Genomic DNA, 72,089 nt, shown 5'->3' with positions numbered 1-72,089 from the left:
TCTTACTTCCTTTAAATTTTTCTTCGTCAGGGAACTTCTCAAAAGAGACAGAACCGGGTCAACGTAGTGACCCCATTAGAATATGAGTTTTGTATTTTGGTATCTTGATACTTTAATAGGTTGTGTAATATTGACTTGTGGTTGTAATTGGTGAATTATGTTAAGTATATTTTGAATCTTTGATGATTGGTGGTTTGTTTTTTAATATTTTCATATAGGATATATATATTTTTATTTTTTAATATATAAAAACGGGTCAGCGTAGTGACCCCAAGACCCCTCAGTTGAACCCGTGACCCCGTGCCTCCTGACTTCGGCCGGGCCGGATTTTTAAACACTGGTTTCAAGTGTTTGAAGCAGTGAAGCTATTGTCACCTCATTCTTTAAGTCTCTGGTGGACCCAAATGTATGTTGTTGTTTTTTAAAAATTTATCATCGTGGGTTCTTTATATTGTTACAAGTTTTTAACATGTGTATTGATTTGATGTTGTTTAGACACATTTGTTCCAATGTAAGCAAAAAATATGACTCATACATGACCATTTGATTAATTTGCTTTCAAATAAATCTCTTTCAGACAACGTTTTTTGGGTTCTAAAACAAAAATAACCCATCTTTTTATGAGATTATTACTTCTGGGTGTTAACATATTAGCGTAATTTATTTAATCAGCATTTGCATTTTGTATCGTAGGCATAAATATGATGGTAGAAGAGGATGTCCCTGGTAATGCATAAACATAAGAAATCACATGTTTGGTATGTGTTGAACTCATCCCTCCAATGATTGCTACAAAATGACACTGAATTAATAGCGTTTTCTTATTATAGGTACAAACTGATTTTTTAATTCCATATTTGCTTGGTCTGTTTGTTACCTTGATTTTATTAGTGGCTGTTATAGTTAGCAATAAGTTGTATACATTTTTCTTTTTTTAGCCATCCTCATTTTAACATAGTCTACTATGGCGTATTTATTTTTTACATAACTCATCGAGTAGATAATTATATTTGATTTGCATAATTTTGATCACTCTGGATAATAGATTTTTGTTTATGGTTGACATCAGTGTTTTAAAATCCCGCCCCACCCCCCGAGTTGACCCGGGTCAACCCTGACCCCTCCCCTCTGAGGGTTGGGGTCACAAGTTGGACCCTATATGCATATCAACCCCTCCGACCCCCAAAACCCGGCCGGGTTTCAGTGACTCCCGGGTCAGAGGGGTCAGAGGGGGTCATTGCATATATTTTTTTTTTTTAAAAAAAAATCCGTGAAACAACATTGTTTTATTAAACAAATAAATAAAAATGCTTGCAAACCTAAATCTAATTGTTCTCTTCTCTCCTAGTGACCTAAATGTTTTCAATCTTCACCTCTCTGTCGTGAATCTTCTAGAAAAGGTAAGAATTTTACCCCTTCAAATGAAATCCTTACGGGTTGTCGATGGAAAACAAAAACTCGTTCTTACTTCCTTTAAATTTTCCTTTGTCAGAGACCTTCTCAAAAGAGGCAAAACCAGGTCAGTGTAGTGACCCCATTAGAATATGAGTTTTGTACTTTGGTATCTTGATACTTTAATTAGGTTGTATAATATTGACTTGTGGTTATAATTGGTGAATTATGTTAAGTATATTTTGAATCTTTGGTGATTGGTGATTTGTTTTTTAATATTTTCATATAGGATATATCAATTTATATTTTTTTAATATATAAAACCGGGTCAGCGTAGTGACTCCCTGACCCCCCGATTGAACCCGTGACCCCTGACATCAGCCAGGTCGATGGCCGGGCCGAGTTTTTAAACACTGGTTGACATTTGCAAAGTTCTGTGTCAATGTTGTAGTTTTTTTCACTTGAAATATAGAACAAGATAACAACATATGTTTTTGTAAAAATAAGGTTTGCAGTGCGATTAACCAACCACGGCGGACGACAAATATTTTGTTATTTTTCCTATCGTACGGGTAATGTTGAGATATTCAAGTGTAATGAGTCCCACATTGGTTGGTAATGAGCTAAGTGAAGAGTATATAAGTGAAAGGACCCATAAACCCAATGTCTTAAGGTTTTGGGTTGAGACATGGTGTCAAATCCACTTGCTACGGTTGGTGTAGCCTTAGCTCATTGGTGGTGGTTCCCCGCCATGGGCTTCCCCTGGACCCGCTTGACATTGGAGTTTGAGGGAACAAATTTTCCAACAGTGGTATCAGAGCCAGATTGGGCTCGAGCTAGCCTAGTGATTGGCTAGGAGGCGGGTCGAGTACTTTGCGCTTCGGGTACTCGGTTGAGGGGGAGCATACCAATGGTGGGTTTCACACTTGAGGGGGAGATTGTTGAGATATTCAAGTGTGATGAGTCCCACATTGGTTGGTAATGAGCTAAGTGAAGAGTATATAAGTGAAAGGACCCATGAACCCAATGCCTTAAGGTTTTGGGTTGAGACATGGTGTCGGATCCACTTGCTACGGTTGGTGTAGCCTTAGCTCATTGGTGGTGGTTCCCCGCCACGGACTTCCCCTGGACCCGCTTGACATTGGAGTTTGAGGGAACAAATTTCTCAACAGGTAATTCACTAGTTTTTGTTATAAAATGAATGGAGAGAAAATAAATAAATGATAATAGAGAAAAATGTGTATCATTTTAAAGGATGTAAAGTTGTGTCGTTTTAAGTGAGAGAAAGAGATAGATTATGAAGGGGAGAGAGTGGACAAAAAAATAAAAGTATGGGTCCCACCTTTTTGTGATAGTGAAATAATATAAGTAGTGTCATTTAAAAGGATAAATATTTTTTCCATAATAATAAAGAGATAAATGAAGTCTTGTGAAAGCATAAAAATATGATCAAAATTCTGAATTCAGTAATCATTAAATTTTTCATAGAAAATCATATTTTTATATAGGACTCTAAACATCAATAGAGGAATAGTTATATCTCAACCCACCATTAGTATTATGTTTACATTATGGGTTTAACGGTTCTACTTTGGGTGCAGAAATTTTTTTTTTTAACATATTCACATAAAAATTAGCGAATCCCATTAATCCTTTATAATAAGACTTATAATACAGATGTGTCAGAAAAAAAATTCTACAGCAAAATCAAAATTACTTTTCCTTTACATTATACATCAAAAGTCATGGGAAATTAAAATATCTTATGTATCATAAGACATATAAAAGATCATCCATATATATATATATATATATATATATATATATATATATATTACATAATTTTTTAGTTTTATTGATATTGTAGTTGAATGACATTCTATGAGGAGAACAAGAAATATCTATATTAATCGTCAATATAATATAATATCGTTGTCAATTGTTCATTTAAAAATAGTTTGTCAAGAGAGGAAAACAGATAAAATAGTCTTAAAGAAAAAGTATTAAAAATAAAGAATCTACATTTTCACAAAATTCTGACAAAGAGGGAAAGTTACCTTGGTATTTTAGTAGAAAGAAAAGAGCAATTAGATTAAAGTTGCTAAGGTCGGTTATACAAACAGACAATAGGGTGGGTACGCGAAGCAGATAAAGCATAAAGTACACACGGCAAAGTTGGTAATAATAGCCACAACCTGCTCCTACTACGCACGTGAAATTTTAATAGTATCTTATTAAAATTCTTAATACGCTTTGATATCTCTTTTAAAAAATATCATATTTAAAAATTGTTTTGTATTAAATATTACAAATTAAGTAATAAAAGTTACAAATTTACAAAATTTATGTGTTTTATTATTTATTTATAATTTTAAAAAAATAATATGGTTCTTCCTTCTTGTAAGAGACTACCGAAGTAGATTCGTGAAATTCTTTTCTTCTTTTTTCAATATTTTTGAGAAGAACAAAAGCAAAGGGAAATTTAGGTGTTGAAATAGGCTATACTTGATTATGAGTTAGGTTAATAACATTAAGGGTTCGCTTTTTCTCCATTGCATATAAGTTGTCTGCAGTAAGCTTAATACGATATTATTTTGAGACGAAAATTATGGTATTTTTTATAATTTTAATTTATTTCAGGGTTACAATAGTCTTTATAATTATAATTTTTTAATCTTTCAATACCAATACGAAGTCAATTTGAAAATAAATGCAGATAACTTATCTACATTAACTACAGAAATATTTTTTTGTAAAATTAAAATAAGAAAACGATTTTGACCTAACCCAATTTGGTTTGATCCAACTCTAGTTAGCCAGCAATGAGTTATGTCAGCTAAAAAATCATGAGTATTGTAAAGATTAAACTTTTCTTCTTATGTTTATCTAAATGTTATTTTAAAACAAAATTTTATCTATTTTAAGTTATCATTGATTTTAAGCTTTTAATAAAAATTAATGGAAGTTTTTAATACAAATTAATTAAAAATATTATTTGAATTTGGCATTTTTAAACTCTAATTATATAAATAAATAAATAAAATGTAAGTTAAATGGCTAGTTCAAATAGCCCTCACTTAGATATGATAAGGATGGATCAATAATATTACCCTTATATTTTTTTCGAAGAGATTATTTTACTGAATAAAAGTAATTAAATAAGTTAAACAAACACAAGAAAAATATTCATTTCACTTTGAAACAAAAAAATTCTATCACGTGAATATAACTCAAGTTGTAAGAAGAGGTTAAGATAAAAGCGAGCCCAAGAACTACTATAAATATTTTTGAGGAAGGAACTAATTATCAAGATTAATAGTTTATTATTATTAAAAATATTATTTTATACATAAAATAAAATTAAAATTTAGAGAGTGATAGCTGCAAATCTTGCCTTTTACCCGCCCCTGCCTCGATGTTATAATGTAATAGAAATCACCTGTTGTTGAAAGACAGACACAGGCTTGACCATGCTTCTCCACCAATAACACCAATAATAGCAAAGGTGACTTTTGAAAAGTACAAACAACCTCCCGTTATGTATGTGTTTGATCCAATTTCAGGTAAATGATACGTTTACAATTTTTTTTTACAAATTACACGACCGGTCATACACTTTTAATTGAAATATGACCGGTCATACTTAGTGTAATTTATAAACAAAAAAATTATAAATATAACATTTCCCCAATTTTAAGCCCAACTTAAAATTCGAGGGCAAGTTTGGTTAATACACCCTTCAAATTAAACTTTAAACACAAAGCATTAATGTATTTAATCTATTATCATGCAAAAATATTAATGTTTTTAATGGAGCTTTTTTATTATTATTTCAAGTATAAATATTTTTGTTGGAAATCCTAAAGGTACAACTGGATGTTGTATCCTAACACAAAGCAAAAGTCCCATGGTTTGGTTTTCTTAGTTTATCTCCTAATACACACAACCCATGGCAACGTATGAAAATAAGTTGGCGAAAATACTTGAAAATTACCTCATCCTTACAAAAAGGGTGGTTGTTTAATTGGTAAATTATTTTTTTCCTCTCATTCACAATCTTTATAAGAAGTTGTAGTAAAAATTAAGATACAGTCCATGGCCATCAAAATAATTGACAAAAGGAACTCCCGTTTTAACTTTCTCAATTGAAAAGAGTTCATTAACACGGAAGAGAATTGTATTTCTTAATAGAAAATATTTTTCGTTCATGGGATATAGTATAATACAATTCTTCATGTCACATAGCTGAAAAGCATCCATTACTTGACTAGTAGCATCTATTGCTAAGCTTTGCAAGTAGCAGATTTATGGCGAGCGTTGCATTTTGGAAAGCATCCCATAATTGTATTAGTAGGAGGAGGTTTGTATGTTGAGAAAAAGTCTGGATCCTGCTCAAGTGATTCAGTATAGTTCTCCAAAGTGGAGACAATTTCATCAAAATGTGGCCTTTTATCAGGATTGCTTGACCAGCATCTGTTGATGAGATTACTAAATGCCCAAGGACATTCAGATGGCAATGGTGGTCTTGCATTCTACACAAAATCAAAAGCCATCAAATTATGAGAAGTGAGTCAATAAAATTTACAAATCCCCCACTTTACATTTCAAATGTGAATCAAGGAGAAAGAACCAATCATAGTTGTATAACCCATAAAAGCTAGCAGAACTAATGTATGAAACATTTCCAAAACATATATGAAGCCATATGGCTGAGTTTCACTGGTCCCATGCTCAGAACACATGCAGCATGTGCAAATACAATGAATGTGATAAGTTAGATTGGAATAAATATATGTTCTTGCATCTGTGATTGATTGGAAGCAATATCAAAAGGGAAAAATAAATAAACAAAGCTTCTCTTTCAATCAGTGTTCAATTGTATGGCACCTTGTTCTGATTTTCTGTGAATGTGACAGAGAAGCAGATGTGGTAGCAGTCATTGATTTTTCGTAAATATATATAATATATACCATATCTTGAATGTTGGAAAAGTAACAATCATCTAGATGTCAGGCAAAATATAGAAATCTCTAATTTTATTGTAATTCAATATTGTTAGCGAGGTGTCTAGCCTAGATAAGTAAGGCTATCTTATAACAAACATAACCACATGCTCCATAGACAACGAATGATTGTTGCCCACTCCGCTCACACGATTGAGAAAGATACGGGGCACATTAACCTTCAAAAGGGCCTACTCATATGCATGCATACAGACATTTAGTAGATAATAAAAATGAACATACAAACATATATGCATACCACGATATATATTAAAACAATTGATTTTGGCTTCATTTAATACTATTGGCCAAAGTAATTCATGGATATACTGGGCTAAAAATATAAAAGGAGAGGGTATGAGGAAAAATAAGTAATATCTACTTTACATAGACAATTATCCATGCCTAGATTTTCCTTTACATGTAAACAAATAACATAATGGCAAACTGCTGAGGTATATACTGTTCCTCTTAACAAAAGGATCCATTCGTAAACTAAGTGATATAAAATTTCTGCTGACTAATTAGCATATTCATACTACAAATCACATGAGCTTTTGTGGTAAATAAGTAGACTAATCATCAGACATATCCATGCAACTGAGCACTTCAATTTCTTCACAAATCGCGATAAGAATGTGTGTCACACAATTAAGTAAATTCAGATGCAAACCTTGTGGGTAACAGCAAATGCTGCCTGCTCTGGTGTCATATTGTCAAATGGTGTCAGTCCTGTTAGAAGCTCCCATAAAACTATGCCAAAACTATAGACATCTACTTTCTTGGTATGATGCTTTTCTTTGATCATTTCAGGTGCCATCCAACGATAAGTTCCGGTAAATCCTTTTGCACTACCACACTGAGATTCTAAGCATGAGATACCAAAATCTGCTACTTTTACACACATATCTTCCCCCAACAGGAGATTCTCTGATTTGAGATCCCTATGAAGTATCCCCTGAGAATGAAGATATTGCATCCCCCGTGCAATGTCCAGGGCTAATTTCAGAACAAGTTCGAGTGGAACCGAATGTGGTTCTTGATGATGCAGGTATTTTCTCAATGAGCCTCCAGCCAAATACTCAGTAATTATACAAAAGACGGGAGGTTTCTTGCAAGCAGCAATAAACTGCATGATCAAGAAATTCATAATTTCTCTATTATTCAGCAGCAGCAGCAAATTTTACACACAAAACATTATCTACTACTTAAATTTTGCAACTCTCAGCATTAACAACTTTTAGCATTTGTGTCTTAGGTCACGATGCCATATTATCAACTTTCAAGAGAAAGAATTAACCAATTCAAACAACTACCACTCATTACTGCTAAAAATCAATACTTGACCAGTAACAACATCCACAAGACACCGGGATATTTGGGAAGAGAGGGATAATGACATGCTAAAGAGAGAGTCAAAATTAAAGATGAATCCCAGCTCTTTTGTTCAGTTTCACACCAATGATATGGAACGATACACAATAGGCATTGGAAGCACCCTGGGCAAATTTAACTTAATGAACTCAAGCTTCTTGCATCACTTTTCCAACTAATCTATTTGGGAACAACAGCAACAAATGTCGTAAATTTAATCCATAACTTTTTTTTTTTTTTTTTTTTGCAGATAATTTTTGATTCTTCCTAGTTCCTTCTCGAAATGTCACAATACCAAGTTAGTATAGCAAGATAATAACGGCAACAATGGGGTAGGAAGTGATAAAAAGGTGGCCTTAACATTGAACCATTAAAAAAATTAAAGGGCGGGGGGGGGTAAAGAAGCTACCATCAAAAAGTGAAGAATATATGATAATTGGAGATTTAGACTAGAGTATCAAAGTTAGTATCTTCCTCATATATAAAAGGTAATAATATATATTCGTTATAACGTTAGCAGGAGAATTATCTCTCATATTCCATGTAAAAAAAAAAAAAAAAACTGAAGGCAGATGCAAAAACAGAACAGATAATTGAAGAAACAAGAACTTACAGTAATGATATTCGGATGGCGCAAACGAAGGAGCAAAGCAACCTCGGAAGTAAATTGCTTCTCAAGAAAAGCAGCCAAGTCCTCATCCTCCTCCGGTTGACTTACAAGCTTAATTGCCACATCCTTTTGCTTGTAGACACCTCTGTAGATTCTGCTGTGTCTTCCAGAAGCAAACTTGGATCCAATGAACAACTGAGACATATCTGCACTCCATTCATCTTCTCCTTCTCCCTTTATAGCAGCCCCAGATGAAACAAGATACTTGGACCATGACACTGCTCGCTTGTACTCCCCAAGCGAAACCCTTCTCCCTGACTTGCCGTTGTTGGAAATTTGTTTAAACCAGTGCAGATTCTTCATATGGGTCACACTTACTTCCTCTCAAAATCATCAAACTTCAACCCTTTCTCAAACCCCAAATGCAGATCCAAAAAATATCCAACTAAATATTAAAACAAATGCACCAATTTTCAGAGTACCCAGATGAAAAAAAAAATAAAAAAAAAAAACTTGATTTTCATAGCTTAAATACTTCGTGAGCTAACTACATTACAAACACTTGTCATTAGTTGGTCCCCCCCACCACCCTTTCTCATAAAATCCTTAAAAAAACAAAGAAGCTGAAGAAAACCAAGACCAAGGAAAAGCTCACAAGCCTTAACGGGTTTTAATCAAAGAGAACAAATTTTTTAACCAAAGAGGTACACTACACCAGAGGCAGCAGACAGAGAGAGAGAGAGAGAGATAAGTTTTGTTGATTTCCAACTTCCAATCAAGTGGCTGCACCAAGATAGAGAGAGAAAAAGTGTGTTATAGTAGGTAGTATAGTAGTTGCTATTGTTGTTGTTGGTGGTGTTGGAGATTGGAGTTTTAGTTTATGGTGGTGAGGAGTGAGTGAAAGACATAGAGAGCTGGCTGTTGGCAACACTAGTCTCTTTACGTTGGAATTCGTAACGTGCGAAGATCCACTTCTGAGGAGACAAACCGGGTCTGCGTGATTATGACCGGTACCTATTTCTTTTCCCATTTTAACCTTCTCTTTCTCCCACATTCTTCACCATTGCCAATTCCCCTTCCTTACTCATTTCCTCCCTAGCAGTTACTTTTACCACAATACCCCTCCTTTTTCTCTTGCCACCTAACTAACCCCAATCCCCTGACACCATGTGGTGGTTTCTAGTTGTGGCTTGTGAGAGTAAATGTAATATAAATATAGCTTTGTCGCATAGGAAAATTTATATATATATATATATATATATATATATATATATATATATATATATTAATAATTTATACATATTGAATGAAATTTACTCGTTAATCCAATAGTCATTAAGCAAATTAATTTGAATTAGATGACATTTTTCGGGTTCGTTTTTTCTGCAGTTACTGCAGATAAGTTATCTTGCCAATACGACGTTGTTTTGGAACAGAAATTATGGTGTTTTTGTAATTTTAATTTATTTTAAGGTTATAATCGTCTTTATATTTATAATTTTTTAAGATTTAAATACCAAAATGACGTCGTTTTGGAAATAAATGCAGATAACTTCTCTGCATTAACTGCGAAAACATTTTTTCCGTAAATAAAATAGAAAAAAATGTCTACTTTTGTTGGTAAAATTTTATCTGTCACATTTACAAAAAATAAGTGAATTCCACTAATTTTGTTTTCTCTTTTCTTTATAATAGAATTCACCCATTTTTATGTAAATATGATAGATAATTTTTTCTGCAACAGAAACATTAAATTCAAATAAAATTATAGATTGTATGTGTAGTTTTAGTTTGTCTAGTTTTATTTTTTTTGTTTATGGTAAATATTTCCCTCGTTTCATTTAATCTTTAACTTTGGAATAATATATAGTTACTGAGATCATTAATATAAAATTATTCTTAAAAAGCTGTTTTGAAGCCATGATTTGGGCATGGGATTGTGCTGGAGTTACGGCAATGAAAAAGGGACCACATCGATGAGACAGAGCAATAACTGGTTGGGCCCCAAGTAGGGGTAGGTTGGTCAGTTTAAGGAACATGGAAAGGAAAAAATGTTTGGTTAGGCAGACCAGTTCACAAGAAATGGAACTATAAAACACAGCAACAGAAAACACATCGGAGAGAAGAGGAAAGAGGGGAGTGTGGGACCCGCACGATAGTAGAGAATGTGTGGGGACCACAAGTTGGTAGTACCCGTGGGTGTGTCGGACAAGCCGTATGGTCCTCTTCCGTATACGGTCTCTGACCACCCTTTACGCATTTCTATGAACCCTTCGATTATTTTAAAAGTAAATGTTGCATGCATCCATCTTTTTCTCATTCAATTTTATCCCTTTTTTCTCACTCTTTAAATTATAAGTAGATGGTCCTTCAAAATCAAGGACTATTGATTATCTAAATTTAATATATTAATCGTGAAAATAATTTATTTATTTTAATTTCAAGAATTCAAAATTCATTACGTAAGTAGATTTTAAGTCCAAGATACTTCACAAACAAAATATTTTGATAATAGTTTGTGATTCGTGATCACGAAAATTATAATATCATAATAAGCAATCACCTCTTTCAATAACTTAAGTCAATAAATAAAGGTCCAATTAATAATTTTTATATTTTTTTTTAACCTAATCATTACAATATTAACATAGGATAATAACCAATCATTAAATATATCATCCATTCGGTATAGATGTACATCCTATTATCTCAGCAAAGCTTCCACGTCACCAAGACATACAATCCTTGTTGCATTTGGGAATATCGGGTGAAATTGAATAATGATATGATAAAAATAATAATAATATTTTTGGATTATATTTTTAATTATCATATAGGATTTTATTATTAAGAATTAAATAATAAGGATATTTTTGAAATTCAAGAAATTAAGAGAAACACATTATAATTACACATGGTCTAAGTAATGACCTGGAAATACGTGAAAATCAAATTATACATGTTATAATCACAAGAAATGAAAGTGAAGTTTTATTAAAATATTTAATATTTTTTTCTTTAAGTAATTAAGATAGTTTAAACAATGTTCCTAGAGCAGCAATGAACAAGGTATTTTTTCATATTTTTTAAATGAATTTTGAACATTCACTTATTACCCAACGAGGTTAAATAACAAAATTAAAATGGGAATTTTTACAAGTTATTTTTTTATCCACAATTAACATTAAATATCTTTTGAAATAAATATTAAATATGATAATTTTGGGTTAATTTGTTTATAAATACTCATTAAGAATATAAATATCGTGATTATGGTTTGGTTAATATTACAGTGAGTTTAATTTAGAAAACATGCTATCTTGTATTAAAATTTTATATATTTATAGCCTCCTTTACATTATATTTTTTTGGAGAACCCAACCCTAATTACCTCACCTTTTCATTATATAATCTGCTGCATCTGCATGTAAGCAAAACTTTTAGTATGTAAATGGGGGTTCTAAATTTTAATTTTGAGATTTAAGTTCCTTAAATTTGGAAAAATATTTCAGAAGTCATTTACATATTCTTTTTTGTTGGTCAATTCGTATAAAATGGAAGGTAATGCATTGGCACAGATGGGAAATGCTCTTGAGTCCGACACTTGATTCGGCACCGATCGAAATGAGTGCAGTGTAATCACGGAAATCTTCTTCACACGGAAAATTTATCGTATGCCTGTTTAAATAAATTAAACCTGATGTGTGATAAAAGGAAAAAGAAAAAAACTTGACAAATATATTGAATGAATAATGATATTTATACATTATTTTTATTACATTATTTTTTCAGTCAAATTACCAGTGTTTAAAAACTCGGCTCGGCCATCGATCCGGCTGAGGTCAGGGGTCACGGGTTCAACCGGGGGGTCACTTTAACCCGGCCAGGTTTTGGGAGTCACTGAAATCTAACCGGATTTTGGGAGTCGGAGGGATCGATGTGCATATAGGGTCCAACTTGTGACCCCAACCCTCAAAAGAGGGGGTCAGGATTGACCCGGATCAACCCGAGGAGTGGGGTGTGATTTTAAAACACTGCAAATTACATTATTTTTTCAGTCACGCGCCTGTTTTTAGATAATAAAATAAATATATACATACTGTCTCTATAATATTTAAGGAGATGATCAACTGTTTACCGAAAAAAAAAAAGGGAGAGGAGATGATCCACTTACAATATTATAAGTTTAATAAGGTATAAATCCATTAATAGTTATTAACTTCACTTAATATTAACAAAATTAATAAATTAGAACATTAAATATAAGTGAAAATAACATCTAATGAGTAAGACTATACTCGTATAAGTCGATTCCCTCCAAATTAAGTAAAGTGCAAAAGTGGTGTTAATATTTTGATATAGATATAATTTTCTATAATAAAAAGTCTGTACGTAAATAACAGTATTAATGGTGCAATTATTCAGTTTGTTTTGCTCAACTCCACAGTTTTATTTTTATCATCTTTAAGTAACAGAGGCCACGTCTTTTGGCAAATTACATGGCCAAATATGGAACGTAGCAGAAAGGCAGCAACAAACATACCCAGCTATATGCAAGGAGTGGTTGTGGGTTTATTGAATTTCTTAATTTTATCTTTCTTTCACTAAAAAGTATACAAAAATATTCTGTTCATGAAGAACACAGGAGAAGTGGGAACTACCAATACGTGTGGTATTATCATTATGAATACGAAGTGGAATCTTGAAACCTTATTTCATGAAATTAAATTAAAATAATCCAGAGTAACCAATGGAAGCCAATACGATTATACGAGTATTCATCATTTGATCTGATATCAACACCTAAAAAAAATATAATCCGATTTGGTGAGAAATTTAATCAATAATCACAAAAAAAATGTTTTAGGTAACAACTAATCATTTCTTAAGCGTCTATTAATTTATTGGAATCAACCACACACGGTTAATTGATATATATATATATATATATATATATATATATGAAATTTATATTTCTGCAGCTGTTGTACGTGTAGCAATTAAATACTTGTCATATATATACTTGAAAGTATTAAATGCGAGAAATCATAATCATACAAAGGATAAAAGCATTAAATATGAAGAATCATAATTATACATTTCTGTCGTTGCCATACGTAAAGTATATATATATATATATATATATCCTATTTTAGTTTTAATTATCTTTTTGGGACATTCCCATAAATAAGATGAAAAAAATCAGCATAAATATAAAATTTATCTCAAATTAAGATCGCGTGACAATTATCGGACATGGTAATTAATATATTCTTAATTTCGTTCTCTTTCCGCCGAAGAAAAAAAAAACTCTTTCCTCCCAAAAAAAAAAAAAAACTCTTTAATTAATAATTATTATGGCAGCACATGCGCTAATAAGACGCAATATGAGTAAAAGTTGCCATGTGTAAGAATAATATTGGCCAAAATTCAATAATTGAGAATGGTTTGGTGGTACAAACTATATCCCATGGCCGTACTTAATAATGTGTGGCGCGTAGTTAAACATGGTTGAGATGTGAGAAATCCAATTATTGAGAATCAACCAACAGTGATGAAGATGACGGTGCTGACTAAGAAAGGTTGAGAGTTGGCTAACTTGGAAGAAATGTGATTAGAATCGGATGGCTGAGATTTGGTGTGTACGGTAAAAGGGTAGGGGACAATACCTTGTACAGTTGTGGTACAATGAAGAGAGAGCATAGGTTCAGAGAAAAAGAAAGCTAAAAAAGATGAAAAGCTGTTGACGGCAGTTTGGTCAGGAAAAGATGCGTGTAGTAGGGAATTTTTGTCAGTTAGTACAAATGTGTGTGTAGCATGAACGTGCTTCTCACTGAGTACCACGTGAATCCCTTCCTCATAAATTGCACAACTTACGAGGCACAATTACTATAAAAAAAATGATATGTTAAAAAAATTTTAATTCAGAAATAATGTAAAATTCTCAATAATATCAACTAATCAATTATTTAAGGAATAATTAATAATTGCATTAGCTTGTTTTGAGGATTGAAGCAATTACACGTCAGTACGAGACCCTTCATTATTTGAGAAATTATGCTACTTACTTTATTTTGTTACCTGTAAGTGAAATGGTGTGCAAATCATATTAAAAAAGAAAGAAATATAGTTTCACGTAAATTATTTCATATAGAATGTAAAAAAATGAATGAAACTTATTTATTTATTTTTCTCTTTTGTGTAGTGAGTCTTATTCATTTTTTTTGTATATTGCATGAGATAAATTATTTCATGCAATATGAGAAATTATATCCCAAAAAAGAAATAGATATATTTTCTTAAACAAAAAGTACACAATTTAATACTAATATATTAAATAAATAAAGTGAATTGTAGCATTGAGGCCGATTATGTGACCGGATACGATAGTTTAGGATGCAAAATGTCGATCTGCCCCATTCATTGCCGTTTTCAATTTGCAATATAATGAATCTAACCCATGCCGTCTTGCTTTTAAAGTGTGTTAAAAAGTTCAATCCACCTTATTTTATGATGGATTCATGGCTGAATGATCAACCGCCTAGAATAAAACAAAATAAAAAAATAAAAGGGAAGATTGAATGAGATGTTTTAAAAGAAAAGCGAAATACTTTATCTAAATTATCTAATTAATCTTTAGAAAAGAAAAGAAAACTCAAACTACCAAATCAACTTATTATTCCGACCTGCAACCAACCCATCCTTAAGCGAGGCAGGTTGATAAATTAGAAAATGTAACCCAACCTCTCAAACAAGTCGAGTTAAATGGGTCGACCCGACATGTCAAACCTGTTTTGACACCTTTAGCAGTAATTTCTATTGTGTATGCAAAAAAGAATGAGTAGTGTATGTACACCTATAAAATGCTCAAAGAGAGTGTACAACGGTGTCGTACGTGAATGGCCAAAAAGTCATTACACTTAGGTATAATGTGACATATATTGGAAAAGATTGTTCAAGATTGTCAGGTGGCACAAATGATTTTGCAGATGAGTGAGCGCGTGTAATAAAACGCAGGGGAATCCATTTCATGAGTAGGAAAGATGTTATTTGGAGAGAGGTCAAAATACCATGTGATGTTCACATTTTATCCTAGAGTGTGGAATGGGCCGTGAAAGACTCAATTCACCAGTTTAGAGGAATGGTGTTGCTCACCAAAATATGGTCGAGCAATATAGCTACTTGGTAAACTATATTGGGCACTTAGCAGTTGAAACTTTGGAAGCTTATGAGACAAATGGCAAAAATTTGGCTAAGCTATCTGTGGATATATATATATATATATATATATATATATATATATATGGATCAAGATCATTTTACACCAGTGTAAGTTACACTTTCAATCTTGTCCGTTAATCCCACTTATATCTAAGAGGTCAAATTTTTTAGTAATGTGGACCATTGGATACAAGTCGATCAATGGTCAAGATTGAGTGTAAGACTTCTAACTCTTACACCGGTGTAAGAATATCCTGCCCCTATATATATATATATATATATATATATATATATATATATATATATATATATATATATATGTGTGTGTGTGTGTGTGTGTGTGTTAATTGGCAACCCCTAGATGAAGGCTAGGATAATCGAAATATAGATGGTGTAGCTAGGTGATAACTCTCTTGTGTAGAGTTAGGCTTTATTGAAATGATTTGGTGTCATATTATATGCATAATTCCCTTAGAATTACATGATACTTTCATAAATTTTGTCTCTTTATGTTTTGAATGAGAAATGTGTTAAGTGTTGATATTTGATGTTATTTCGAGTGCTAGAGCAATTTACTGTCTCTATTATTTTTATTGTAGATCAGAGTCGTAACAGAGCTATATCAATCGTGCTTAAGTGAAACAGTTCGTTGAAGATGCAAGGAATATCTAACTTTTGAATATTAAATTCAAACATAGAGATAAGAGAGCTATAACACTCAATTAGGATAAGAAAGTTCCGTAAGATAAGGATAACGAACATATCACTTCCAATTCCTAAAATTTAGCCAACAAGAGGATTAAATTGAGTTAAATGATAAACATGAAAGCTATTTTATAGGGAATTCAAATTTCAAGAAATACTTGGCGCCTAAGTCTTCATTATCTATATAAAGATGGAGTTACACACGTCCAAAGTATGCTGAGAAGCAGTCAAACACTTAGAGGATTTTAGGGGCTTGTTGAGAGAGATCCTACGAGTCAAAGGGTGAAGCTAGGGTCCAGTAGAGAGATCACTGGATCTGGTTGATCCCTGCACTCCTCCGGTGGGTGAGAGATGATGGAAAGTGGCGGCGCAAGGAGTTGCTGCGAGAGCATAGCTACAACATTGCCCTTGTCTATTTTATCTTAGTTCTATAGAGTCTTTATCTTTCTTTGTTGTTTCATTTTATTCAAGTATGAAATGAATTGTCTAGGATTGGGTGAAAGAGTACCAGTATAGTAATGTAACCATGTTTGCCTAAACTTTGCTATGTAATTTTCCATTAATTTTTTATTAAAGTATTTAATATTTCTAAATCTTGTTGACTTATTGAGAAAGAGTTGCAAGTGTCATGGGATTTGGGCTATAGAGATATCGGAGAATCCATAAAGTTATTATGCATTATGAAATTAACTAATTAATTTAGTTAAGTGTGGATAGAAAGATTATTCGCAACACAAAACCAAAGGGAACTTGCACTTAATGAAATCCATAACTAAACATAATTGTTTTGGTTACTGATGAAGGATAATTATAGCATTGTTACTGTATTCTAGTTAAGTTAAAATGTTGGGAAAATTGATCCTAGTCTACCTTTTGATACTTGAAACTTATATTTTTAATTGTGTTTTCGTAGTAATCAGTAGTCTTAGCTTAGTTTAATCATTAATTATTAATTTAGATTATAGTTTAGTCCCTTAATCATTATTGTTACTTTTATTGCTTCACTTATTGCTGTAACTTTATATAATCTCTGTGAAAATTATACTTGGACTCACACATCCTTTTATTACTTGTGACAGGTGCACTTGCATATTTGTGTAATTGTTATTTTATTACGAAATTGCACAACACTAGGAGTACCCCCAAGAGAGCCCACGTGTAGAGGTTTGTAGAGGACCAAACGTTGAATGGAAATGAGGTTTCGCTTATAAAAATGGGTACTACACAATGTATGAGGCAAACTTATGGGGATGTTTAGAGACTCAAAGTTTGAATGAGAGAAAGAATCCATGAAGATCCAAGTGGAAAGTGATTCAACTGCGATGATTATGGTGATCACCAATATTAATGGTAATGATGCTCAAGAGTCTCATCCGCTGACTTGTATTCAAGCTTGGTCGAAGAAAGGATAGACCATCAAACTACAACATACCCTTAAAGAAGCTAATAATTGTGAAAGATGGTAAATTTTCCTCTTAATCATGCTCCGAGAGAGGTCTTTTATGATTATATCCCTCTAGGGCTTAGTTTATTGTTTAATATGGATTTTGCATATGGTCCTAGAACTCGTTGTGTTTCTTTGTGATCTTGTGTTGGTTTATGTAAGAATTGACTAATGTAGCTTACAGAATAAGATATGTCCAATCTATTAATTATGAGGTAGAATAACTTGCCAAAAAATCTTTGAAGCTGTCTTAGATCAGATAGAGGAGTAGAGTCTTTTCTTTTTCAAACTTACAGTTGTGTTCCATAGGGGTATCAATTAGTTTGGATGCCAATTTACCTGACTCATTCAGAAGATCCAATACAGATATTCTTTGTGAGATGAATAACCCTTTACTAGATTCGGAAATTTTGATTCCCAGGAAGTACTTTAGGCTCCCCAAGTCCTTGATGTCAAAGGTATGCTGAGTTACTTCTTCAATTTTTCTCTCTTAATCACATTATTCTCTGAAATGACTATATCATCTACATAGATAAGGACTGCAATAGTATTTCCATCCCAGTGTTTGACAAATAAAGTGTAGTTTGATTTACTTCTGATGAACCCAAAAATGGTGAGTGCTTTGCTCAACTTTCCATACCGGGCATGGGGAGATTGCTTAAGCCCATATATGGCATGCTTTAATTTACACACTTTACTAGGTTTAGACGTAAGAGGGTGACCTGGAGGCAAGTCCATGTAGACTTCCTCTTCAAGATCTCCATGCAGAAAAGTATTTCTAACATCCATTTGGAAGAGCGGTCATCCATGATTTGTAGCAACTGACATAAGGACCCTTACTGTGTTTATTTTTGCTACTAGCGCAAAAGTCTCAATATAATCTACACCATAGGTCTGGATGTATCCTTTAACAACAAGGTGGGCTTTGTGTCGCTTAATAGACCCATTATTTTGATATTTGATTTTATAAATCCATCTGCAACCAACAATGTTCTTGCCTTGGGTAAGAGATACAATTTCCCAAGTCTAGTTTTTATCAAGGGCAACAAGTTCATCGTTCAAAGTTGCTTGCCATTCTGGAATTGACTTTGCTTCCTCAAATATGGCGTGTTCATGATGCTTATTGTAAGAACCTGCACTGTTAATCAAGGAAGTTAATTAATTAATTATGTGAAATTAGGAAATAATTCCATAATTGACCCTAATAATTATTATTAGGCTTAAATAAATATAGAAAGTGGTTACTAATGTTGAAAGTCGCTTTTCGGACGAAAAGTGCAGATACCGGTTCTGCTACTCGGTATAAATGCGTACCGAAAAAGTATCCCGAAAAATTATAATAAGTGCATGAATATTACTATAATAATATATAGGACTTGTAAAACGAGTTTCAAGTTAAAATAATGAGGGCTGGTGCCAGAAACTGATACTGGCTATGAAAAGCGCGTACCGGAAAGGTGCTCCGAAAAATAAAATAAAAATATGATAATTCTTGTAAAATTGAGTAGGTTAAGAATCCTGAGTTTGGGATTAAAATACTAAATGTAGCTATTAGTGCTAATACTGTGTGGTTAACTTTAAACCGGCTATAAATAGCCACTTACACACAACCCTAGGCTGATCCTCAGCCATTTGTACGTGGGTTTCGGTGTGTGCTGGTCAGCCTCCATTGTTCCTTGCCTTCTCTTCACCATTGAAGACCAAGTTGTCACCTTTTACTTGTTTTTCCTTCCCTTTCACCTTGTAAACACTTGAGTGGGTGTCTTGTGAGGGTGAGGTTCAGTTTTGCTGAGTTTAGGTTACTGTTTGGGGCTGAGTTCCTTGCTTGGGTGGTTGGAGCTTTGTCTTGGTTGTGGGAGCTCCAAGTGGTCATCTTTGTGAAGAAAGGACCCACCTTGTAGTGCATTTTCGTGCACCATCTTAGTCTGGGTATTTGGAGCTGTTTGGTGAGCTCCAAGAGCACTCCCTTCTCTGTTTTGAGCCTTGGGTAAGTGTTACCACCTTTGATCATGAGTTCTTTTGGTTAAAAGAGATGTCTTGGCATGTTTAATAAGTTAAACAAGTATGTAATCTGTTTATGAACTTAAAAGAGGTTAAAAATGCATGCTTGGACGTTCTTAATTGGTAAAAGTTGAGCCTTTGATGGATATCTTCGCGAAATGCAGAAACTGTATTCTGTCACGAAATATCCGGATATTGATATTCGAATATGGGGATCTGGATATCCAGATATTGATATCCGGATATTGGCAAAGAGATATCCGGATATTGATATCCGGATATGCCCCCGACATATATCCGGATATTCTGGGATTTCGAAGAAAAATGGCTGCACTGTTTATACAGAAGGCTTGTATGGGTTTGTGGACCCTAGTATGATGATGAGGCACTTCTGTAATAACGAATTTAAGTCAGAATCAAGGGATTTAAGACTTGTGGCTTTGAGGGAAGCCTTAAGACGTAAAACGTAAAAGGAAAAACATAGTCTTTATGTTTATGCGTATGAGCTATGTTTATTGATATGCTTGCTGGTCCGAAATCAGATTGTGATCTTGCTATTTGTGGACTCTGAGGTATTGTGGACTCTTGGCTTGGATAGCTAGCTTGCAAGGTAAGCTTTCGTGTCCTCGGTTTAGCCATTGTTTGTTCCACCATGTCCCATGGGGGGATGGTTTATATTCATGATGTGTTTTCATGTATTGTTTTGTTGAAATGCTATTGAACTGTTAAGTGCAAATGCTATATGATATGTATGTGGTGTTCCTTCTAAACATGAAGCCATGGGGTATTCCTGTGGGCGGGTACAGCGTGGGCTGGTATTCATGTGGGTAATAGACGTATTCTTGCATTTCTCTGATCAGTAGAATAGTTATAACACACATGACATGAATATCTGTTGCATTGCACTGATTTTGGAACTGATATTGAATTACTGCTTTTATAACTTATATTGCACATGTAAGTGAGCTTGGGGTGGAAGATCCTTGAGGACCCCTTGTCTTACTGATATTTCTTGTTTAGAGATCTCACCCCACGTTTGGGGCGCTTATTTCAGGTTCAGGTATTATGGGGGCTGATGCCTCTGGCGGCAGGAGACCAGAGCTTAGTTGATGATTATTGTTGTTTATTATGCTGACATGTTGGATGCTGGATATTCTGCTGACGTTATGTTTTTAGCTGCTTTTATTATGCTGTTGACGTTGAGACTTCTGTTGGGCTTGTGCCTTATCTGGGTGAGCACGGGGTTTGTCCATGCCACTTTATGTTAGTACTTTGAGTTGAGTTGTATAACTTAGTAGTTTGTCCGGTCTACGTGTTGTAGTTCCGTGACTAGAGACTTATATCTGTTATTTTAATTAATGAGATATTTAGTTAGCTGTCTTTTGCAATTTATATACAGGCATGGTTTTATTTAAATGATTAATTAAGCAAGTTGGTAATGATAATGGCGTCATAAATGAAAAGAAAAAGATATTCCGCATTTTTAATTAAGCGCAGCTTAATACGATGATATGATAACATTACCGGATATATACGGGGTGTTACACTTATCAATAGCAGTTATGAAGGTCCTGTGTCCACTAGAGACATGATCAAGGCATACATAGTCTTGAATAGGATAAGTGACAAACCGAAGATGACAGAGGCGGACGCCAACGGTGGATGACAGATGGTCGTGACGGCAAGCGCATGGTGGCGAGGCTGTAGATCTGCTCGAAAAAGTTTCACGACGGTCGTCGGAAGTCACGACACGAGGCTAGTTATTAGTCAGAACGGGAAATAAACGGTGCCATGCCCACATATCTACTCAAATAGGGTTGCACGGAAGTCGTCGAAAGACAAAAACGACACTAGGTATGCCATTCGCAAAGTGGACGAAGACGGCAAGGATGACCAAAGCAACACGCTTGACGGCTCAGGCTTGACGGCATGGACGACCGGAGAAACAGGCTCGACGACGCTGACAGTGGACGGCCAAGTAGGCAATGACGGAGGCTATGTGATTAGGGTAACAGATAGGGATATTTTGAAAAACAACCTTCTTTTTTTTAAAGAGAGAGAGAGAGAGAGAGAGAGAGAGAGAGAGAGAGAAAATAGGGATAATTTTGGGAGGAAAAAAATATTTTTAACTTGCTCTGATACCATGAAGAAAATAAAATGACACATGAATTTATCGTGGTTCTGCTATTTTGGCCTACATCCATATTGGTGAAGTTTCTCTCCCTCTCAATGATGATCAAGGAGGGGGTTCCCTATAATATAAATAAAAGATGATACGATAATTGGGTTAGATTATTTTGTCCATAATCAAGAACATCAAGTAATTTGTTGCTCCTTTTATGAAATATATGTGACACATGATTACAATCAATCCAATTTCCTAATTTGTCTCCACTAATATCTCCAATATATATAGGTAAAATTAATTATGTAGCCGCTTTACGTACAGAAACGACATGTGTGTGATTATGATTCCCCACATTTAATGCTTTCATCCTTTGTATGGTTACGATTTCCTGCATTTAATGCTTTCAAGTATATATATGACAAGTATTTGATTGCTGCACATACAACAGCTGCAAAAATGTAAACCCCATATTAATATATATATATATATATATATATATATATATATATAGGTAGGATCCTTTGACATCAGTGTTAATGGATCCTCATATATATATATAAATATATGAGGTAGGATTTTTTGACACCGGTGTCAAATTTGAAATTTGACAACTCATCTGAGTGTCGTTAGATCAAAAAAAATTAATGGTGTCACATGCTTATAAATCAGAGTCGTTGATCTTTTTTGATCTAATAGCTCTCAGATGAGATGTCAAATTTCAAATTTGACACTGGTGTCAAAGGATCTTATCTCATATATATATATATATATATATATATATATATATATATATATATATATATGATACACTGTATATCTGCTCGAACAAGTTGCACGACGGTCGTCGGTAGTCACGACACGAGGCTAGTTACTAGTCGGAATGGGAAACGAACGGTGGCATGACCACATATCTACTCAAACAGGGTTGCGCGGAAGTTGTCAAAAGACAAAAACGACACTAGGCATGCCATACACGAAGCGGAAGAAGACGGAAAGGATGACCAGAGTAACACGCTCGACGGCTCAGGCTTGACGGCATGGAAGACCGGAGCAACAGGCTCGACGACACTGACAGTGGACGGCCAAGTAGGCAATGGCGGCGACTATGTGATTAGGGTAACAGAGAGGGATATTTTGAAAAAACAGCCTTCTTTTTTTATAAAAAAGAGAGAGAGAGAGAGAGAGAGAGAGAGAGAGAGAGAGAGAGAGAGAAATTAGGGATAATTTTGGGAGGAAAAAATATTTTTAACCTGCTCTGGTACCATGAAGAAAATAAAATGACACATGAATTTATCGTGGTTCAGCTATTTTAGCCTATGTAAAAACTCACACCGTTAATTAAGGAAGTTAATTAATTAATTATGTGAAATTAGGAAATAATTTCATAATTGACCCTAATAATTATTATGAGGCTTAAATAATTATAGTAAGTGAGTAATAATGTTGAAAGTCGTTTTTCTGACGAAAAGTGCAGATACCGGTTCTGCTACTCGGTATAAATGCGTACCGATGAAGTATCCCAGAAAATTATAATAAGTGCATGAATATTCCTAGAATAATATGTAGGACTGTGATTTCAAGTTTCAAGTTAAAATAATAAAAACTGGTGGCAGAACTGATACTGGCTATGGAAAAGCGCGTACCGGAAAGGTGCTGCGAAAAATAAAATAAAAATATGATAAATCTTAGAAAAATGAGTAGGTTCAAAATTCCAAGTTTGAGATTAAATTTCTAAGCGTAGAAATTAGAACTAATACAATGCGATTAAGACTTAAATGGCTATATATACCTAGTGGCACATGATCCTAGGTCATTTTGTGCACCTCTACGTAGAATTTTCTGGAGCCTTTGAATTCAGCCACCCTTGCCACCTTCCTCCCCATCTTTGTGAGTCAAGGAGCCACCTTTCTTCATGAAACCTTCACCTAAACACCATTGTTGAGTGAGCTTTGGTCTTGTGAGTATGAAAAGTGCTCCTTTTCTGAGTTGTGAGCACTGCCTTGGGAGGGTTTTGGGGCTGAGTTCCTTTGCTTGGGTTGTGGAATCCTTTTCTTGGTGGTTGGTACTCTAAGAAGCAATCTTTGGGAAGAAAAGACCTTGCTTGCTTGGTATTTCTGTGCCTTTGTGAAGTAAGAACTGTAGAGGCTGAGTGGTGAGCTCCAAGAGCCATTGTTGCTCTGTTTTGAGCTTGGGTAAGTGTCACCTACCTTGATCATGAGTTTTAATGGTTTAAAATAGAACCTTGATGCATGTAATGGATTAAAGTTGATAACTTAACGTTGGATAATGTTAAACACACCTTAAGTCACATGTATGAGCTTATGTATGCATGAAATGAACCATCTTTGGGAGGGATATCTCGCGAAATGCAGAACTGCATTCTGTCGCAAAATATCCGGATATGGTATCCGGATATTGATATCCAGATGTGGGGATCTGGATATCCGGATATTGATATCTGGATATTGACAGAGAGATATCCAGATATTGATATTCGGATATGCCCCTAACATATATCCGGATATTCTGGGTTTTCGAAGAACAGTAGCTGCACTGTTCATACATAAGGCTATTGGGGGTTTGTGGACCCTAGATTGATGAAGTTAAACTTCTGTAATGATTAAGTTAAGTCAGAATCAAGGGATTAAAGGCTTGTGGCTTTGTGAGAAGCCTTAAGACGTAAAACGTAAAAGAGAAACGTTGTCTTTATGTTTATGCTTATGAGCTATGTTTATTGATATGATTGCTGGTCCCAAATCAGATTGTGATTCTGCTGTGTTGGGCTTTGAGCTTTGATTGGACTCTTAGCTTGGATTGTTAGCTTGCAAGGTAAGCTTTTGTGTCCTCGGTTTAGCCATTGTTGGTTCCACCATGTTCCATGGGGGTATGGTTATATGCATGTTGTGTTACATTCTTTGATATTTGAAATGTTTTTGAGTTGTTAAGTGCAAATGCTTATGATATGTATGTGGTGTTCACTTGATGAGATGTGATCCTAAGGGTAGGTACGACAGGGAGCGTACTGTGTGGGTAATAGACGTATTCCTGCATTTCTCTGGCCAGTAGATTATAGCACTGACACACATGACATGATTATCTGTCATTTTGCACTGTTTTGGAAATAATGTTGATAAACTGCTTTTGAACTTATATTGCACATGTAAGTGAGCTTAGGGTGGAAGATTCGTGAGGACCCCTTGTCTTACTGAGATTTCTTGTTTAGAGATCTCACCCCACGTTTGGGGACGCTTATTTCAGGTTCAGGTAACTTGGGGGCTGATGCCTCTGGCGGCAGGAGGCCGGAGCTTAGTTGATGATATTGCTGTTTATATGCTGACATGTTTGGATGCTGGATATATCTGCTGATGTTATGTTTTTAGTTTGCTTTTAGTATGTTGCTGTTGTTGAGACTTCTGTTGGGCTTTGTTGTCTTATTTGGGTGAGCATGGAGTTTGTCCATGCCACTTTGATTTCTGTTATGTTTAAGTTTAACTGAGTTGTATAAACTATCAGGGTTGTCTGGTCTACGTGTTGTAGTTCCGTGACTAGAGATATATTTATGTTATTAATTTAATGAGGTATTTCAGTTAGATGTCCTTTGCAATTTACATACGAGCAATGTTTTATTAAATGATTAAGTAAGCAAGTTGGTAATGATTAATGACATCATAATTGAAAGGAAAAAGATATTTCGCATTTTTAATTAAGCGCAGCTTAATACGATGATATGATAACATTACCGGATATATACGGGGTGTTACAGCCTACATCCACATTGATGAAGTTTCTCTCCTTCTCATTGATGATCAAGGAGGGGGTTTCCCTATAATATAAATAAGAGATGATACGATAATTGTGTTAGATTATTTTGTCCATAATCAAGAACATCAAGTAGTTTGTTGCTCCTTTTATGAAATATATGTGACACATGATTACAATCAATCTAATTCCCTAATTTGTCTCCACTAATATCTCCAATATATATATATATATATAGGTAAAATCATTTCTGCAGTCGCTTTACGTACAACAGCGACAGGTGTATGGTTATGATTTCCTGCATTTAATGCTTTCAAGTATATATATGACAAGTATTTGATTGCTACACATACAGCAGCTGCAGAAATATAAACATCATATATATATATATATATATATATATATATATATATATATATATATATATTTAATTTGACACTGGTATCAAAAGATCTTATCTCACATATATATATATATATATATATATATATATATATTGACAATTAGTTGCTTATATCCAAAAGGTAGCTTTAAAAATCTGTCAAGATGTTAAAATCCAACGTCAACTTGCAAAAGAAAAAACTCAAAATCGTAAAGATCTAGGATCATTTTGTGAACAATTTGGTCTGCCTTGTACTACAAAACCTAAAAAACATTAAAAACAGGAACAAAATAAGGTTAAAACTTTTAGGAATTTTCGTAAGAAACCTATATATATATATATATATATATATATATATATGATACAATATAATAATTATATAGCAATGCATTTATAGTGCATTGTCCTTTTGTTTTTCAGTTGTCTGTCATTAACGGAAAGGATAAGCGCTTAATACATATTAGTTCTGTGTGGCATGTGGATTGGCCTGAGTATGAGAGAGCAAACCCCACAAGGTTTCCAGCAAGAGATATACTGGCAAAGAAAGACTAACGTGTTGTTGTTGGATTGAGACATGAACACTCTACATCAACCTTTGCCAAACTTGTTCATTTCATTCTTAATGTTTAAGCTGATTATATAACTTCTGAATTTAGATAACAACAAACTCAGAATGGAAAAAGATAAGACAACATACGAACGTTACATTTTCATTTTCATTTTATTTTTTAAAATTGAAACCATTCCTTTATTATTATTATTATTATTATTATTATGAAAAACTTTATTTTCGCCCTTGTGGTTTCGAGATGTTAACCTTTCAAATTTATCATTCATGCCCATTGTGGTTAAATAAATTTGCCATTTGATCCATGACTTCAAATTTTTTTATTTTTTTATTTTGGTAAAGGATCCATGACTTCGAATTTTTACTTACACTTATTATGATTACAAAAATATATCACTTAGATATTTGTGCTCTTAAAAAATAAAATTATTTATTTTTTCATAATTTTGTTTTATATAATTATGATATTATCAAATAAAATTTTAATAAAATTAATTATTAAATATTAAATTAGTCATTTGTTTTGAAATTACTTTAAAAATCATCTTGAATTTTTTTAAAAATACTATTTAAAATTTTAAAAATGTTTTAAGATAAATAAAAGACGTATTATTTAATAACTTATTTATTTTTAATTTATTTTTTAATAACATTATAATAATGAGATAAAAAAATATATATATAGTACAAAATAATATTCACTTAAATTTATTTTCAAGATAAAAATAAATAATTTTTAAAAAAATAAATAATTATAGATTTTATATTTAATTTTATTATAATTTTAGTTGATACTGTTATAGTAACATAGTATAAAAAAAGAAAATAAAAATTTTACATGTATAAAATTATAAGTATTCAATTGATATTATTATTAATTAAAAATAAATTTTAAAATAAATAGAAAGTTTAAAATAACTATTCAGATACATGAATATATTTTTTCAATTTTTTTTAATTTAAATTTTTTTTTAACATAATGCTGTTCATTAAAAATTTAAATAATGTTTTTAATTTTAATAAAATATAAAATAATGAATTTATATTTTTGGATACATAATTTATTTTTTAAGATAACCTTTAAAATAATTTATAAACATATAATTTTAATTTTAATTTTTAATACTTAATCTTTTTATTATTTTAATTTATAATATGATAATAATATAAAAGAAAAATTTTAAAAATGAAAAAAACTATAAATCAGATCACAATAGATCTAAATGATATATTTTTTATAACTGCAATGAGTATATATATATATATATATATATATATATATATATATATATATATATATATATATATATATATATATATATATGATACCTTGAAATCACAAAGGTCAAATGATATAATTTTATAATCACAATATGTCTAAATGACCAGTTTCAAATTACAGGAATCAAATGACAAATCATGTAACCACAAACAGTGAAAATGAAGTTATCCCTTATTATTATTATTATTTTCTTTGAGGTAATGGCAACAAATTTTAAAAGAGTGAAAAGGCTCAAGTATTGATAATTTGAGACTTTAAGAAATCTGTCACTAACCACTATCTTCGGAGCACAAAATTTATCCCATAGATTATGCTTATTAAACGATTAATTAGCCATTTAAGCAAATCTAAAATTTAAATCACGTAACATATATAATCTATAAACCAAATTATAGGTCTAGTCTAAATTATTATTGTAAAAGGCTTTGAAATTTAGGGATTTTTATTTTTATTTTTAAGAACTTGACAATATCATGTTCTTGGAAAAAATGCAAAATTTTCTTTGTAAGAGAATCTATCAGTCTTGCACATAAATATTTATTATTTTTCTCTCTTATATTATGATGATATCATGTTATTAAGAAATATGGGTAGAATTTAAATTTAAAGTTTTGAGAATTAATTCAAGGGTGCAATGGATATCCTTTTGAAGGACACAACATGTGTTATTTGAATATCTTACATTATGTCTTATCAGTAAGACATAATTATAATACGATTTTTTTTTTTTTTTTACTTTAGATATCAGCTGATATGACTGAAAAGAGAAAAAAAAAATATATTAATGCTATGTTTTACCAGTAAAACATAATATAAACATACTAAAAAGACACAAATTGTGTTCTTAAAAAAGATACACTTTTTCCCCTTAATTAAAATAGGCTAATGAAAAAACTGCAATTTTTACTTTTATTTTATTGTAAATAAGACATGAATTCTTTATTTTTATTTTTTTTGGTAATAGACATGAATTCTTTGATTGGTTGTCCGCATGCAAACGGTTTTAAAATATATAACGATTAATAGTTTTTTTTTTTTTTTTTTTATAACAATTAATAGTTTTCAGTACAAATCTGTAAAGTTGGATGTTAGTGTTAAATAATCTTAACATTATTACCTTCTTTTGTATTAGTGGACCTTTTTATGCAACCGTTGATTCTTTGTTTTTTTTTTTTTTTCCTTTCGCCCTGTTCTCCATAACTGGTAACATTCTTTAGCTCCTAAAACAGATAATTAATGTTATCAAAAAAAAAAAAAAAAAACAGATAATTAATAAATAACTTTTTAAGATTCAACTCTTTTAAGTGAGGGCGTATTCTGGTGAATAAAGTATGAAATATAATTTATTCTCGATCAATAGATTGCGCCTTTTGTGCAGCCATTTTCCATTTTTTATAGGATAAATTGTCCACTCAACAAAATTTACATATATATTTTTTCGTATAATTGCCTTTTGTTACTATCAACATGATTTTCTTCACGATTGACAATGTAGCCACTCATCTGCAGAAACATAGTCACATGCAAGGAAGTACTGACACTTGTAAAAACAGGAAGAGTCGGGTCCGACACGCTCCGACACGGCGACACGCTCCGACACGGTGTCGGACACGCGGTTGACTTTTTTCGACACGTTGACCATTCCGACACGCGAATTTGACCGTGTCCGACACGGTCAAATGACATTTTCGTAATTTTTTTAAATTTTTTTTACTTTTTTTAAAAACTAAAATATATTAATAAAGCTTACACCTGATCATATCAATTTTATCTTTTTGTCTTTTTTCCCCTTAAGTAGATAAGAGATCATCTCAGCATCATTGTTGTCAATTCCTATCACGCTCTTGTTGTATCTTCTTCTCTCTGATCTCTCTGTAATATGATTTGATCTCTCTATCTGATATTATATCTCTCTCTCATCTCAGTTCTTATTTTTTTTATTAAAGCTTCCATCTTTATAACGTGTTGATGGGTATTATTAATTTAGTTTCATTTTTTGTTAAATTATTAAATATTAAATGAAATATACACTATATAAATTAAAAATATTATTTAATATTAAAACGTGTCCCAACGTGTCGAAATCCATAATTTTTTAGAATTGACGTGTCGGAGTGTCGTGTCGTGTCGTGTCACGTGTCGCGTGTCGTATCGGTGCTACATAGGTCACATGTCATCATTTTAGAACATTCTACAAACACCTATAGATTCCATATTGTTTGGCTATTTGAACTCCCAACCTCTTGCATACACTATTTAGAGCATTCTACGGCTGAACACATTATTTCTCTCTTCACTGTAACACAAGACATATTACACCACACAGCAACTTAGAGTATGTTTGGCAAAACTTTAAAAATAAAATTAAAAATTATTTGATAATTATATAAAAAAATTTAACTTAAAAACTATCCATTTCAAAAAAAGCTGACACAACTTAAAAAAAAGCTCCTCTCATAAGTTTTTGGCTTTTGATTTTTTTTTCTTTTATTATAACAAAACCTTTTTTTATTATAAGAACTTTTATAAAAACTTATTTAGCTTAATTTCTGCTTATAAAAAAAATAGAAGCTACAAAAATGACCTATCAACACGAAAACTTAGCTTAATCTGTATCCAATCAATTTTCCTTGAACCGCATGTCCATTCTCGCAGGTTTAACATAATTATTGATTAAAAAATTTACGAATAAATTTTAATAACTTTATAATTTATCACACATATATATATATAGGGAAAAATATTTCTGCAGTTACTGCAGATAAGTTATCTGCATTTTTACCAAAACGACGTCGTTTTGGTATTGAAATCTTAACAAATTATAAATATAAAGACTATTATAATCCTGAAATAAATTAAAATTACAAAAATACCATGATTTCCGCCTTAAAACGACGTCGTATTGGACTTACTGCATATAATTTATCTGCAGTAACTGCAGAAAAAGCGAACCCATATATATATATATATATATATATATATATATATATAGGGGAGGGATCATTTGACTCCAGAGTAAGATTTAAAAGTGTTACTCCTCATCCCAGCCATTGATTTCCGTTCATCCAACGGTTATCATTTATTAAATGATAACCGTTGGATGAACGGAAATCAATGGCTGGGATGAGGAGTAACACTTTTAAATCTTACTCTGGAGTCAAATGATCCCTCCCCATATATATATATATAATTACAATTTCAGATGCTGATTTTTCGAGTATAACTATTTTATTCTTTGAAATACATCCGTCAACAGAAGCTAAAATTTTATATATTAACAAAACCCAAACTGAAGGAATAGACCCAATTAGATGGCCTGAGTTTTTGCAATAAAGATCCAAAAGGACATAAAGAAAAAACTTCAGTCCATAACCCAATTTAGCTCATATGGAGATATGCCATCTTATCAGCAATGCATAAGCTCCTGGGCCAAGGTATCGTGCTCTGTTCATTGTTTATCCATTTGGGCCATTTCCTGAAATCAATATAATCAGACAGTCCTACGTGTATGAATCCTTAAAAAACATACAAGTAGTGTCTGTCTTTCTCTAACAAAGAAAAAAAAAATGTCTTTCCCTAATAACTTGAAACGATCATGACATTTTAATTCACTTGATAACCTTTCTGCTCATTGTCAATGCATAACTCGAGTTCAAATCCAAAGTTCTACGTAATCAAACTGTAAATCTTTCTTTGCCCTTGTCTTGAAATGAGGCTTTTTTTAACCCAATACTTTTCCCCACCAAAACAAAAAAATCTCGAGACTGTAATTTTTTTTTTTTAATTTAAAATAAAAAACCCAAATCTCCTTATCATCCAGGAAACCTTTACCTCAATGTTCTCTATGCTTTTGTTTCGTGTTTACTTCGTTTCTGAATGCGGTAGTATGGGCAAAGAGGTAAATAATCTCCAAAGATGAAAAATATAGGAAACTTAACCGTAGTATTGACATTATTTTAAACAAATCACTTTAACAATTTTACTAAATTTCGTTAAAAAAAAATTCTTTATTTCTTTAGGGAATGCTAGATGAAAACAAGGCCTCATTTCTGGATTTACAGTACTTCCAATCAGGACATAACCTGTGACTTGTAACAAGATTTTTATAGAAGAAAGTTACAATTAAAAAGTGTATTTGAAAGAAAACCAAACAAGGAAATTCTGCTTCTCCACCCCCTCTCTCATTCGTAAGAGGAATATACTGAAAACTGAATATACACAAATCTGTCGGTACAGTGAAAAATCAGAGGCATCAACAATGTCTAGAACGCATTGCGTCACAGGAGAAGAGAAACAAAAGAAAACTCGTATATACAGACAACTAGTATGAACTATGAAGTATGAAGTTCAAATAGAGCTGCGGGTACAGAGGCTGTAGCCAGAGATGAGTGAGCTCATAGCAAAGGCCATAAAAGCCAGGAAAGCCATTCCAACTGAAGCAGTGGCCAACTCTGTGAACTCGTCTTTCCCCCAATTCAAAACCCAATCGTCAACCCGTGTGGCTGCAGATGATGATGCTGATATCAGAAGATATGCCAGAACCTGCTCATCAATTTGTCACAAAATGTTATATCTTTAAATTTCAACCAAAATAAAAAGGCTTTGGTTCTTGTAGAAGTGCAAAATTTCCACATACACAATAGTACAATCACAGAGTAAAGCATTAAATTCACAGTAACGCAAAGTTTTCACTTGGGCAACAATATGCCCACTTTCTAACAGAAAAGAAGTAAAACTTATGAATAGAAATTGAGTGCTATGACTTGCCTGATCCATGAAGAAATCAAAGTGATGGCGAAGGTGGTGACTGATCATATGTTTCCCAGTGACAAATTGATAGGCCAGATCACATGCTTGTAATCCTGAGTATGCAAATGCGATAACATTCACACATAAACAATACCTGCCACATCAACACGCTTTACCATCACCATTTATAATAGGACACAGAAATTTGGGAGAATAAATAAACTTTTTGCTGCTCTTAGAGTAAGGAGCAACACATTTTTTGTTTATCACTGTTGTGTGTGTTGTACCAACTCAGCTCTCCCCTATTTTAATACATTTTTAAATCAAGTTGCACATTCTATTGTTACTATTGTTATCATTTTCATGATTTCTGGGACCATACAGAGTTTCAGACACAGATTCTGTTACGGACCAGTTCCTAGCCCCACTAAAACCCATGCTTCATCAATTAATGTAAACATAAAATAACAACCCAACCCTTACCTAGGGTTAAATGCTTCTAAAATCCTCGTTCTATCACTTGTTGGGTATGGCTCATACTTCGCATGCTGATGAAAACTCTTGTTGTCGGTATCAGCAGAAAGGCAACTGGCCAAGTGAGCGGGCGGGAGCCCAGCAGGGGTCCGGGGGGGCAGCGCCCCCAGGCCCTGTAGAGGCTACTGTTGTGAGCCTGTGATTTATTGTAAATTTTCCTTTCCTTAGTAGTTTGGGTTTTGGCCCATGAATAGATTTCTAATCTATTTATATTCTTCTCGTAAGCCGAGTAACTTGTAACAAGTGACTCTAGAGGCTACCGTTGTGAGCCTGTGATTCATTGTAAATTTTCCTTTTCTTAGTAGTTTGGGCTTGGGCCCATAAATAACTGCTATTAAGATTTTTTCTAATCTATTTATATTCTTCTCGTAAACCGAGTAACTTGTAACAAGTGACAGTGAGTGAATATAGTCCAGAGAAGCTCGACGAGCCAAAATTTGGTGTGAATCAGAATAAATCATTGTATCTATTCTCTCTCTTTCTCTTTTCGTTTGCGACCTGTGTGACCGTCGATTTCCAACATCACCAACCATGGCATGACATTACTAACCTGTATCCACGGTATCGCGCAACTTATGCACCCTCCCTCATGAAGAACACTTCATTAATCTTGATATTTATTGCTAGGAAATATAATATAAAAGCATTAATGTACGTGGAGCAAGCCAACCTTACTACAAGTTATAAATCTGATCTTCACACCTTAGAAGGGATTCAATAATAAACCTAAGCTAATTTGAAGAAAATTTAGGGAAATTGTTGATACCTGTATTCTTTATAGCGATAAAAGGAGTCGCCACTCCAACCTTGTGTCTTATCCGCAGCCATAACCGAAAACGAAATCAGACACACTACCACCTCGCTCAACCGAAACCCTAGCGCCGCCTTCCTAACCACCTCCTCCGTCTTCCAACCCGCCGGAGGCGTCGGCCTCCATCTCCGCTCACTTCCGCCGCTTACCGGGCCCACCTTATTCACCTGCCGCAGCGGCTCCTCCCTTGTCGGCCGGTTAAACACAATCGCCGCCTCCGACGGCGGGTTCTCCGGCGGAGGTTTCTGCGTGCACTTGCCGACGGCCACGATGGCCTTGGAGTTGTCAGCATGCTTTTCCGGCGACTCGGGAGGTTCGACTCCCTCCCATCGCATATGACTCATAGGAGAGTGAAAGCTGTTCGGCGATTCGAACTGAGGCGATGACTCGGAGCCTCTGGACACCGATTTTTTCATGGTGGCAGCAACGTCCGTTTGAATTATGCGATGCTACGTTTTCCATTTCAATGCCTTTTGCCTTTCGCGGATTTTAAAAGATAGAAAGAAAAAATAAATAAAATAGAAAAATAAAGAGGAAAGGAAGACAAATGAAAAAGAAAAGGTTTGATTGGGTGGTGGAAAGAGGAAAAAAAAGTTTAAAGGAAGAGAGAAAGAAAGAAAGAATGACTATGTGGCTTTAGTTTCTTTCGAGTTTTTTTAGTGTAAAGAGTAAAGACAAATGCCACACGTCGATTCAATTATACAGGACCTTCACTTTCTTCACATCATTTGCTTTATGGGTCCAGTTACTTCACGACGAATATTTTATACATGTTCTCAATCTTCACCACTTATTTAATCAAGCAATAATTATTTACGAAGCACTCACACTTTAAAAATTTAAACGTGTCATATTTGACAGTTTTTGACACTTTCGGACACTCGGACACTCTCCGACACTTCAATGCGCGTTATTGAAATTCAAAAAAAGGTTCAAAGATTGCGTTGCGTTGAGTTTTTAATTCCAACTATTAGATTTGTTAGATTACGATTACCATTTTATTGAGTTTAATATAAATATTTGAGATATCTTATGTTTCTGTGCAAAATTTATGAATATTATAAGTTTAGATTCATTTTTTTGTTGAATTATTGAATATTAAATATAATACACACTACATAAATTAAAAGTATTATTTAATATCAAAATGTGTCCTAACGTGTCGAAATCTAATATTTTTTAGAATTAACGTGTCGGAGTGTCGTGTCGTATAGTGTCACGTGTCCCGTGTCGGTATCTGTTCTACATAGATAATTATTCATTAATTATGGGTTCATTTAATAAAAAATACTCATTATAAAATAAAAATAATAATTTTTTCTCATGTCAAAGTAAAAGAGAAAAAAAAATGATAGACATAGTATATTAAATAAATAAAAAATACATTTTGCGAGTTTCTAAGCACGCGTAAATGATTATTGCTTTTCTTCTTAGTGATAAAAATTAGTCATTAAGTGGTTAGTAATATGATATTTATGGTCAGTGACTATTATTCATCTTTAATCAGCTAATAACAGTCAATGGATGACTATAATGTAAATGATTATAGCTCATCCTTCATTGGTCAACAAATGATATTTATTGTCAATGACTATTTCTCATTTATGATTGATTGATAACAATAACTGGGTGGCTATTACATGAATAATTATTGTTCATCCTGATCAACAATAATCATTGAATAAACAACAGTTTAATATTTGTTTACAACAACTATTATTATTATTATCTTTAATTGGTTAATGAGAGCCATTTGTCAATACTTGACATTATATTTGATAATTTTTGTAGTTCTAATTTTGTTGGAGTTTCATATAGCTCTATTTATTTTAGTTATAATACTATCATCCTCTTGCCGTTTTCCAATTGATGTAATCAGTGTGAGCATTGTGATGCCATGATGAGATTCTTTTTAATGACGTAACATAAAATTAGATAATTAGATAAATTAATCCTAATGCCATTGTATGACCTAAACAAAATAAACACTTATTATGATGGACCCAATACAAAGACAAAGTTTGCGACCAAAAAATTCATCACAAAATAATGTCTATACGTTAATAATATGAAAAATTTTAAGATACTCCTTAACCGTAGTAGTGATCCTCCCATTAAGGGAGCGACACATAAACTTTTTTTTTCCCTCCTCTTTCCTCAATCTCTCTTTCACTCTCTTTCCTCCGCCCCATCCAATATCTTGTGGGCGAGAACATTGGCGGACGTGTCTTTGTCTGCAAGTGTAGACATAAGTTTTTTGGGAGAAACTTTTTTAATACTTATCAAATCCAAATAAAATTGCTGAAAGAATGAGTATTCCAATGCCCTAGTCAAATCTTAATAATACTTATCATTTTTCCTTGATCTCTGTACAAGTCATTTGATGAGATTTTGGTCACACTAATGTTTTTGAAATGGTTTAAATTATGTACATATCATAATTATTTATGCAAATATTTCTTCTTCTTTTTTCAATTTTTCATGTGCGTGTAGGTTGTATGTATGTTACTACTTACAAATATAAATAAATCTTGCAACTATAGATACTAGGTTTATTCAACAGGTTTCGAGTCAACCCAATGCCTCCGGAGTTTTGGATGCTTCCCTACTTACTAATATAATTAATCTTGCACTCTTATTTTCAGTCATAAAATAATAATGGGACATTATATTTCATGTTGTACGAAATAATTTTGTCTTATGCACAGTGGCGTATCCAAGGAGGGGCTCGCATTGGCGGCCGCGGCGGCCGCCATCCTTTTTTTTATTTTTTTTATATATAAAATAATAATTTTTAATAATAATAAGCTATTAGTACTAATAATTAGCCCACTTCTCATAAATATTTATAATAGCTAGTATCTTTTATTAATCTTGATAATGCTTATAATTTTATTAAGGATAAGTAGCGCAATCGATAAGTGATGATTAGTTTAACGCATGCACGCTAACTTATGTTGAACGTGATATATTTGATAAGATTGATGATAAAGATATAATGCAATATTTTCAAGGAATGAAGAATCGAAAAACGCTTTTGTAATCGTTCTATTGTAATAGCTTAGTTAACTCTTGATTACTATTTTTTTATGTTAAGTTGAAATTTTCTTTTCTTTTCCTGCTTATATTCTTTTGTTTTTTAATGTATTTAAAACTTTCTTTAAAGAAAAAAATGAGAGACGCTACCCCCAAACCCCAGCCACTAAGTGTGCAGACATAAATAAAATTTTCTGGATCCGCCATTAGGCAGGAGCACCAAATTCCATCTCTAATAATACACGCTAAAAATTAAGTGTTTCAATAATTTAAATTGTTAAAGTAAAAACAAATGCATTTTTAATTGCATATTTTATATTTTAACGCTCTCTCAATTAAGAGTTCTTAAGACTCAAAAGTATAAATGATTCAAGATTTCTATTAGAAAAATAAAAATGATGAAGATAAAACTCCAGACCATCTAATCATAAAGACACTAATAATATGTTAAGAATTAACTTCTTCTTTTTTTATAAACTTGAATTGTTAAATAAAGATACGTGAACATCCAATCACACCTTTTCTTAATTTTTTTTTCTTCATGCTCGATATTAAGTTGGACTATAATAGTAAATAAACGAAGGAAATCCAAGTGGGTCTAATTAAAATCTAAACAAACTTTTTTCAATGCAGAAAGTTATCTGATTTCTTTTGATAGTGGGCTATCTTCAGTGTGATAAAGACACAAATTCCCTCTCAGAGTTAACCCAGCGTCCACTGGAAAGGTCCCTCATGCGCGTTTCAATGCCATTTATTCATATAAAAACATACAAGGGATGGGAAGCAACCAGCTAAATAATGCAGCTCTTAGCTTTCTCACAAGACAACTTTTATCTCTCTCCGCAACACCAAAAGCATTATAGGTTTATACAGGAATCTACCTACAATGGTCTACAAAAGCATCTTTCTCCCCACCTTATCTTGAATCACCTTTTTAGCTGCCGATACCTTAACCATATTCATTCTTTTTTATGGGGGCATAAGAAGCATAAAACTTGTAATTATTATTTCCTTTTCTTATGGACCAGCCTGTAAAGGCACATTAAGGAGTCACTCCATTGCCTCCCTAAAATGAGCACTTAGACCTCACTCTAGAGGATCCCTCATCCCCTTGCACAGCTCACCACGTACGTATAGTGCTGTGCATCCTAACTAACAACAGTGAGATAATGGGCAAACACAATTAGGCTCTCACTCTCATATCATTAGGGAATATCTCTCACCTATATAAATCCATCTTCTCTCATTGAAAAAGCATCTTGCATCTATTGTTTTCATGAGCTATTATTCTGCTGAATTCTAAAATCATCGTGCCCTTACACATTTCCTCTCTCTCAGTCTTACCTGAGATAGCACCTACGATGACTCTCTATGCTTTGGTCCATATACCACTACTACTTTGAGCACACATACACTCAGATATTTTACCCTTGGTAGGTATAGACCTAGCGCTCCACAACAGCTCACCTTTTCAGGGTGAAAAACAAAAAACAAAATTTGTGGACAAATTACCACAGGTCTGCAGCTCTTTATTATCAAATTTAACTATTAATTGCTTCCTTTCAAGCAGTTAGACAAACAAGAAAGGAGGCACAGTGGCACACACAGCCATAGCCCATAATGCACATAAAAGATCCCTTAAGGTCCTTCTAGAGTTCCTATCACACTATTTTGTCAGTCAGCAAAATTTATATACACATGATGATAGCAAAGAGATTGGGTAAAGGAACAACAAAAAATTAACTTCTGAAAGGATTGGGGCTAGAAAAATTTCAAGTGCCTGCGTTTTGGTAAAACTATCGCTAAATAAAAAAAGGTAACATAGTACTCGCATTTCTTGTGTCAGAATCCTTCATGTCCCACCTTGCGTCAGAGAAGAAAGGTATTAGACAGGAGTAGGGTCTTGTGGCTTACTCTGGTAGTTTCAATCGGTTGAATAGCACAAGAAAACTTTGCTCAGGCACAACATAAAGGAACCCAAGATCTGCACCTTTCATGTATGGTACCATGCCCTAAATATGATAACAGAACAGAAAAATTTCAACAGAAACTCTAACAGAAAAAGTCTGCTGATAGAGATCAATAATCATGCTTGTACATTGAAAAAAATGCAAGACATCTAACCAACGATTTACCTTGCCATTAAGTTGGAGCAGTTCCCCATCAACCCATTTTGGATTTCGAAAACCAAAGTCTGCTATTCTTCCCTGGCCTTTATAACTTGCAACCTGTTAGTAAATGAGTGCAGTATTTCAGATTAGTTGCATGTCTCCAGAACAAATCTAACGTGACCAAAATGACAAAACTCAAAAATGAAAACTCAGGCAAAGAAGAAAAGATGCAAACCAATAAAAATATATGGGTCTGAAAACATATAAAAGTATCTGCAATCAACTAAATTGAAGCAAAAGCTTAATTGATTGGCAGAGTTACCTTTATCATTATTTGTTTTATACTTTGAATGGTGACGTCAGTTGATACTGACGGCCAGCCAGTGAAATAACTTAAAATTATAATATAGAGAAGCAATGCAATTCTCTCACATTTAAAGTTCACGTTTATTTGAATACTAAAAGAAGTTAGGAGATTTAAGTATTTAACAATACAATATAATAATGGGCTACTGCAGTGGCAAAAAATCAGAATTAAATGGGGCAGATAGTTAAGCAGGACAGCAAGAGTGAGGTTATAACATAAAAGACTGTTTGGGAACAGGTCCAGCATGATCGTTTGGAGTGGAATTTGCAAACAAGCATGCACTCATATTAATGCACAGCGCGCGCACACACATGCAGAAGCTTCCAATTGTATAGTGCATTTACCACTCCTATTTCATCAGGATACATCCCACGGCTGCCCTTGCGATTGGCCTTGCCAATTTTAGCACGGAATGTCACCTACAAACCGAAAATAAAATTTGGCTTTCCTTTCATCCTCACATATAAACTTAATAGAAGTATATGATATATTATGACAAGAAGGATCACGAGATTAAAAGTGCAAACCTGGCCAGCAGGAACATTAAGATCCCCAGTCAACTTCACTGCCTCAACATATTCAAAGAATTCCATATCTGAAGCGTTGTTTTCATTGTCCACATCATTCCAATGTCCAAATTTTCGCCTCAATTGCACTATTTCAATGCCATAAGGGCCAAATGCACCAACATAGAGTCCTACATTTTAACCAGCACAATTCATTATTATCTAAGCTATACTTTGCCCAAATTGATATGCAACCTCACCATCAAAAGGATCAAAATCCCCTCTAGAACTGGTAATCCGGCTAAAATATGTATCCTCAGATAATCTACTACTTTTCTGTGCTTGACTTACAGCAAGTTTGACAATTTCAAGCATGCTTTTGGAAACCTAATTCAAGAGAAGCATTAGTCAGTTCATTGACAAGAAAAGCACTGTATTTCAAGTGATAGTTATGAACTTCAACCAGAGACCACAATCTCATCTTTTCCAAGTAATTTAAGATGATATGCACAGGAACAGAATTCAAGATTATGTTACTATTAGAATATTAGCAGTATTAGCATTTAGGACAGAATATATAGTCAACTATATTTATATTGATTACATTATGATAATCAACATTAATGTTGTTGTCGATAGTGATCATACAGTTAGTGGTTAACTATATAGCCAACTAAATAAATGATGATGATGTTTTGGATTACAGTAATCAATTACTTATTATTTAGTCAGAGATTTTTTTTTCAGCTGAGATTACTCTCTAATTGATTTTAAATCAATCAATAAATACCAGATAATGTGTCATCCACTCAATTTCTCTAAATAATTCTCTCTTTCGACAATTACCACCCCTATATGTACAGAACCAATTCAACTCAAAACTTACGTTATATAGGTGAAGGCCACATTAATAGTTTCATATTTTTCTAACATGCTCCCTCAAACAAGAGCCCATTGGGTTTTAAGAGTGGACAATGCACAGGTCCACCTACTTCTACTAAGAAATTTCGCAATATTTAATTATTTATTAATAGAATGGGAGACAATGATGATCAAATTCATAATCACTTAGGCATATAGGCTCTGATACCATATAAAGAATCAATTTGATAGAACCCCAAAGGTTTATTCTAGGCAACGAGACAGTGGAATATTATCAGTGGCTGAGTCAGCACCCAATCTGTTGAGAGAGGGGATTATGTTAGAAGGTGTGGCTGACGTGGATAACAAATTGGAGAGGCTGTTGAGGAGCGTCTGGTTGGTTAAATAGGGTAGGGTGCATGGGTGTAAGGCATCGGAAATCTTCGAATGGAATTGGAACTTGGGAGAGAGTGAGGCCTCTCCAATTGTCTCACAATATCATTTTCCTTTCTGCATTGTGTATTTCGTTTTCCATGTTCACTGTTATTTTTGCTTTCCCTATAATTGCTGTCTCTGTTTTACTATCATTAGGCTGTAATGTCTCTTTGTAATTCCATACATATATTAAAAGCTACCAATATTCACTGTTCGATGTTGTTTAGTCTTTTTGGTTCTGGAAGTCTCTATCACAATTCAATCCAAAAACTTAAGATATTAGTGAAGACCACATTAATGGTTTATTTCTGTAACACCATCCTTTCAAGGAAAGGAAAACCATTTTGTATACATACAGTTGGCAATCGTGACTAAGATAGTAAAATTAGACAATTCTGAAGCAAAACTTACAGATAAAATAAAGTAAAACCTATGCATTCATTATGCATTTTATTTAGAAAATTATATCTATAAACAGTAAATGAAGAATTATCTATTCAGTACTACACTTTTATCTATAAATGGCAGACCAAAAGTCAATAAAAAAATAAGTAAATTATGCAAAGCCTGTCTTGAGGTTTACAAAATTTATACAACAATCCTCCAGTTTCATACTATACAAAGACATACTGTGTAATTGAATTTTCAGGGGGGTATGTGTCAGGGAAATAAATTTAAACACAAAAATTTAACTATAGAGAGTGTCTGGGGGAGGTTAGTGTAATTCTTAAAAAGAAAAATCTTTCCGGTCAACATGATTTTCTCATGAATAAAATTTTACCTTAGTATTATCATCATAAACATAACAGGTGTTTCTTAATTATCACTTAGTATATGACTTAACAGAACAAAAGAATTAAATGCATAATTATTTATTTTAATAACGATTAAATATCTCTTATCTCAATCTCACCTTAGAAGAGACTTTGTCAGAACTCCAAAATGCCTTAGCAACATCAGGAGGCATGAGTTCTGAGATTCCTTGTGCTGCTAGTGCTGCCACTTTGATATTGGGAACTTTATCTTCTCTCGTATCATGATCAAGATTTCTCCTAGGAATATGAAAGAGGAAAGAATCCCTTTCCATATCCTTTATTTCAGCTGGAAGACGAATAAATTCATCCTTGACAGGAGTATCTTCATTGCTGTGTACAACCCCACCAATAAAAAGCTTCGTATCCAAATCCTTATCTTCTTCTGAGGCATCACTATCTCCTTCTAGAGTGACCCCATCAGGTTCATCCAGATTATTAGCTTCCTCTTCAGGACTCTCACTGGAGCTTGTTTTATTACTATCTTCCTCCATCAATTGCTTAATAGAATCGTTGTCCTCAGCTGCTTCCTCTCCAACATTGATGTTCATAACTTTGATTTTCAATCCTGGAATTTTTTCTTTAAGAAAATTTAGGACACTTTTAATGCCCTCCTCAGTTGCTCCCTCGATATTACTGTTTTTATTATCATTTTTCTCAACCTTCTCTTCATGTTCCTGCGTCTCAACTGAAGACGCATTCTCAAACTCAGGTTTGGATGTGCTTTTAGCTGGTATAGATTGAGGGTTACTCACTGAATTACCTTTAGCTCGTCGCAAGTACACTACCTGTGTTGCCAAATATGACATTATAAACATTACATAATACTTCTAATATTAATTATTCAGAATCAGGAAGATATCAAGGACAAGAGACTCACTGCAAAGAAATGCCAACCAAAAATGATGAACTTCCAACAAAAGCTCACATTCTTTCTCAAAAAATCTTCCAATTCCATAACTCATTTTATATTCAGTTTATTTTCTGAATATTTACATTAGAACCCCAAAATTAAGTTTCTTTTGATAAATATGTGGGTCATGAATCATAACGAGTTTCTTCTTTCAGATTGAAACAATTCAAAACCATCCATGATCCATGAATCAACATTTGAACTAATACTTTGTTTTCCCCTAGTGTGTTAGAAGTCACAAACAAACAAGTATCATTTAGTTGGAAGTTTTGAATAATACCTGCATATGATATGTGTCGTCACCATTTTTTACGACAAAAATTTCAAATATTGGTGTCCCAGTAGAAGCTGTGATCAACTGTCTGTAGCAAACAGAAATAAGCAGTGCTCCACAATGACCATAGGGAAAAATACAAACTAGAAAGATCATACCTTGGACTGTAACTCTTGCCAACAAATCTACCCATACCAGGACTTATGTGTATTATTCTACCAAAGGGGTCATCCGAATCTTTTGAGTACCCTACCCACCAACCCACCTGCACATAAACATCAAAATGGTCAATGGACATTAAGGGAGTATGATTCACGAACACAAGCTGAGGCCAATAGCATCGCAATCAATACACACAAGTCACAACTATCGCTTTGTTTATACCATTTACAAGTTCATTTTCCAGATGGACTCATCTGTATTCAGCATATTCCCGGACAACTGCATAAGTTTATTAACACATGCTTGTTTCTCAATCTAGTTCACCATCTCTTTTAAAGCATTTTAATCTGGAGTCACTATCCTATTATATAACCTATCAATTTTTTTCTTAGTTATAACTTATAAATATGTTAAATGATGACAATTTCAAGCTTTCTTCCAAATATCTCTCTTATTTACTCCTCCATGAAAACGAAATTTGAAAATACCATTTTTTTTAATACATAAAATCAACTAGTTGGATAGTCATCACTCATCAGTGAGTGAGGAAGAAGTTTTTGGAGGGTTACCAGCCATCCCCTCCACATCCAATTTTTATCGAAACACACTTGTAACTCTCCATTCGCTCCTCACTCCAGACTGAGAGTTTTAGGTTGTAACTTGCACGAGGCATTTGAGTTTATGATAAAGACATTGTGAGAAATAAATATTGTAAGCTGTTGCTTTATGCAGTGGATAACTTAGTTGTTTTCTCCAATGGACGTAGTCAAGTTTGGTGAGCCATGTTGAACTCTGTGTGTTCAACTGAGTGATTTTTTTTAATTATTATTGTGGGATTTCACAACCAATTACATTAGAAGAACAGAAAAGAAAGAAGATACATCTTCTAGGGGGGAATCTATATATAATGAAGGTTCAAATGTGAGAATAAAAAACTGCAAAAGGAATGCTTTGAATAATGGCGAGCATAAAGTAGCAACCAAGAAAAGTACCAGTCCACTTCCCGTGTATCTGCATAATCTTGAAGCATCATGGTAGCGTTCATCATCTATGGCATTCTGCAACACAAACAAATCATGCGATTATCATTGACCAAACCATAAGCAGCAAAATAGAAACTAACTAATTCAGACAAAATCTGCCCTGACCTTCAACTGAGACATAATCTCAGCAACACTGTCCTTGGATGTTGCTTCTTCTATAGCCCTCTTCAACTTAGCTGCTTCTTGAAAGTCTTCATTTTCAATAGCATCTTCAAGTTGAAACTGATAGGTATAGAGTACAAACCATATAAGTATGAAATATTTACATATATAAACCACCTAACCCTATTGGGAATAAACAAAATAACATCACACACCCTTAAAAAAATTTCCATTGCATTCCACTAATCAGTTCTCACAAACACTACTCCAAAGTTGTTTAATGCAAACTTGGTTGAAAAATAATAACTTTATTGACAAAATTTCCTTTATATAAGAAGAAAGCGCGTTTTGAGCAAAAAGGGGTACCTTGAGAACAGAGGCGAAGCTCTCAGCCTGTTCAATTTCAGAGAAATGGCGGCACCATCGGTTCCAATCCCAGTTGAGAGAAGTGTCGTTGGAATTGACGGTGCAGCGGCAACAGTGGTGTTGGTGGCTTTGGTTCCTTCTGGAGAAGATTGATATGGTGGTTTGAAGAGGGTTGGTCGAACCCAGAAGGAAGCTTGGTGGTTTCTTAGGGTGGGAATTGAAACAAGATGGGGTTCTGAGTTGGGTTCTGGTGGTGCTTGAGATGGCTTGGGACACACCCACCACAACCATGTTTGGTGTTTCTCAGAGGTTTTTGAAGGAAGATGCAATGGAAATGGAAGTGGAATTTGAAGATGAATACAATACAAGTTGCTGTGTGACCTGTGGCTGTTGGGACTTGGATAAGTTTTCTGTTGGCAGTGACAGAAAAATCAGCAATTTAGACCATCTGGTGGATTATGCATTTTTTTTTTTTATAATTATGATATGGTGATCACTGATCTTATCAAAGGTTCGCTTTCCAGAAATTGTAAATAATTTGATTTAATTTAAGGAAAAAAGTGTTTCTCCTTCTAAATCACACAACTTATATCTTTTCACTTTCACAAAGAGGCAGGACTTACACTTTTATATTTTTTTGTCCACTCTCTCTCTCCTCCTTTATTTATCTCTTTCTCTCACTTAAAATAACATAATTTTACCTCCTTTAGAATGATACACATTTTTCCCTTAACTTAATTACAATTACGAATCAAATATTATATTTTCTATGCTTAAAATTCATTAAAAATGGAATCAATTAGATTTTTATTTTATTATTTTATATATATTTTAGTAAAAGTTAAGTCAAAAGAAATTTACTAATGAGTGACTTAAGTAAAGTTAAGGAAATAAAATGAAAAAGTAAAAACACAAATTGAAATAAAATAACTTATTTATTTAAAATCAAATTAAATCCTAACAAACCATATTATATCTTAATTTTATTACTAGAAGATAGAAGTCATTAGAGGACAAAAATTTCATGTGTCTACTTTAAATCCCATTAACCATTTTTGTTTTCACATTTAACCGGTTAAGAAAATAGTAATAATAAAATTAGTAATAATATTAATAATAAATTAATAAAAAATAATAGTATAAATCCTTCTGTGTATCATAATATTAAATACAAAAGATAAAAATGTGTCAACAATATCTTATTTATAGCTGAAGTTTTTCTTCCCAAGTTGAGCTTATGATATGAGCTTGACTCATATTTATCTATTATATTTAGGGCTTCTCTTTTCTCATGTCACATGAGATATCATCTCTCATGTCATAGACACAATAAATGGTGGGGCCCACCACTTACTAAAAAAGAAGAAAAACTAAAAAGATAGCACGAATTTCGATGTCTCACAACATGAGAAAACTATCTCCTATTACATAAGAAAATGATTTCCCTTATATTTATTAGATATCATATTGTTGACTTATTCTTATTTATTATATAGGATATTGCTGATTTATGACTGACTCATTTTTATTAAATAGGACATGGCTAACTCATGGTCATGGTTGACTCATTCTTATTTATTAAATAGGATAGATCCATTTGTTCGCTGATCAAACTTTGTGTTTCGATATCTATTAAAATATCTACGAGATTTGACCTCATCTGTGATCAAACACCATCTAAAGAGTAATGGAGCATCAAAGTTAGGGTTTCATCGACCTGAGATAGGAGACAATGTCGAGATGGTTTTAATAGATGAACATATATAAGTTTTGTTATGCACTTTTGTCGTGTAGATTAGTCTTTTTTTTTTTTTTTGATAACAGTAGATTAGTCTTTTTAATTCCTATACTATTAAACATTGCTTATATGTCATCCTTTTTGTAATAACATGGTGGTAAAATTCAGGGGACTGTGTGGGGTTCCCTAAAGATAAAAGATCAACTAGCATAGGGTGTAATGTATGTCATACGGAATTGTGGTGTTGGCCTTAATTTCGAAAAATTTAAGCCAACGCAACATGAGTACATGCTTACTTAAGCTAAGAATTGTTGTGACGCCGAGTGTCGATGTCAACCTTCCTATCAATGATTTTTCATTCATGGAATTTGAGGATATTGAAAACTATCCCAATGACACTGTGTGTTTAGTTGGTAATTATAAGTATAAAAAATATCTAAGATTGTCCAGCTTTGACTATCATCTTCGTCCTGTTCACCAAATATTCCTCGGAATCGTTGATTCCACACAAAAAATCCAATAACGTCTGCAAACACAATTTCAATCAGTTGTTATGTAAGTTTTTTTTTTAATTCATCTTTTAAATATTCTTTTATTCCAAATTAATCCTGTAACTTATTAAATCAACAAACTGTTTTCTTAATACCTAACTTCGTCCTCTAGAGTCTAACTCGTTAATATCATTATCTTAAAAGAAAATTAACATTCATTAAATACATGTTTATTTTAAAAGAAAAAACGGAATAATATAATTAATAAAAAAAAAGATAAAATATGAATGTGTGAGAAAAGTTTTAATCATGTTATGGTAATAAGTAATAACATATAGTAAAATTGCCTTCAGAAATAAAATAAAAATTATTTTAAAAAAAATATACTACATACAGAATAACCTTTATGTTAATTTTAAAAGAAAATGGAATAGTACAATTAATAAAAATAGACAATGTACATATTACGGTGTCAATATAGGTATAAAATAAAGGGTTTGTCACTTCTGCAGCAACAGCAGATGAAATTTTTTATAGCAAATATATTTACATTAGAATTCGCATGCGGATTCTGGTATTAAAAAAAAAATCAGGATCTGTATGTGTATCCTGACTTTCTATGTGTTGCTGTAAAATTTTGCACCCTAATTACTAAAATAAAATTATTTTAGTAATAGAATAGATAAAAGAAAATTGCATAGCGAAGTAAACATTTATATTTAATAAAAATAACCAGTGTTAAATATTAATTAAAAGTTATTAACTTTTTTGAAAGATGAATAACAAAATGAATTAAAACAATGTTAGAGTGTAAGTGCTCACAAATAGTACTAATGATAAGATTTAATAAATTTTTTTAAATGACAACAAGACAGAGGTGTAATATTAATATAAAAAAAAAAGTTAGTCACATAGGAGTAATAAAATAACATTATGCCGAAGAATAATTTTTTAAAATAAAACTAATAATAAATATGGAACTGTTATCAAAAACATTTATGGATGTTTCACTTCTTCACTTCTATATATCCCTATCTATTATAAATAGTGTAACCATTTGAATATGGGTTAAAATTCGTGAGGTTACTATTCATATGATACTGTTCATACAGAATTGTTCATACGGTTACTATTCTGAGGAGGCTTTACTATTCATGGTTATTGTGCAAATAGTAAAAAAAAAAAAAAAAAAATCTATAAATAAGAGCTTTTTGTATTGTTTTCTGTAATCAAATTTTCAAAACACTCTTTTCTCTTTGAAATTTTACTACTTTTTCTTATATTTATATTCATTTTAGAATAAATACATTTTTAGTCCCTAACAAAAAACACGGTCCCCACTTTAGTCCCTTACAAAAATAAATTAGTCAGTTAGTCCCTAACAAATTCAAAGTGGACCCATTTAGTTGAAATCGTGGTCCCTCGCAAATTCAAAAAAGACCTATATTAGTCCCTCAAAAGGACTAAAATGGGTCAACTTTGAATTTGTTAGGGACTAACTGACTAATTTATTTTTGTAAAGGACTAAAGTGGGGACCGTGTTTTTTGTTAGGGACCAAAAATGGTATTTACTCTTCATTTTATAACAAGTTGTCAGCACGATAGCCTCTACCCTACCATATAAGAGACCTAAGCACCGTTGTATACTCATTATCATAAAATCACTTCCTTTTGTTATTCTCTCCCTCTGCACTATAGTCTCTGCTATATCATACTGTTATTATATCCACAAAGGGAAGAGAAATTTTTCATCTCCAATGTTGGTACTTTCTTATCGATTTCAATTTATCTTCTTCTACCCATTTTTTTTTATTATCTCTGCTCCTGAAGTAGTAGTTGGAGTATTATGGCAAACATTGAAGAGCCCAAATTCCACATCCTTGAAGTGAGTGGAAGTAATTATTTGCCCTGGTGCCTTGATATGGAAATGCATTTGTAAGGGAAAGGTCTCGTGAATATTATTACAAAAACTGGAACTTCTAATTAGAAGGATAAAGCAAATGCACTGAATTTTATTCGTCGTCATTTGCATGTGAGCCTGTAGACTCAATATTTATCTGTTCGAGACCCGCAGATCCTGTGGAAGAGGTTGAATGATAGGTATGAGTATGAACATACCAAGACTGTCATCCTTCCTCAAGCACAGTATGACAGGCAGCATCTCAGGATGCAAGATTTTAAATCAATGTCTGATTTCAATTTTGCTTTATTTAATATTCTCGCGACTTGAGTTATACGGTAAAATGCTAACTGATGCAGAATTGCTAGAGAAAACTTTCTCTGCCTTTCACGCTTCTAATTTAATATTGCAACAACAATATAGGCAACACCAATTTGCCACATATTCTGAGTTAATCTCAGTGTTCTTGACAACTGAACAAACTAATAAGTTATTGTTGAAAAATTATGACTTGAGGCCTGCGGGTTCAAAAGCATCACCTGAAGCATATGCTAATTCAATGACAAATTCCAGTCGTTTTAAGAGCTATGATCACAACCAAAGAACCTATCATCGTAGGGGTGGTAGAAAATTTAACCGCCCTAGGCCAAAATCATGATAAAGGAAATAAGCAAATGAAATTGGCAAATGAAAAGAAAGTGGTTAATAATAGTGTGTGTTATTGTTGCGCATTACCAAACACTGGTCACATACCTATCATACACCAAAACATGATAAACTAGTTGAGGATATCTCCTGGAATGCAACAAATTTATCTCAATTAGACCCAAGAACTCGTGAATGTGAAAATGAGGTACAATATATAATTCATTTGCAGGATATGACAAATAGACTTTATGATGCATTTAATGATGCTTCTAAGGTAACAAAGTTTCATATTCCAACTGCAAATGTTCTAGCTAGGATAGCAATTCCTGAAGGACACATTGAAATGAATCAAGATCACTACAATTGAAGTATGGTAGACCGATAGGATCAAAAGAAGTTGTCCCTCGAAAATGAGGGGAAATAATCATGAACATGCTCCAGCAGAGTCTGATGTTATGATTACTCCTAAAGAGGTTATTGCCCCCAAATAGGCACAGACCAATGCAAAGAACTCTAACCCCTGGAATACTGAGAATTCCATTGCATATTATTATGAAAGTTGGGACACCAATTAAATCATCATTGGTGATGTTTTTGCATTCTCAGTTGCTCATAAAATTATGACAGATGATTATGAGCCACAATCTATAATTGAATGCCATCAAAGGCAGGATTAGCCTAAATAGGATAAAGCAATTAAGGTTGGATTAGCTTCCTTAGCCAAATGAGAAGTTTTGGGCCCATAATTCGTATCCTTGACAATGTAAAGCCTGTTGGATATAAATGAGTATTTGTCCGAAAACGAAATGAGCAAAATGAGGTTGTGAGATATAAAGCTCGCCTCGTTGCCCAAGGGTTCTCTCAAAGACCTGGGATTGATTATGATGAGACATATTCACCTGTGATGGATATGATTATATTTCGTTTTCTAATTTGCCTAGGAGTCTCTGAAAGACTGGAAATGCGTCTTATGGACGTTGTGTGATATATCTATATGGCTCATTAGACTGTGATATTTATATGAAAGTTCCTGAGGGTTTCGAAATTCCTAATGCATGCACTCCCCACAACTTATTCTCAATTAAGTTGCAAAAATCTTTGTATGGTTTAAAGCAATCTGGTCGCATGTGGTATCAACGTCTAAGTAATTACCTAATTAAGGAAGGGTACAAAAATGATCATATCTGCCCATGCGTGTTTATTAAGAAATCATAAACCGGATTTGCTATTGTAGCAGTGTATGTCGACGATATGAATTTAATTAGAACTCCAGAAGAGTTAGAAAAAATTGTTGAATATTTGAAAAATGAGTTTAAAGTTAAAGATTTGAGTAAAGCCAATCTTTGCCTTAGTCTTGAACTTTAGCATTAAGAGGATGGAATTATTGTCCATCAATCAACATATATTGAAAGAATACTAAAACACTTTGACATGGATAAGGCTCATCCATTAAGCACCCCAATGGTTGTAAGATCTCTAGATCCCCTAAAGGATCTATTTCGACCTAAAGAATCTGATGAAGAGATCCTTGGTCTTAAAGTACCATATCTTAATGCAATTGGGGCTTGGATGTACTTGGTACAAAGTACAAGACCAGGTATCGCTTTTGTGGTAAATTTATTAGTGTGTTTTAGTTCTAAGCCAACTCAAAGAAACTGGAATGGAATTAAACATATTTTTCATTATATCCGAAGAACCACCGACTTGGGATTATATTATTCCAAAGGTTCCACTATTTCTGGTTTAGTTGGATATGCTGATGCTGGATATAAATCTGATCCACATAAAACTCGTTCTCAAACCGGTTATTTATTTTGTTATAACGGTACTGCAATTTCTTGGCATTCTACCAAGCAAACACTAGTAGCCACGTCTTCCAATCACTCTAAAATTATTGCTTTATATGAAGATGGAAGAGAAAGTGTTTGATTAAGATCTATTATAACACATTCATAACTCTTGTTGTTTAACACCGATTATAGATTCTCCCACTATAATTTATGAAGATAATGTTGCTTGTATTGCGCAAGTTAGGGGAGGATATATGAAATGTGATAGGACTAAGCATATCTCTCTGAATTTTTTCTATACTCGTGAACTCGAAGAAAGTCGACAAATTGATGTTAAGCAGATTCAATCCATGAATAATCTTGCAGATCTTTTTACCAAATCATCACCAACATCAAGTTTTGAGAAGTTGGTGTATGGCATGGTATGCAGCGAGTACATAAGATGAAAGATTAATTAGCTCCAATAGTAGCTATATTGTTCAATTAAGGAGGAGATATTATGAATAATGATTTGTACTCTTTTTCTTTTGTTCGATTTTTATTCCAATGAATATTTTCGGCTTAATTTTTTTAATAAGGCAAAGTCATTCAATATGACTACAATGATGATTATATGCACTGCACTCTTGTTTTCTTTACCTAGTTTTTATTCCACTGGATTGTTTTTGGAAAGGTTTTTAATAAGGCAGTCTAAATCAACATATAATAAAAGGTGAACATCCAAAGGGAAGTGTTATGAAATACATTTATAGATGTTTCACTTTCCCACTTCTATGTTTCCCTTTTAATGAGGCAGCCTATATTCTTTTCTCTTTGGAATTTTACTACTTTCTCTTATATTTATATCCATTTTATAACAGGAACAACATATATAACTAAGGTAACTATATTATTAGTAAAATAAACACACCAATTTGAAGCAGAGTGTACCAAACATCTATGCGATGAGAATTCTATCCAGGTAAGCATTCCTTTAAATTTGCAGTTGTCTTGTATTGAATCCCAAATCTCATTACTAATTAGGTGGCACCAGTCATTATCTAAAAATGTTTGGCCAGAAATTTTGCAGTGTTTCTACACCATGTAACTGAATGGGCGAAAATTGATGTTCCATTTGGAGAGCTTATTATAAGGGTTTAATTTTCTGCAAGTTGTGGCAGAAAAATGTTATCTGCCACTCTCACAAAATAAGGAGTGAATCTCACAAAATAAGGAGTGGGTCCCATGAAAAAATAGTTTATTTCAAATTTACAATATGTACTACCGGTAGTATATAATATGTGACAGATAAATATTTCTGCCTCAACTGCAAAAATATTTTTCTATTTATTATAGCTCTTAAAACAAACAAGTGGAATATTTCATGTACCAAAAATTATGAACACAATTATTCCAAAAGAAGTTGCAGACATCAAGATGACAGGGCTATAAAAAAGCCTGCTCAAATGTTTGAAGTAAAAAGAAAGGGGTTGAGGTTGGGATATATAGTAGGTTAGGTTCAAATCTCAGTCCTACATTATATTAAAAAAAAAAAGTAAACCAAAAGGGAAATATATTTTGCATGTTATTTTATTATGCATACACAAAAGGTGAATGAGACTTATTAAAGAGAAAATAGAGGAAGAAAAAAGCAGATCTCACCCACTTTTATGTATATTTGAGATAAAATTATTTTATATAACATAATAAATGTATTCCACAAAAAAGAATAATACTAGAGCCACATGAAATAAAGTCTCAAGCAACAAAGTCTACATGGATTATAACACGCATAAACATAGAGCATAATATGACAATCACTAAAGTAGTGTTAAAATTTGATAGAGAGAGTTTGCCGCCTTGATTTTACACAGCTCGAATCGGATTAATCAAATAATCGATTAACCAATAAATAATATAAAAAAATATATAATAAAATACAGCATAATAATGACCCTGAGAAGTGTTTAGCCTATAGTAAAAGAGAAATCTTAAAAATGCATAATTCATTTCCTTGTCAACCCCATCTTTTCCAAAAAAAAATCATTAAAAGTAAATCGTACCCGAAGAAAGAAATAAAAAGTAGGAAAAAGAAAAAAAAATTAACATAGAATTCATAGAATTTTCAATTCCGTTTACAGTTATTAAATCACCCAGGACAATTGCACATCAGCACAGAAGACATTTTACATTCAGCTGAAGCCTCTCATCAATGCATTCACAATAAAATTGTGAGCGCAAGGCAGGCCACATTAAGTTAGAAATTAACTTATTTTCAATTGCTCTATTTGAGGTATATATTATGGGAAAAATATGTGTCATTTTAAAGGATGTAAAGTTATGTTATCTCAAGAGAAAGAAAAAGATAGACAAAGAGGAGAGAGTGGACAAAAAAAATAAATATACGAGTCTCAACTATTTATGAGAATGAAATGACATAAGTTATTTAAAAGAACAAATATTTTTCCCATATTATACGATCTCAACTTTCTTAAAGTATAAAGCTCTAATAATATGCAAATTGCAAAGGCAGACAGAACTTAAAGATGAGAATCCACAGAAATGATTTAGAGCAATGTGACTTATTTTCAGTAGAAACAACATAATGCCTAACCAGGACCCTCAAATAGGAAAAAGTATACCTGATTCCCTACATAGAACTCTTCTAAGCAGGTGAGGCGTTAGTGCAACCAATATGGAACACCCTTTAACCTGAACTTGTGGGAATTCGTGAATTAAAGCTGGGAATCCGTGGATTAAAGCTTATGATTTTAAATTCATAAGAAATTAACAGCCTTTTGGTACATGAGAATTTTTTTTTTTTTTGTCTAGAAATTTCGATTTTCAAAAATATGATTTTTACATTTAGTTTACGATAGTATCCAAAATATAAAATTTTAAAAAATTCAGTTTCCCGAAAATCCTGGAGAATACCGCATACCAAACGCCCTAAGGGCCCGTTTGGTACGCGGGATTCTTGGGGATTCTAGAAAAATTGAATTTTTAAAAAAATTTAATTTTTAGATATTATCATAAACTGAATGTAAAATTCATATTTTAAAAATTGAGATATTCTCGAATAAAAAAAAAATTCATCTACCAAACTCCTAGAGTTAGACTGCTTCTCTCTGCACTCAACTCAGACAAGAAAGCCAACTATCAGCAGTGAAAGGACAATAACAATACAAAAGGATATGTACTAGGAATGCATATTTACAAAAGTATATTAAAAAAAGGAGATATGAACATATTGCACAAATAATCCTAACAAACACATCGTCCAAAAACACAAGACAATGGCATGAGTAATTAATTAGAGAAACCGAGTAATAGATTTCAACAACTAACGTATGTGACGATAAAGTTCACTTCGATTGGCACAGAATAGCATGGAATCTTGCTTTACATTAGGGGGTGTTTGTTTCAGGTTTTTGAAGAGGATTACTGGTAATCCTTTTTTGGTAAATATAATTATCACGTTTGGTAGAATGAATAAATTATGATTCCCGGATATCCAAGGATTACCTGTAATTTGATTTATAAAGAAAAGTCACTATTCAGATTACCAAAAATAATATGGTAATTCAGAATACCAATCAGAATACCAAGTAAAGGGAAAGCACAACAATAAATTTTGAGACAAAAATATCCCAATACACATAAAAATCTAGACCCAATCTATCAATTACAAAAGTAAAAATAGTTTGGGGTTATTTTTGTAAAATAACCTCATATTCCAAGTCATATTTCGTTCTAAACCAAATATGGAACCAGTAATTTTTACTCAATATTCCCGGTAATATTTTGGCGAACCAAACACCTCTTTCGTAAGATTCCAAGTAAACTCAATTTCTACTGGATTCCCATTAATCATGATTCCCGGTCACCAAAAAATTTCTCTTGTACCAAACACACCGTAGAGTCTAGCAATTACTTAACACAAATATTGTCTATAAATACTCAAAGAGGGTGGAATGCAGGGGGATTGCCATCTACTTATTGCAATTTATTTATGAGTTTAATATATCACATATTATAAGAGATAAAATTATTTTCTGTACACATATAAAAGTGTGTAAGATATGACCTCAGATAGACCTCATATACTTTTATGTATATACAAAAGATAATTTTATCTCTTATAATATGATAAACATCGAACTCTTATTTATTTACTCCCATTTGTTTTCATTTTTAATTTTATTCTTGCGCATTTTGACCAAACGTGATTTCTTTTTATTTCCTTGCTATAATTTGCTTTTGTGCATAAACACTTTCTATCATTTGCATTTCAATTTATTCCTGTTAATTTTTATTTTTATTTTTGGACACAAGCATTTGATGTTAACACATACTCAAATTACATGAGAGTTTTGAGAGGAAGAAATTTCCTTCTTAGATTAATAACATGAATTGACTTTGAATGTTAGACAAAATTTCGAGTAAACACTATCTAAAAAATAGTAGACCTAAAATATTCTGATAAAGTACCTGAATAAGGTGGTGCAATGGAATTATGCTAAGTCTCTCAGGGAGAGACATGCGTTCAATCCTTTGTTCTGGGCCAGAATGGTGTTGGGATTGCAAAATGAGCATGCTCACCCATGATATGGATTTGTGTTATGGCCTCACCTCAACGCCTTTCATACAATAGTTGTACACCATTCGATTGAATTAAAAAAAAAGTAATTTTTTTCCGGTACATAAAGTAATTTTAATCTTACACAATTATTCGATCTTATATTGATTACTCATTTAGTAAGTTTGACCATTGAATAATTGCATCAGATGTCAAGATCATAAATGAAGTGGCAACACATTATTAAATGCAATTTTTTTTTTTTTTTAAATAAAGAGTGGCTAAGCCCCAGAATCAGAAAGAAATTACAAATCAAAAACTAACAAGCTAGACATATTTCTAGCATCAGCAACTATAAGTTCCATCAACTGAGGAGGAAGATCTTTAAAAATCTTGAAATGTAGATTATTAGTCTGCCCAGCTTTAGCTAACCAATTAGCACATTTGTTATTTTCTCTCTTGGTATGAACAAGATGAATAGTCCAATCTGTTTTTAACCATAATCTCAATCTGCTAGTGACTTGAGAGTCCCTAGGATCTTCATGCTGCTCTTTTAACATCTGGATGGCTTGGCTAGAATCACATTCTAGCTCTATTCTTTTTAATCATGTTCCCCAAAGCAGTTCCAAACCTTTCAGTAATCCCCATAATTCTGCATCAAGAGGATTGCAAGAACCTAAATTACAATAGAAGCTTCCCAAAAAGGATCCATTGTGATCTCTTAATATACCATCACAACTAACTTTTTTCATGCCACTAGAAGAAGCTCCATCACAGTTCAACTTAACTCACCCTTGCTTGGGGGCTGTCCAAACGCTATCGTTGCAATTTTTATATTGTTTTTACATTGATAATGCATCAAAATTAAATTTTTGTAAAATTAAAAACTTAATATTTTATTTTAATATATCATACCTAGTTTCAACATATACGTAAATGGTAATCATTTGATTAAATGCCTCAATTTATTTTAAATATGATATGTAATACTATCATGATAATATTATATTATTCAATGTCACACAGTTAAATTCGAATTTTAGAATAAACTATTTAACACGGAGAGTGTGCAAGACTTATTTCATTGATACTTTACAAATTTTTTTATTATTTATAATGATTTAATATATTCTACTCATAAAGTTTTTTTTTTTTAATAATATGAAGCATCAAACTTAAAAATGACCAAGACTGGTTCAAGAATCTTGTTTGAAATGATACAATCTTTTAGAAACTGCTTGATTTATAATTTTTTTTTATGTTTGATGTTTGTCATTTTAAATGACATAAATTATGTCATTTTAATAAAGAGATAGACACAAGGAATGAAAATCAAGAGAGAGAAAGTGAGTAGTTTTTTTTAATTTAAATTTTAAATAAAAAAATATTATTTTGTGTCTATCTCTCTTAAAATGATATAACTTTATATTATTTGAAATGGCAAACATTTTTTTTTTTACTTATTATTACAAAAAAATCTGACTCATAAAATAGAAGTTTTATGATTTTTGTAAATGGTCATTCAAGGTCTGCATCTATTCTGATTGATAACTATTTCAAATAGCTTATTATATGCATCAAATATCAATGAATACTTTTTAAAAATTGACTTATGGTCAATTGGTCTTAAATAGATATAAAAAATGTAATTAAACGGTCATCTATTACAAAAATAATCAATACTTTAGTATATATATTTTTATCCCAAACAATATATTTAGGTTGTATCCCATCATATATAATATAATAGCCACTCCGGTAGTTAGATCTGCCACATATCATATATACAATCATCGTGCGGATTAAAATAAATTGTTACCAAGGCCTCTCTTTGACCGAAGCAAGTATCAGATTGGAAGACCTTATATATTAACGGCTTGTCAGTTGCGTGTGAATCGAGACCCGTGGTGGGTATAGCCAATGCACGCGCAACCGAGTTTTTTTTTACTTAATTGGTACAACAACATTTATTAACTTAACCATTGTTAGAAAATGAGTACATACCTCACCAAATTTTATGATGTGTGTATTAGTCCTTAGTAAATAAAAAAGTTATTTATGATTTTTAAAAAATTCAAAGTAGATTTATTTGAATCTTTTTGAGCGGCTAATATAGATCTTTTTTGAATTTATGAGAGATAACGATTTCAACTAAATGAGTTCATTTTGAATTTTTTAGGGACCACAAATAACTTTTTTATTTGTTAGGGACTAAAACAGCAATCGTGAGATTTGCTGAGGACAAAAAAAATATTAACTCTTAGAAAATTATATCTCCCAATGAGAAAATGTACTTTTATAAACCGATAAATTATGCAAAATTATCTTAAGATTGCTGGTAAAAACAAACGTCAATCATGATAAAATAGTATGTGTTTAAGAAACTGCTACTACAAAGCAATCAAATATCAATAATTTCATAAAATTGAAGAACAAAATTAATGATCCAGGATTTAATGCAAAGAGAAGAACATGAATGTGATCGTCAAAATTCATGATTTTTCATATATAACGTTAAGAATTGGATTACTAACCTTTTTCCATAGCTGTTAAAATGATCTTTGAGTGTGAAAAATCTTGCTTTGAAGAAAATTATTTGTCAATTTCTTCTTCCCATTTGTCAATTTTTTTTGCCTTTTTACCTTTTGCATATACTCAATTACTTTGAGAGGAATCACGCAAGTGAAAAAAAAAAAAACAGATGAGAGTAATGTATTATAATCTTATTCCAGTTTTATACATATGTCTTTGTACATGCTTTTATTTATAGGTTCTTAATATGTTGTAAGTATAACTGAATGAATGATTAAAGTTATATTTTTAAGGGTTAAAATGATATAAGGGATAAGATCCTTTAATACTAATATCAAACTTTTTTATTTGACACCAAATTCTAACCGTTACTTTTTGTCAATCGACAATTATAATTTATTGGAAATTACTAAATAATTAATAAGTGTGACCCAAAAAATTATAATTGTCGATTGGCATGAATCAACAATTAGGAATTTGTGTTAAACTAAAAAGTTTAACATTTGACACTGGTGTCAAATTGTGTTAAAAGATCCTGCCACATAATGTTAGAGATAATATAAATCATTAAAAAGATCCTCATTCAACACATTAAGGTTCTGCGTTGAAATGGTTCTTTATATGATATCAGGCTTCAACAATCATAAGATTATGAGTTCAATCCTCACCGCTTTATACATGATATAATATCTATGAACATCTAAACTATCATATTTTTTATATGAAATTATAGATAATACTCAAATTTATGTATTTTGTATCATATTAAAAGTAAATTTAAAATTACCTGTTATAATAAAACGTAACTATACCATAACAGAGCAAGCTAGGGGTGTGCATGAGTCAGGTCGGGTTAGGTTTTTGCGCCGACTCGACCCAACTTGATTTTTATAAATTAAGTATTTCGACCCGACCCGATTTAATTTGATCCAAGTTAGGTCTGACTTGGTTTGTATTTTTTTGAACTAGTTCAGAATCGGGTCGGATCTGACCTGACTTGGTTTCTGAAGTGGGTCAAATCCGACCTGACCCGTTTTTGACTTGGTTTCAAAACATGTTTTTAATTTGATTTTTTTATAGTTATTGATTTATTTTTAAAACTCATGTAATTTAATTATTTATTTGTTTTAAAATATATAAATTTTATAATAAATTTAATATTTGTTGAATAAATAAAGGAATGTAATTTTAAGCCCCCTGCACATGTGACGAAAAATTAGTGAAAATTAATGAAAAATAAAGGATAAGAGAACACTCTTCCCATCTTAAGATGACAAATCACTAATTTTAAGAATGATATATTATAAAATTACATAATGTCTACTGATAGAAAATTCATAAATTCAAACCCAAATTATACAATTATTATTAGGAAAAGATCAATTAGTTTAAGGCAACTCTTGGCTAATATGATTGTACATATGTAATTTTAGTTATCAACTACAAAGAAAATAGAAAATGTAAAGGAATTAGATTGATAAGCAACGACATATTATACAGGTAGAATGGTTGTATAGAAACTTTTTTCATTAAAGTAATAATTGTAACTCAACACATAATGACTCAAATAAAAATTGGATAAAGAAGTAGTTGCTAATTTGCTGAGCTCAATCAGCAGCGAGCCTTCAAGATTATTATTCGAGATATTTATGAAAATTCTTAGTTACCATGCACCTAATACGATGTAAAAGTCATTAAAATAAAATAAAAAACGAAGGAATAAAGAGAAAGGAAATCTACTGCTTGTTATGAAATGAAGGAGGCGATGTTGAAAGGATTAGAGAGTTAAATCCATAACCAATAACAAAGACCATTATAGCAAAACATGAGATCAATCAGGTATTCAAACATATCATATCATATGGATTTAAATTAATCAAGAAGCTCAGGAATCAGCACAAGAAAAGTCTAGAAGCATATAGGAAATCCTCTTTGGTGGAGTGCAATAATGTGACAGAGAGTAGAGAGAACTATAATTGTGATTTTTTTTTCTTACATAATGGATGTGGGTCAAGTTTTGAGTTAATAAGTTATTATTAAAACAAGTCAGGTTTAAAACTGACCCAAATAAAAGTGGGTCAGTATTTAAACTCAGTTAAAAAAAAGTATTTAAACCAATTTTTTAATACAAGCAAGCCAACTACTCGATAAATGGATTGCTAAAGTTAGAGGGAAGCATCTACGGCACCCAAGTTCAGAGTTTTAACCATATATAGGAAATGCTTAGTTAATCGTACCAAATCCATTGAATAATGTCAAAAACTCAGATTCCGTTTTTAGCATCCATTTGATTATTATAAACTCGATGTATTTCACTTCGTTAGAACCATTTGTGGTCCACTATATATAGCTCGGGCAACATTCGTCAACTCGAATTTTTCCTAAACAAAAACAAGGCCACGATCTTGCCATATTTCACTCACTGAGGAGCAATGGGAGAAAAGACAAGCAAATAAAATATTAATTTTATACACAATTGTTAAAGCTGCTATTATATATAAATAGAGGAATGATATTTTAACTACCAAAATTTTTCACTACCAACTTACTACCTATCTAATCACCATTAGATTAATATTTTCTCTCTCTTTAAATTTTTTTTAACATTCTCTCTCTTTGATCCAATGGTAATGTGATGGGTAGTAAGTTAGTACTAAGAATTTTTGGCAGTTAGAATATCCTTACTCGTATAAATATACCCATACATATCTTCAGATGCTGCCAAAAGAAAAGAGAGAGAGAAAAGGAACGTTCCCAGTCATTGACATAACACTTTGTGCACATAAAAGCAAATTATGTCTGGGAAGACCATATATTTGGTGAGCCAAGTGATCGAATCTCCCTCCCATTGTGTTTTTTTTTCTTTTATATCAATCTCTCCAAAGAGGACACAACACACACAACAGCTCAAAATGAGTATTCACTTCATCTGCTTGTTCTTATCACTCTCATATTTCCATGTAAGAATCAGCACAACACACGTCACCCAGCACATTTTTTCTTACTTCAATCTGTTATATATAAAATGCATATATAATCTTACTACATTGCAATTTGCAAATGCATGACTTCTTTGTCTCACATTACATCTGTATATGTCGTTTAATGTTTTGTCCATATACACACAAATGCAGGTTTCTCTAGCAACCAACGGAATCCATCAAACAGAACATTACTCGAAACAGATCAACCCATTCAGCCCCAAAGCCTCTCTCATTCGGTACTGGAACACCCACGTTTCCAATAAGCACCCAATCCCTCATTTCCTTCTCTCAAAAGCTTCCCCTCTCACACCACAACACTATGCAATCCTCAACAACCTCATCACACACAAACCCTTCTCTCCACAGTTTCACAATTCCCTCTGTTCCACACCCAACTTTTATTGCTCCTTCGACGACACTCTTCACAACCCAACCACAACCACAACCACAACCATGACAAAAGGTGACGCTAACTTCGCTCTCTATTCCAACAAACGCTTCGCAAACTATGGCTCCTCCCGAGTCGGCGGAGTTGACTCGTTCAAGAACTATTCAGATGGTTTGAACACAAACAACGATTCCTTCAAAAAATACAGCACCACCTCAACCCGCCACGGTGGCGAGTTCAAGAACTATGCAGAAAACGGCAATGTCGCTAACACCAACTTCACGAGCTACGGTTCAGGCGCAAACTCCGGCTCCGGCGACTTCGACAACTACGACAAGCTGGTCAACGTCCCCAACCTCGGCTTCACCACCTATGACTCCGCCGCCAACAACCACAAGCTCTCTTTCTCCAGCTACGGCAACGAAACCAACTCTGGAACCCAATCTTTTGCAAGCTACGGCAAGCGCGTTCGTGGAGGAACCAGCGACTTCAACAACTACGCCGATAGCTCCAACATTTTGCAATCTCAGTTCACGAGTTACGGCGAGTTGGGTGCTGGAACCAACAACGATTCCTTTAAGTCTTACAGCTTCAACGGTAACAACCCTCGAGCCAGTTTCAAAACCTACGGCGCCGGCTCTGTTGCCGGCACCGACTCGTTCGTCAGTTACCGGAACCGCGCTAATGTTGGTGACGACTCGTTCCAAAGCTACGCCGCGAAATCTAACTCCGGCGCCGCCACGTTCGCCAACTACGGCCAATCCTTCAACGTGGGGAACGACACTTTCACTGAATATGGAAAAGGGTCGTCGGGTCGGACCTCGTTCGGGTTCAAGTCATACGGGTTGGGCCGTGCTTTCAAAGAGTATACCAAGCAGGGTGCATCGTTTTCGGAATACCACAATTTCAGCGGATTCAGTGGCAAAGCTGTGAATAAATGGGTTGAACCGGGTAAATATTTCAGAGAGTCGATGCTGAAGGAAGGGAATGTGGTAACGATGCCAGATATTAGGGACAAAATGCCAGCGAGGTCGTTTTTGCCCCTGGCGATTTCGTCGAAATTACCATTCTCCTCGTCGAGGATGCGTGAGATGAAGGAAGTGTTTCACGCGCGGGAGGGCTCGGCGATTGAGCGCGTGATAGTAAACGCGTTGGGAGAGTGCGAGAGGGAACCTAGCCGGGGCGAGACGAAACGGTGCGTTGGATCAGCGGAGGGGATGATAGAGTTTGCTGTATCGGTTTTGGGTGCGAATGTTATGGTTAGGGCCACAGAGAATGTGAATGGGTGGGGCACAAGCGTGATGATTGGAAGGGTTTATGCAATGGACGGTGGAAAAGTGACCAAATCGGTTTCATGTCATCAGAGTTTGTACCCGTACCTACTGTATTATTGTCACTCTGTCCCCGAAGTGAGAGTCTATGAAGCTGATATTCTTGACGTGGAAACGAAGGTAAAGATTAATCATGGGGTTGCCATCTGTCACCTGGACACGTCGTCGTGGGGTAAAGAGCATGGGGCCTTCTTGGCACTTGGGTCTGGCCCTGGAAAAATTGAGGTGTGTCACTGGATTTTCCAGAACGATATGACCTGGACCACTGCCAATTGAAGACATTCAAACATTTTATATTTTTCGAGTTTTTGAATTGACTATTTATAATTCAGCTAGAGTCGTTTTTTTTAGGTTTGAAATCATTGGATGGTCATGACTCGTGATTTTTATTTATATTTTTAATTCTTGTGTTCTGAAGAAGGAAAATATATTTACCATGTTACACAAGATAATTATATAATACATAAAAAAATGGATTTCATTTTTTTTATGTATTATATGAGGAAAAATTATTTTACCTAATATGAGAAATATATTTCCGTTTAAAGTAATTTAAATGCTTGTGCAACTGTCTATTTTGACTGTGTGTTTTTATTGTATTGAAAAATATTTTTATCGTGTTACATAAAATTATAATGTGAGATTAGAGAAACGATGGGATGGTAGTATGGTGATGTCGGTACAGTATATGCCTTGGTGAGGGAGCCAAGTGCCATTATGCTTGTGCAATGCCTCATTTGATGTGTCAGTCACTTCATCGTAGGCTGAATGTGTTTGTAGTAGTATATTTGGGATGGTGAAGTGCGCATGTTGTGGAATCAGGTGTGTAGTGATTGTGCGGTCTAAAGTGAGAGCATAAACGGCATGCAAACACAGCAGCTTTAAGTGCAAGCCAAGAAATGGACCAGCAAAGGTTCACAGCCACAATCAATAGGCTTATAATAGGGGTGTGTGTTGATGTAGACTCTTGGTGGTATGATAAAGGCAGGGGAGCGAAATTAAGCAATCGGGACCTACCACCTCACATCCATTAACCCTTTTTCACTTTTGGAATAGTCTATACCGTATCTGAGATACTGCGTAACCGTTTAATCAAGATTTTATCTTAAACAGGTGCTTCAATTAACTTCGGGCTCTCTTTAATTGTATTGGGAATTCGGTTCCCTCTCGGCTAAACAATTTTTTTGCGGACTTCAGATAACAAGATGTGGATCTTGGATCTCGACAATATTACTTTGGCCTGAATTTTATCAGGTCGGGCAGCGCAACGGAAAAATTAAAAACGCAAACAGAAAAGAGAAGAAGGAGGTGAGAAAACCTTCTCCAATGAAGAAGTAAAAACCACGAGACCTAGTCCAGATCAAACGTCTACTATGAAAATAATGGATACAAAGAATCAAAATACACCAATGTGATGATTAACTCAACCTTTCCAACAATTGTGATAATCAAACTGCCCTAGAGATGTTTCACTCAAACTCTCTCTAGAGATCTCTTAAATACAAAAGCTTAAAGATTTGCTCTCAAATCTCTCAAATAATTTTCTCTCAAATTTTTCTCTCTAACCTAGCCTCCACCCATAACTAATGAATATATAGAGGAGGTGGAATCTAGAGTTTAAGATTTAGGATTTTTAAGAAACCCTTCAATGAACTTGGGCTTAGCATTGAAGGAGGAAGCCCAACAAGTTGTATGCTGTTTCTTTTAAGGGTGTCAAAACGGGTTGACACGACACGAATTTGACACGACACGAATACATGAACACTAACATGACACAAATTTTTATTCGTGTCAAAATCTTCAACATTGATACGACACGAATTTTTTGCGGGTTGACACGACACGAATAACACACAAAATAGTGGTCAAAATGGTAATTGACAAAAAAAAATTAAAAAAAATGGTTAAAAAATAAAAAAATAAAAAAAATAAAAAATAAAATAATTAAAAAAAATATAGGTCGACACGAACACGATACGAATTTTTTTACGGATCAACTCGAACACGAATTTTCGTGTCGTGTCGCAGGTCGATCCACGTGTCATAACTCGTATTTGTGTTTTCTCAGTGATTCTCTTCTATTCCTCGTTCATCACATGCCAAAACAAACTTATTTTGAGGTTTGTGGGCTGCGTGAGAGTATTTTAATGCTTATTTTTGAAAATTAGTAAAATCACGTTTTACTCATTCAAATATGGGGTTTGATTTTCTCATGTTAAATGAGAATTCAATTCTCATGTTGTAGAGATAAAAAGCATGTGGGACCCATGTGTTAGAAAAAATTATATGTAGGACTCATGTCAGTACGAAAATCGAAGGATGTGTAGAAAAATTTGAATTCTCATGTTAAATGAGAATTATAAAACCCTTCAAATATATACTCATTTTAGTTTAGCTTTTTATGTTAAGTTATTCACAAGTCGGGCAATGAAGCATTAGCACGAGTACAATATTTTGAGATCTCATACTCAAACTTCTCTTTAAAAAATATTATCACACTTTCTTACGAAATGTTTGTATCTTCATATAGAAGTGAGGTGAAACTATGCTTCTAATAATAAGGTATGTAGTATTTATCGAGGTGATTATCAGACACTAAGCCATACACCAATAAATGTATAAGGTATATGTTTAATCACCAAATATTAATGGAGTAATATATCTCAACATTTTATAGATTAAATTTATCAATTTGATCGTTTAAATTTTAAATATTTTCGCCCGTCCGTTCAAATGATGTAACTGAAGTATTGAAGTTATATTATTATTTTTTCCTTATTACTAACTTTCATATTAAAAAAGACATAAATTGTTTATTGTTTAGACTTCATTTTTATATTTGAGAATAAACACACAACTTCAAGTTTTTCAAATACAAACCTTTTGTAAAGGACTGAAATGTACGAAGATTGAGAAAATTGTAATTCTCCTATTCAAGAGTAAAAAAATGGCGAGTCAAATAACCGTATGTTTGCTATTTTCTTTATGGATTTAATGTTTAGGCTTTAGGGTTTGCTATACATATGTAACTTAAAATTGGTCGGCGAAAGCGCGGGTTTCATTGTAATAACCGGAATCAAATGGTGAAATCAAAGTCTCTAAAGTCATCCATTAAGCCTTCAATTTGGTGATTTATGTCCCTTGAAATATAGAAACAACATTATGTTTTATACTGTTAAATACTAAACTGTCAACCATGAAATGGGACCACAAAACGCGCTCTATCGTGCCAGTATCATTTACCCACGCAATCCCAGCCCCCACCCCTGTCCTCTCCTCAACCGAACCCACTCAACCGCGATGAAAGCCATCAACACTTAAAACCTATATATATATATATATATAACACAATTATCGAAGGGTGTATAGAAAAGAAAACTTATCTCATGTAATAGGAGAATAGTTTTTCCCTATATATATACATATATAACCAAAACTGATATTAAACATTCTGTTTTCAATACAATACAATATTTTTTAAAACTACGTGAATATTATCATATTTGATTATATTATTTGGGAAAGATATTGTAATAATCATTTAGTGTTACTACCAATCAATTTCACCATTAGATCGATTATGTTGATCCAACGGTTAAATTTATTTCCATCTTTGTATGGTTATGATTTCTCATATTTAATATTTTATATTTATTTCTACCTTTGTATGGTTATGATTTCTCATATTTAATGTTTTCACATTAAATATGGGGAATCATAACCATATAAAGATGGAAATAAATATAACTGTTTGATCAATGTAACGGTGAAATTGATTGGTAGTAACACTAATTAGTTGTTACAATATCCTACCCCTATATTATTATAACTATATTCTTGACTAATTAAATAAAGTTTAATGTTTCTACTTTTGTTGTAAAAAAGTTTTTCTCTCACACTCACATAAAAATGAGTGGTTCTATTATAAATTTATAATGAGAAGAAAGAGAAAACATTAATGAAATATAATAAGACCTATTTATTTTTAGTTGAGTGTGATAGAAAATTTTTCTGTAACAAAAATAAAAATATCTTTTTCGTTAAATATTTATATCAGCGTGTACCCAATAGTTCTCTGTTTCCATTATTTGGAGAAGAGCTTCTATAAATTCAATATTTTGATTAGATTTTATTAAATTTAATTCATAAAAGTTGTGATGCCAAGATAATAAAGATTAAAATATCATTTATTGATGACCCCACTAGTGGGACATATCCTTAATTTAGATTTTCTAGATCTCCAAGGATATACTTACCAAGGATGAACATAACCTTATCAAGATGCATAAGCTATTTTTCCAACAAATCTCTACCTTGGCGAATATCCTGCCAATATCAAAATTTATAATAGCTTCTTCACCTTGATCCAAGTCATTTAGTCAAGTGTCAACCTTCATGAACATTATGAAAAATAAATATTTATCAAAAACCATAAATAAGAAAATACATTTGACCTCTATACGCGTACAAGTAACACAATGCACATAACCTGATTCAATTATACATAATAGCTCCACATGATATGAACATCTTGGCCAATGAACCTACAAATTCTTTTATCCTTTTCGGCTTCCCATCCTTTCCTGTCAAACATTTTAGCCAAATCTTATGAACAAGGATGCCCTTAACACCCCTCTTCATATGGAAGTCTTTTCCCAAGTATTCAATGGTCAATGACTTTTCCCCAAGCATTCCAAAGCCCACTTTTACAACAGTCACATCTCATATTTGTCCCTTCGACCTGGCCACCTACAAAAGCCCACTTTTCCCAAGAGCCATATCTCAACCAACATGTTACCACTCTTCATTATACCAAGCCAGGTGTTGCCACTCTTCACCACACCAATGACCAAACCAAGTCTCCATATGGGTTACTGCTCATCGGTGGGCTGGGCCACTTGTATTGTTGTTTATCATCCATAATTGTTTGTCCAATACTCATCCAGCTGATCTGACCCATCGGATTTCGTCCTAATCATTTCAAATTATTGGCTATGGCACCATTTATTGATCCCAAGAGTTAAAAACCATTTTACAGCGGGAGCACAACGATATAAAAATTTAATGTGGTTCAACAAATCTCATTTCTGTTAGGTAACAAGGTTTTATATAGCTAGAATAGAGTTGAGAGAAATAGAAATTTTAACGTATTGTTAATTATATCATTTGGTTAGGTAAGTCTAAATCCAGTAGGAGTCTTTCCGTGCAATCGTAACAGTTACTAATTAAATAATGGAAATTTTTTATTTTTACCCATTATGGTTTTGTGCTTTATCATTTGACCCCCTATGATTTTAAACTTATCACTTAGATCCATTGTGCTTAAAAAATTTATCATTTAATCCCTCGTGGTTTCAAACTTTCCCTTAGACCATTTGTGGTTACAAAAATAAATTTTTTTAAAAAATATTTAAAATAAATGTTCTCTCTTTTTTATTTTATATCCTCACCTAATGCATTTAGGGTTTAAAAGATAAAAATGAATTTTTTAAAAATTCACTTATTTTTATCAAGAAAATAAATTCAATTCAAATATTATTTTATTTTATCTAATTTTTACCCTATATCGTTATAAAATTATCTAAAGAAAGTAAATATCTTATTTTGATAATACATATTTAATTTATCTTAAATAATATTTTTTTAATTTCAAATATATTTAAAAAATAAGATAATTTATAAATTAATTTTAGAATGCATAACTTGAAATATTTTTTAAACCATAAATACATTACATAAGGATATACAATAAAAAAGGAGAAGCTTACAAAAAAAAGGAGAAATTTTATTTTTAAAAATATTTATTTTTTAAACCACAAGGTGTCTAAGTGAAATTTTTGTAATCACAAGGGGTCTAAGTGAAAATTTAAAATCATAAGGGGTTAAATGACAAAATATCCCAGCACAGTAGGTCTAACTGATAAGTTTAAAACCACAAATGGTCAAATGATAAATCACAAAATCACAATGGGTGAAAATGAAGATTTCTCTTAAATAATCACTAAATTTGAATTACTTTCCTAGACACTAACAATATAAATTAACTTTATCTTAATTCCATCGGACAAGAAGTCAACACCTACAAATACACCAATTGAAGTGACCAACAAGATTTATATGGAAAACCCAAACCCAATTTGAAAAAACCATGGACAAGAGTATAGAAGATTTTTACTAAGTCGAAGAAATTACAACCTCTCTAATTACAAGGAGCGAACCATATCACTCTCTTGAATTATGAGAATACACCACATTCTTAGAAAACACTTGAAAGATACTATATAGTTCTCTGTGAGTTTGGGATGATAATAACTGAATAAAATGTTCTCTATTTATAGGCGAATTCCTTCCGTGTTCAATCCATATATGTGCAACCCCATCTGCAATTTTCTTATAGTGAATATTAGTTTGCCATTTTTTCTGACTCTAGCAACCGAAAGTGGGTTTGCATTTTTTCATGGCATACATTAATCTCCCACTTAAAGTCACTTTGGCGAGCTTCTAAAATCTTTTCTTTTTTGCTAGTTCTTTCTACTTACGTATCTGATAGATCATAGGTGGATTGACACCATACAAACTTATCATTATTGATTGGTGTCGTCATAACATCTGCTAAGTTCTCTTTGGTGTGAATCTTCTGTATATTCATACTCCCTTCTTCTACTAATTCTCTAACAAAGTGGTATTGACTTCCTATGGACTTTGTCCTTGAATGAAAGGCTGGGTTCCTTGCAATGTGTAAGGCATTCTAACTGTCATAATACACAATAATTGACTGTTGTTTATGCTCGAGTTCTTCCATTAGCCTTTGAATCCAAGTTGCTTCCTTGCAAGCTCGGATAGTTGCCATGTATTGTGCTTCTACAATAGACAAACCTACCACAATCTGTAATTTGGATAACTAACTTATAGCTCCTCTTGCATGTGTAAACACATAGCCTGTAGTGGATTTTTATTATTATCAATATCACTTGCAAGCAAAGTTTGAATCAACATATCCTCTAAAAATAAAGTCTGATCCTCTAAAACATAATACGGCATATGAGGTTCCTTTTATGTATTTTAGGATCCTCTTAACAACAACCCATTGTTCTTTACTAGGACTTTCCATGAATCGACTGACCATACCAACTGCTTGAACAAAAACTAGTCTCGTACAAATCATTGCTTACATAAGGCTTCCCACCACATATACATACAACACTCGAGACATTTTCATCACCTTCGCTTTATTGCTAGGACACATACTTTATGATAATTTGTAATTAATAGGAAGTGGAATAGAAATTGACTTACAATCTTGCATGTTAAAGCGTCGCAAGATTTTCTTCAAATAATTCTTTTGTGAAAGTTAAATCTTCTTATCTTTTATATCTCGATGAATTTGGATCCTTAAAATCTTGTTTTCCTGTCCTAAATCCTTCATATCGAGCTCCATAGCCAATCGTGTCTTCAATTCTTGGATTCGATCTTTGTTAAGGCTTACCACCAACATGTCATCCACATATAAGAGCAATTTGATGTACTCATTATCACCAAATCTCTTGTAATATGTACAATGGTTTAAACTAAGTCTGTTGTATCTGAGGCAAACTATGAATGAATTGAATCATTTGTACCAACATCTTGGCGCTTGTTTTAGACCGTGCAATGATTTGGTTAACCTGCAAACCAATTTTTCTTTTCCTTTTTCTTCAAAACCTTCTGGTTGGAACATATATATCTCTTCTTCAAGTTTTCCATAAAAGAGCAGTTTTTACATCTAGCTACTCAAGATGTAAAGTGAATGCAACACACATGGCGATAACTACTCTAATGATAGTAAGTCTACCAACTAGAGAGAATCAATACCTTCCTTTTGAGCATATCATTTAACCACCATTCTTGCATGGTATAGTTCCACCTGATTGTTGTCATCTAATTTAATCTTATAGACCAATTTGTTACCAATGGTTTTTTTAACCTTTTGGAAGTGCAATAAGTTCCGATGTTTTGTTTTTATGTAAAGTTTCTATTTATACAAATAGTAAAGCTTCCATTTATTTTGACACATGAGAATAGACTGAGTGTCATGGTGGTGTTCTTATTTAATGCATTAATCGTCGAACTTCTTTATCATTAGCCTTATTTGGTTCTTTTTCCTTATGCTATGGTTCAAATTCATTGGAATGATCTCCTCCACTATTCTCATATATAGTGGGGGGCGGATCATAGATGGAGATATTTAAACTCCTTTCAAAGGTGACATGTGAGAATCAAATCGAAACACTTTCCTTTCCATTTACTCAGCTCTCTTATTATCAATTGAGTTACATATTATCAAATTTAATCCATTATCTATATTAAGATTTTATATTATCATCAAAATTATATATATGATTACCCGGGCTTAGCATTTTATATTGTTATGGGTAAGCTTTCAATTATATCACCATACATAATTGAGTAGAAGTATTTTATCGAACGTTTCTTAAAAAGTGATGTATGCTTGCATTCCATTTATGATTGCAAATTTTAATAGAATTACACCTCTTTTGAAAAAATTACAAAGGTTTTGGAAAAAAAAAAGAGAGTTCATAAACATTCTGAAGTCAAAATTAGTGTAATTTACCAAAAAAAAAATAAAAAAAATATGGGAAATAATTATCTTATGCTGTAGGAAAATAGTTATCTTATATTATAGAAATAAGATTGCAAGGGGAACCCATAAATAAAAGGAGAGAGAAAAAAAAGAAAGAGATCCACTCATCTTTTGTGTGTATAAAAAATTTAATTCTC

The 72,089-nt window shown here is 32.9% G+C and overlaps 4 protein-coding genes across 4 annotated transcripts; 1 reads left to right on the top strand and 3 right to left on the bottom strand.

Annotated features, from left to right (window-relative positions):
• Window positions 1–5,675: 5,675 nt before the first annotated feature.
• Window positions 5,676–8,781, bottom strand: LOC133308719 (serine/threonine/tyrosine-protein kinase HT1-like). Its single transcript, XM_061509403.1, has 3 exons — window positions 8,383–8,781; window positions 7,069–7,524; window positions 5,676–5,924 (listed from the first exon to the last, which is right to left on the bottom strand). The coding sequence occupies exons 1-3, from the start codon at window positions 8,740–8,742 to the stop codon at window positions 5,676–5,678; spliced, it is 1,065 nt and encodes a 354-aa protein (XP_061365387.1). The 5' UTR covers window positions 8,743–8,781.
• Window positions 8,782–31,942: 23,161 nt separating this feature from the next.
• Window positions 31,943–34,438, bottom strand: LOC133308717 (CASP-like protein 4A3). The gene is made up of 3 exons (XM_061509399.1): window positions 33,919–34,438; window positions 32,637–32,772; window positions 31,943–32,411 (listed from the first exon to the last, which is right to left on the bottom strand). The coding sequence occupies exons 1-3, from the start codon at window positions 34,377–34,379 to the stop codon at window positions 32,217–32,219; spliced, it is 792 nt and encodes a 263-aa protein (XP_061365383.1). The 5' UTR covers window positions 34,380–34,438; the 3' UTR covers window positions 31,943–32,216.
• Window positions 34,439–38,506: 4,068 nt separating this feature from the next.
• LOC133308711 (protein EXECUTER 2, chloroplastic-like) lies at window positions 38,507–45,390 on the bottom strand. Its single transcript, XM_061509393.1, has 11 exons — window positions 44,952–45,390; window positions 44,589–44,705; window positions 44,433–44,498; window positions 43,437–43,543; window positions 43,285–43,366; window positions 42,193–42,879; window positions 40,244–40,370; window positions 40,005–40,174; window positions 39,822–39,896; window positions 39,135–39,227; window positions 38,507–39,011 (listed from the first exon to the last, which is right to left on the bottom strand). The coding sequence occupies exons 1-11, from the start codon at window positions 45,240–45,242 to the stop codon at window positions 38,910–38,912; spliced, it is 1,917 nt and encodes a 638-aa protein (XP_061365377.1). The 5' UTR covers window positions 45,243–45,390; the 3' UTR covers window positions 38,507–38,909.
• A 16,130-nt stretch (window positions 45,391–61,520) lies between these two features.
• LOC133308721 (polygalacturonase 1 beta-like protein 1) lies at window positions 61,521–63,587 on the top strand. The gene is made up of 2 exons (XM_061509405.1): window positions 61,521–61,568; window positions 61,743–63,587. The coding sequence occupies exons 1-2, from the start codon at window positions 61,521–61,523 to the stop codon at window positions 63,585–63,587; spliced, it is 1,893 nt and encodes a 630-aa protein (XP_061365389.1).
• The last annotated feature ends 8,502 nt before the right edge of the window (window positions 63,588–72,089 follow it).

This window comes from Gastrolobium bilobum, unplaced genomic scaffold, assembly GCF_033153095.1.
Source record: "Gastrolobium bilobum isolate Gb01-03AN ecotype WA unplaced genomic scaffold, APGP_CSIRO_Gbil_v1 utg14120, whole genome shotgun sequence".
Lineage (NCBI taxonomy): Eukaryota > Viridiplantae > Streptophyta > Magnoliopsida > Fabales > Fabaceae > Gastrolobium > Gastrolobium bilobum.
Note: the sequence above shows the minus strand (reverse complement) of the source record. Positions and strands in the feature narration are given on the sequence as shown.

Excerpts from the sequence above, each read along its gene's own strand:
- LOC133308719 (XM_061509403.1), bottom strand. The coding sequence starts at position 8,742 with ATGAAGAATCTGCACTGGTTTAAACAAATTTCCAACAACGGCAAGTCA. Across the intron at positions 7,525-8,382 it reads GCCATCCGAATATCATTACT|TTTATTGCTGCTTGCAAGAA; the intron begins GTAAGTTCTTGT and ends TTGATCATGCAG. Across the intron at positions 5,925-7,068 it reads CATTTGCTGTTACCCACAAG|AATGCAAGACCACCATTGCC; the intron begins GTTTGCATCTGA and ends GATTTTGTGTAG.
- LOC133308717 (XM_061509399.1), bottom strand. The coding sequence starts at position 34,379 with ATGAAAAAATCGGTGTCCAGAGGCTCCGAGTCATCGCCTCAGTTCGAA. Across the intron at positions 32,773-33,918 it reads TATCGCTATAAAGAATACAG|GTATTGTTTATGTGTGAATG; the intron begins GTATCAACAATT and ends TTGATGTGGCAG. Across the intron at positions 32,412-32,636 it reads TTGATTTCTTCATGGATCAG|GTTCTGGCATATCTTCTGAT; the intron begins GCAAGTCATAGC and ends ATTGATGAGCAG.
- LOC133308711 (XM_061509393.1), bottom strand. The coding sequence starts at position 45,242 with ATGGTTGTGGTGGGTGTGTCCCAAGCCATCTCAAGCACCACCAGAACC. Across the intron at positions 44,499-44,588 it reads AGATTATGTCTCAGTTGAAG|AATGCCATAGATGATGAACG; the intron begins GTCAGGGCAGAT and ends TTTGTGTTGCAG. Across the intron at positions 40,371-42,192 it reads CTGACAAAGTCTCTTCTAAG|GTTTCCAAAAGCATGCTTGA; the intron begins GTGAGATTGAGA and ends CTCTTGAATTAG.
- LOC133308721 (XM_061509405.1), top strand. The coding sequence starts at position 61,521 with ATGAGTATTCACTTCATCTGCTTGTTCTTATCACTCTCATATTTCCAT. Across the intron at positions 61,569-61,742 it reads TATCACTCTCATATTTCCAT|GTTTCTCTAGCAACCAACGG; the intron begins GTAAGAATCAGC and ends ACACAAATGCAG.